This window comes from Coffea arabica, chromosome 11c (assembly GCF_036785885.1).
Source record: "Coffea arabica cultivar ET-39 chromosome 11c, Coffea Arabica ET-39 HiFi, whole genome shotgun sequence".
NCBI classification, from domain to species: domain Eukaryota; kingdom Viridiplantae; phylum Streptophyta; class Magnoliopsida; order Gentianales; family Rubiaceae; genus Coffea; species Coffea arabica.
Genome location: NC_092330.1, coordinates 28,047,064 through 28,119,152, shown reverse-complemented (window position 1 = coordinate 28,119,152; position 72,089 = coordinate 28,047,064). Strand labels below are relative to the sequence as shown.

The following is a 72,089-nucleotide window of genomic DNA, read 5'->3' as shown; positions in this document are numbered from 1 at the left end:
ATAAGCTTGAATGTTTTGCGTGAGTCCTGGCGAGAGTTGGGCAGGCGTCCCGCAGATACCCTTTGGTTCGCCTTAGGGAGAAGTGGGGGCGTCACAGTTGGTATCAGAGCGCTATGTTAGCTCTAGGTTAGAGATTTATATGTGAGACATATTGGATACTCTACCCTTAGAACCTGAGACCGGATAGTTAAGTTATACTTTAAAGGGTATTTGGGACATACTAGTGATCGGGTTAGGCATGCATAAACGACGTTCGAACTAGATAGTGATTTAAATTTCTAACCCGAAAAGTACTATTATTTTGCAGGGATGGAAAACGGAAATGGAGTTCCGGCAGCTAACGGGGATGGCCGTGCAAATGGTCATGTAGTGCCTCCTAGGCCTATCTATTACCGAGTTTTAGCTGGGGAAGCTCGTGTACGCTACTCGCCTGATCCTCGATACCCCCGATGTGCTTGTAGGGTGACTTTTGCTTACCCAAATCATGTTGTACTGGCCTTGGACGACGAGCGTCGTCAATTGGTGACTGCCAACTTGGACTTACAGGCTGAGGTGGATGAGCTACGACAGATGGTGAGTGCTCAGGGCGAGAGGATCATCGAACTTGAGGAGGTGATTGAGGGTGAGGTTGCCACATCTGTTGTGATTAATGAGGAGCTCCGGAGCACTAGAGCTCAGCTTACTAGACTGAGAGAGGAGATCCGTAGTCGGGCTTCCGATATGTAGCTGATGCCACTAGACTAGTCGATGAGGCTATGGGGGTAGCCCAAGACTCTGAGGAGGATCCTGAGGAGGAGGTTCCTCCTGATAGTTCTACCGTGGACTAGGTCTAGGCAGTTTGACCACTCTTTTGACTCTTTTGACCAGTATAGCTAGAATTAGTTGGGGTGATGCTAAGTGCTGAGGCCATTGTATTTTGCACGACTGTGTGGCTTATTTGGACGCACTTGCTCTTACTTTAGTCTTCTGTAACTAAAAGTACTTCTGTGGCACCTGTGTGCTATATTTTTGTGACTACCCCATAACTTGCTAATTGTATGAACTTGATATGTTAATGAATGTAAATTATTGTTAATTTCAATATTTTTTTGATCGGCTCCTGCTCTTTACTTTGCACCGCATAATTTATTTATTTATTTCTTGTATTAGGCACGCCTAAGTTATGGAAGGGCTAAGAAGGGGTCGAGGCCGTGGTCGAGACCGTGGGCGGGGGACTAGACCGGCCCAAGCTCGGGGGAATGACCAGGGATCGGTAACTGGACCGACCCAGGGCCAGAAAAATATAGAGGGTAATCAAGTGGCAACTGCCATTAACAGGATGACGGATATCCTAGAGCGTTTAGCTGATAGACAAGGATCTGAACCATTTAACCAGCCTGGGGGTCAGGAAAGAGGAGAGGATAGAGCCCTAGAGAGATTCTTAAAATTTAACTCGCCTAAGTTCCTTGGCGAGCCTGATCCTGAGGTCGCGGAGAATTGGTTAGAAAGGTTGACCAACATATTCGCTGCTTTAGATTACACTGAGGATAGGCGAGTGAACTTTGCTGCTTTCCAATTTGAGGGAGTAGCCCGTGCTTGGTGGGATCTGATAAAAGGAAAATGGGAAAGGGCTCAAACCCCTTGGACTTGGGAGAATTTCACAAGGGAGTTTAATGAAAAGTTTCTTCCGCCCTTAATCCAAGAGAAGAGGGAGGATGAATTTATTAAGTTGAAACAAGGAACCCTTACTGTAGCAGAGTATGAAGGGAAGTTCACTAAACTTTCCAAATACGCTCCCGAGTTAGTAGCCAATGAACGGAGGAGAATTAGAAGGTTTGTACAGGGACTTAATGTGGAACTTCAGGAGGGCCTGGCTGCAGTCCAAATCTCTACCTTTACTGAGGCTTTAGAGAAAGTGCAAAGGGTTGAGAATGCAAGATCTCAAGTGAGGGATTTCCACAACAGAAAAAGGAATTTTCCTAGTCGCACTTTTGGGCAGACAAGTAAGAATGTACACCCTTCTAGAATGGGAAGAGGGGAAGGAGGAACGAGAACTGCTGGAGCTTCTAGGGGAGCTCTATCTAGAGGAGGTCGTAGCGGGACGACTCAAGTTAGGGGGCACCTTCTGTTGGATCGACTGTGACCCCTCAAGTTACATGTGGGTATTGTGGTAAACCCAACCATTCTGAGAACGATTGCTGGAGAAAGTTGGGAAAATATTTATTTTGTGGTAGTACTGAACATTAAGTCGCCAATTGTCCAAAATCACCAAAGACATGGGAAATGCTCAAAGGACAGAAAAGTCAACTTCTAAACAGACCAGTGCCGGAGGGAGCCGACCGAAAATACCAGTCAGGGTTTATGCACTGGATTATCAACAAGTTCCTGAGACAACTGAGGTGGTAAAAGGTACAATCCCAATCTTTCATCGTTTAGCTAGGGTTTTAATTGATCCGGGTGCAACTCATTCCTTTGTAAACCCTAACTTCATGAATGAAATAGATTTGAAACCAATTAAGTTACCATATAACTTGGATGTTAAAACACCTACTGGAGACAAAAGCTTAATTGCTAATTTGGAATACAGGAATAGTGAAATCTATGTAGGGGAACGAAAATTATGGGCCGATTTGATCGGTTTGACGATTAAGGGATACGATGTAATCTTGGGAATGGATTGGTTAGCCCGTTATAATGCTCAGTTAAACTGTAGGACGAAAATTGTAGAGTTGCATATTCCAGGTGAAACAACCCTGAAACTGGATGTAAGAGGTAGATTAGTTTCGTCTGCACTTATTTCAGGAATTCGGGTTAGAAAATTATTAAGTAAAGGAGCTCAAGGGTATTTGACTTTTCTTATTAACACTCCTAGTGATAAGGTGAATTTGGAAGACACACCAGTAGTAAAGGATTTTCCAGATGTTTTTCCTGAAGAATTGGAGTCTTTACCCCCGGAACGGGAAATAGTTTTAAAATTGATGTAGCTCCGGGTACAGCACCTATCTCAAGAACACCATATAGGATGGCTCCCGCTGAATTAAAGGAATTGAAGTTACAATTACAGGATTTGTTGGAATGGGATTTTATATGAGAGAGTGATTCCCCGTGGGGAGCCCCAATTTTGTTTGTAAAGAAGAAAGATGGGAGTTTGAGGTTATGTATAAATTATCGAGACTTAAATGATGTTACGATTAAGAATAAATACCCGCTACCCCACATTGATGAATTGTTTGACCAATTGCAAGGAGCTGTAGTATTCTCAAAATTGGATTTGAGACAGGGTTATTACTAGTTAAGGATTTTGGAGAAGGACATACCCAAGACTGCTTTTAACTCCAGATATGGGTATTTTGAGTTTGCCGTGATGCCATTTGGGTTAACAAATGCTCCTGCTGCTTTTATGGATTTAATGCATAGGATTTTTAAGCCCTATTTGGATCAATTTGTAGTGGTGTTCATTGATGATATTTTGGTATATTCTAAGAATGTGGAGGATCATGAAAAGCATTTGAGAATTGTTTTGCAAACTTTAAGGAAACATCAACTATACGCTAAATTTAGTAAGTGTGAGTTCTGGTTACAAGAAGTGACTTTCTTGGGACACATAATTTCTGAGAATGGGATTAAAGTGGATCCAGCTAAAGTTGAAACTGTTTCGAAATGGAAACGACCGGAAAACCCTACCGAGGTTCGGAGTTTTGTTGGATTAGCAGGGTATTACCGGAGATTTATTCAAGATTTTTTGAAAATTGCTGGACCCATGACTGAATTGACCAAGAAAAATGGGAAGTTTATATGGAATCCTAAGTGTGAGGAAAGTTTTCAGGAATTGAAAGGACGGCTGACAAGGGCACCTGTGTTAGCTTTGCCAAATGGAAAGGATAGTTTTGTGGTTTACACAGACGCTTCTAAGGAAGGATTGGGGTGTGTTCTAATGCAAAATGATAGGGTGATAGCATAAACCTCTAGGAAATTAAAACCGCATGAAAGAAATTACCTGACTCATGATTTGGAGTTAGCAGCTGTGGTCTTTGCTTTAAAGAAATGGAGGCATTACCTGTATGGAGTGACATTTGAGGTTTTTACAGACTACAAAAGCCTTAAGTACTTATTTTCTCAAAAGAAACTGAATTTGAAGCAGCGTAGATGGATGGAATTTTTGGAAGACTATGACTGTACGATTAAATACCATCCAGGAAAAGCTAATATAGTGGCTGATGCTTTGAGTCGTCAAGTACAAATGGTTGGATTGATGATTAAGGAATTTGAATTGTTGAAAGAAGTTAGTCAGTGGAATCCTCGATTGGAACCGAGGAAAGTAATTCTGGGGAACATTGTATTGAATTCTCCTTTGATGGAACGTATCAAGAAATCTCAAGGAAAGGACACTGAAGTACAGAAATGGTCGGAGAAGGTTAAAAAGGGGGACAAATCGGATTTTAACTTGGGACCGAACGGTGTATTGAGATTTCGGAATCGGGTAGTTGTGCCAAAGGATGAAGGGCTTAGAAAAGAAATTTTAGAAGAGGCACACCGATCAAAGTTTACAGTATATCCAGAAGGGAATAAAATGTACCAGGACTTGAAGAGTCTTTATTGGTGGGAAAATATGAAGAAGGAGATCGCCCAATTTGTCCAAACGTGCTTAATTTGTCAACAGGTTAAAGCCGAACATCAGAAACCATCAGGGCTTTTGCAACCTCTAGAAATACCTGAGTGGAAATGGGAGAATATCACTATGAATTTTGTATCGGGGTTACCAAGAACACAGAAAGGCCATGATGCAATTTGGGTAATCGTAGATAGATTGACCAAATCAACTCATTTTCTGTCGATTAATATGAAATATCCATTGGAGAAGTTGGCCAGGTTGTATTTGGATGAAATCATTAGATTGCATGGAATACCTGTCAGTATCGTATCGGATAGAGATCCAAGATTTGTTTCGAGATTCTGGCAAAAGATGCAAGAAGTATTAGGGACTAAATTGAACTTTAGTACCACTTACCATCCCCAGACGGATGGACAGTCGGAGAGGACAATTCAAACTCTTGAGGACATGTTATGGACTTGTGTTCTGGACTTTGGAGAGAGTTGGAGTAAGTTTTTGACTTTAGTGGAATTTGCCTACAATAATAGTTTCCACTCTTCTATTCAGATGGCCCCGTATGAGGCATTTTATGGTCGGAGATGTAGGTCTCCAATTTGTTGGGATGAAATAGGTGAACGAAAAATTTTAGACCCGACTACCGTGTCTTGGATTGAGAAAGCTAATGAAAAGGTAAAGTTAGTACGGCAAAGGATTCAAACTGCTCAAAGTAGACAAAAGAGTTATGCCGATAATCGAAGAAAGGATTTGGAGTTCACTGTTGGAGATATGGTATTTCTCAAGATTACGCCTTTAAAAGCCAGCTTGATGTCCGGAAAAGGGAAGAAACTACAACCAAGGTTTGTAGGGCCTTATAAGATTACTCAACGAGTTGGGAATGTAGCCTATAAGCTGGAATTACAACCGAGCTTATCTCGAATTCATAATGTGTTCCATGTGTCCATGCTTAAGAAATATCATCCAGACCCCTCTCATGTTTTACAACCGGAGAATATTGAGATCGATGAAACCCTGACCTATGAGGAGAGACCGGTAAAACTTCTGGATCGAAAGGTGAAGGAATTGAGGAACAAGCAGACACCACTAATGAAAGTTCTATGGAAGAACCACGGAGTAGAGGAAGTAACATGGGAAGTTGAAGAGACAATCAGAGAGAAGTATCCAGACTTGTTCATCAACCAAGGTAAATTTCGAGGACGAAATTTTCTTAAGGGGGAGAGGATGAGAGGACTCGAAAAAAAAACTATTATTTTTAAGCCTAATTTATGGCTTAATAAATTATCTAATTGGATTTTACCACGAGAAATATTTTCTAGTCTTATTAGACCTAAATACATGTCAATATAATTTCGTTATATTTTTAAAGTGTCTCGTTTCAAAAATTATTTTTCTTAGGAGCTTGTTTAGAGAAAATGTGAAAATACGTTTGGAGAATTTTTGCCAATTAGGAGTACAATTAGCCCGGAAATTTTGGGACATGTACAACGGTTTTAAAATAGGTAATTTTAGATTTAAGTACTTAAGTGATAGTTAATAGTATTATCGTTATAAGAATTTCTTGGAGGTTTCGCGTAATAGCGTTAAAATTGTCGGTACGCGTTTTCATACGCGCGGCTTTATTTGAGGGACTTTAGACCCTTATTTCGAGATAATTAAGAGTGAATAATATTTATATGAACATAAGTACATTAGAGGTTTAGTGCACTAGTGAACCAAACGCGAGAGAAATCGAGCCCTAAACGCACCAAACGAGCCCTAATGAGGGTTGACTTTGGAGTGAATTTACACCACTCATTTTAATTTTCTCTTGGAAGCTAACCTTGATCAAATTTCACTCTTTTTTCTCTCACCAACAGCCGGCCAGCCTTCCCTCTCTCTCACTCCCTTGCTTCACAAATTTCTTCATCAAATTAACCACAAAACTTCAATCAATCTTCACCAAACTTGAAGACCATCTAGCAAACTACTTGAAGGTTGGATCTAGCTAACTAAAGGGCTGCATTTCACGATTTCTTGGAGCCTCTTGAGGACCGAAAATTTCTGGTTCAAAGCACTAAGGAGGTATAACCTCATCCTACACCTTAAACTTGGATTATGATGGTAGAAATACATCTTTAAGCTATTGCATGTGTATGGATGGCTTGATATTGTTGGAAAATTTGAAAAGTGGGCTCTATGAATTCCCACACTTGGGTTGTTGCTGATTAGAGGATTAATGTTGGATTTAATGGTAGTTTAGTGGTTAAAATGATGGATTTATGGAGTATTATTGTTGGAAACTCAAAGTTGAGGTCATGACAAGAAATTTCCGAAATTACCCCTATTTTGTTCGGCCATGATAAGGCCAATTTTTGGTGATTTATTGGCGTGAATCTGATGTTTATATGTTATGTTATATGTGTAAAAATTTTCATTGGAAAACATTAACGTTTAGATGGGCAAATGAATTTATTCGTGAACTAGGCAAGCTGGAAAATTATTTTCGGATAACCCTGTCCAGCGGTAGCATTTTGACCATAACTTTGTCCTCCAACATCGAATTTGAGTGCCGTTGGTGGAATTCGAAACTAGACATCCATACCTTTCCAACGGTATAAAATGCGTATTCTGATTCCATGTGTAGGAGCCGAACTATTCGTTTTAAGATAGCTGTCCTGTCTCTCGGATCTGCTGGAATGGTTTGTAGAGGCAGCAACTTGAGGCTCGATTTCGAGCTGGTTGCTTGCCAAATTTCAGAAGGTTTCCTTCTGTGAAATTTTATTTCTATGAATGTATTTTCCAACGCCATAAACCATGCTCAATTCCGAGTTAAATTGACTGAGTTGTGACCAAAACAAGAGGACTGCCCTGTTTTAGAAAAACGTAATATTTGGACTGATTTGGGACAAAACCCGGGAGTGATCTTATTAATTGAAATTTTGATGCTAAACCATTACCAAAGGTATCATGGATGTATCTTAGACCTTTATTTCACAAATGAACCATGGTTGGATAGCTTTCTAGGTTAAACGATTTGAATTGGGAAATGAAAGTCAAAAGGCAGATTGCCTTAGAAATTTTCCGGAACTTTGGATGATTAGTTAACTACCTTCCCGAGGATATTTTTTCCTGAAATTTTGATAGAGAGATACCTTTCATATAGGAGTAAAATACTGCCAATTTTGGTACCAATCCGAGTTCGTTTCGATACCTAATTAAATTTCTAGTGTTGGAGGTTCAAATCTGGAAATTCTTCTCCAGTCTTGAATTCCCCCAACTTTGAGCTACTGTATCTCGGTACTCGAAACTCCGATTCTTGATCCACTTGCTTTGCTATAAACCTCACTTGCAACTCTAATTGAGTTACAAATTTCAGAGGCCGGTTTGCAATGGGTAAATTGTGCCGAATTTTCAAAGTTGGCCGAAATCCAACTTAATTCTGTCTTGTAAACCGAGTCTGTACCTTCAAGCTCATTTTTGAGCACTTTCCACTTCGATTCATGGAAAAGTGTCTTCTAAGAACTTATAGTACTTTCTAAGAGGTTTCCAATGGTATAATGTTTTCCAATTCTCGACTTGTGCCGAGTGAGTTACGATTTTTCAAAGATTCATAATAAAACTGAAAATTTTCCAATTTCAAGGAAATAGAATTTTTCAAGAACTCTTTATTCTTTTGATATTATCTAAACGTTTTATCCCCGATTTCCTAGATAAAGACTTAAATAATTTTGAATGTTATCAAACCCCACTCGAACCTCGATTTACGAGTAATTGAGGTTCATTTTCACGGAATTCCCTCGATTAATGCTAGTGAACGAATTATTCCTCGATATTTGATATGTGAATGATAAATTCACTATTATTTGCTCAGGCACACACGAGGATCTTCAAGAGGATTCCCCGGTAGACGCTTGAACTTCCCTTGACCTTACTCACACCTAATATTTGGTGAGTGTCAGGTGTATGCAAACTTGTTACATGTTTAATTGTTATTAATGATTGGAAATCTTGAAAGTGGAGTCGAGTGTGTACTTTACCACACTCGTTCTCATTAGAAATAAAATTTTAATGATTGAAATGCATTGAATGAATGATTGAAATGCATTGAATGAATGAAATGTATTGGTATGCTAGCTGCATACGTCGTTGGAGTGAATCTCCTCGACACACAAGTGCACATGGGAGACACCCAAATCTCATTGGCCGACCTTGGACTCGAGCCGGCATGGGCTTGGTCGGGAACCTTGGCGAACCATGAGATATATATGCTTGAACTAATGAAAGGTCTTGCTTGGCATACTCGAATAGTATCGCCACAAACTAATGACAGGCGGGCCCGATACAGGGGTATGTAAGGTGAAAGGGGACAGGTTAAGTGGAGTTCTACGAACTAAACATACCCGATTGATGGAGTGTCAATTCGTGGAGGTTATTGCTCGTGCAAGTGGAACTCAGATCCTGAGAGCTTCTATATCCTTGAATTGTTTCTGTTTACTTTTCCCGCTCGAATTGTTATTTATTGCAGTATTATTGCTTGACTTGTAAATTGAGATTGTTATTTGAGTAATATACTTGCATGTGTGTTCTTGGCCTCACGAGCGTTTTGCTTACCCTGTAGATTTGTTTTCCTTAACAGGACTGGATCCGGGGACGTATTGGAGAACCCCTCTTGATGTACTTTTGTTTAGGGTTTCTATCATCATTTTGTCTATGCCTCTTGGTTTTGGGTTATACTTCTGTATTTAGAATGTAGTACTTGGGCATGAGATGAATTTGGGTTTAAAGTTGTATTTTGAACACCCGATGTACGGGTTGGATAATAGATGACCATGGTTAACTTGAACGCTTCCGCATCACTGTGCTTATGTTTTGTACTTGTGACTATTAGATTAGTTATAAGCTTGAATGTTTTGCGTGAGTCTTGGCGAGAGCTGGGCAGGCGTCCCGCAGATACCCTTTGGTTCGTCTTAGGGAGAAGTGGGGGCGTCACAGATCACATCTTATTTGACTTGCAGGCCAGGCAGGGAGTGTAACGGTGGACGAAAATTTGGTGAAAAGTAGGGTTCTACAGACTTGTTACTTGCTCGGTTGACGGAGTGTCAACACTTGCAAATTGTGGATCAAGATTACCAGTGAAGCAGTGTGGATTTAGCTCCTGAGAGCTCATGTATCCTTTTACGTGTGTTTTACTTCCTATTTATGTACTTAAATGAAATTTCATGTCAAATCATTTTTAAGTGTGATATTTGATTTAAATTGTGCTACTTGCTTGATTTTCTTGACCTCGCTGAGCGTTACCTCATCCCTTTAAGTTTGTTTTTCTTAACAGGTTTTGGAAGTAGAAGTTGGGAAGTTCTAGACTAGCGGTTGGTTGAAACTAGTGAATCTTTTGTATGATATTGGAGACATTGGAAGGATAAACTTTATTATATTTGGGTTTTGGATTGTAAGTATAAATAGTAGCTCTAGAAGAATTTGGATTGTATATTTGATGTATTCCTTTAATCCTAAGTCTATGATTGACTTGTGGATTTCTTTTAAACTAGAATGAGTGAGTAAATCTTGACGAGAGTTGGGCAGGCGTCTCGCTGATACCCTAGGGTTCGCTCTAGGGAGAGGTGGAGGCGTCACAGTTTCAGCCATTTCTAATGTTTTGGACACACCCAACACTTAATTTCTGGAGGTTTTCAAGAACAATTTCGTGGCTGAATGTTTCCTCTTTTTTTTTTTTTTTTTTACAGCCAAGAACTTGAAGAACTAGGATTTTAGTGGCTAGAATTTTTTTGGCAGCTTGTTTTATTCAAGATTTGGTTCCCAAACCCCCCAACAAACTTCAAGATTCGTTCAAGAATTCAAGAAGGTAATTTATAAAATTCAAGAATCACAATTCTATGATGGTTTCTCTCCCTAAACAGCCCAAGTTCCACGATTTTTGGGTTCAAGACAGATTTGGGGTTTCAAGTTTTCAAGAATCTTGACTAAAACTTCAAGAATCCCAAGATTGTGGTTGTAAACAATCAAGAATTTCAAGAAACTCAAGTTTTGTTCTAGATTTCCAAGAATTTTATGAGTTTAGCCGACTGTCTTCCTTTCCTCTCTCTTTTTTTTTTTTAATGCAATAACAAGAAACAAGGTGACGGCTAGGAAGACTCCAAAGAAAACCCTACGACCAGCAGATTTTTTTTTTTTTTGAGCTAGACACAAAACACAAAAAATAAAAAAGATAACACACAAACAGATTTTTTTTTTGTTTTCGTATGAACAGTACCCACAGATGAACAGTGACGTGAATAGTATTTTTTTTTGGCTAGATTAAAAACCGAATAAGGACAAGACACAAACACAACTAAGAATCAAGAATATGACACGAAAAGGCTGGAATTAAAAAGATATAACCTGGAAAATCATCAACTAGCTCTGATGCCAACTGATGCGAATTCCTCCATGTTGATGAAGTTCATCCTTGCGATTCCCACGATCTTGATGGAGAATTTTCTAGGTTTGTTTAGCGGAATTCCTTTCGACCCAATCTAACCCTCTAAGTTGCGAACACTTTTGATACAAACTCAACCCGTGACTTAACGAATTAGCGAACCAAGGAATTTGGTAGAACGGAGCCACAAACAAGTGCGATTCTTGTTTGATAAGCCAATTGAACTCTCTTAGGAAACTTCTAAGATGTTCAAGGGGTACTTGCAAGAAGCCAAGAGAAATACTCTCAGCATTTTTAAGAAGCAAAAACTGTCTATTGTTGTTGGTTTGAAGCTTATTTATAGCTTCTTACAAGTCAAATCCTTATGAAGCTAGAACTTATGGTTGGCCCTTCAATGGCCCATCATGGCCGAACTAGTTAAGCAAATATGGCCGAAAATAATAACTAAAAAATGAGACAAACTAACGACTAAAATTGGCAAGGACTTCATGACTTAAGTCGCTTGCTTTATTCTACTAGCTTTTAAAACGAAAAACTAATTAACTTAAAACTTGCGAGGCTTGATTCATCTTGTGACTCGAAATGCTTTGTGTCATGGGTCTTGATCCTCTAGTTGGAGTAAAGTCATGTACTCCGAGTCTCCTTCAAAACACAAGCTACCTTCCTTATCCTCTTGGATTGTGCATACCAAGATATTCAATTGCTTCTTCATTTGTTTGGCACGAGCTTTAGTGATTGGTTCAGATGGTATCATCACGTCCTTAGTAGTAGCTTGGATGACCGCATCATTTTTCAAATACTAGGGGTGAGCAAATAGTGCAAATACGATAATTCAATTAATTGAATTCGGTTATTTCGGTTATTAGACTTGTAGATATCTAACCCACTTTGAATTTTGAATTGGGGATACCTGAATTCATTTCACCTCCAAGAACAGGGTAATGAATTCGGGTTAACCATTTTCAATTAAAAAAGTGATTAATTTAAGCCAAAATGCAACTCGATCATGTAGTTATAAACTTATAATTTACAATGATAAGTAATATTAGTTGCAAACTTACAAATTACAATGATTAATGATAAGTGATATTAGTTGTAAACTTATCATTTATAATGATTAATGATAAGTTACCAAGTTACAAACTTATAACTTAGTTCAAATCAATATGCAACTTACTTATTATTATATAGTTGTATACACTTAATTACTTATTCATTTATAATTTACAAATTATGTAATGCATTACATTATAGTTTTAATGTTTAATTTGCAAATAACTTGATTGCTTTCAATGGTGAAAGTCAATACACTAATATAATGACATGTAATTCACATGCATTCGCTTAGACTGCTTAGTTATCTACCCTTAATCAAGATTAGTGATTAGAGAATATAAATTTGCATATTATATATGTAATATAATTTTAGAGTATGCTAATACTTGCAAGTTACAAGTTACACATTCAAATATTCAATAATTCAAACATAAATGATATGCCAAACTACCAATGCCTAAATTCTAATTACTAATTATGTTTAATATTTAGTACTATACTTGTACTTATTATCTAATTCTAATCATGTATAACAAGGATAAGTATTATAGTTATGTAATGTTTTATATTTGTATTATTATAGTCATATAACAAATACTAAAATAGTATATTGTACATCATTATATTATTAATATTATTATCATCATCATCATCATCATCATCATCATAAGTTCATGATAATACTATATACTAACTATCATTAATAGCCTTCACCTATATAACATAATAATATATTAATGGTATATTGCCTTTACCTATATAATATATAATTTTATGAACTAATTTGGTATTCGAATACGGTAATATAGTACCCTATTTCATTTTATCAAATTTGAATTTGAAATCAATTATTACCAAATTGAAAATCTTATGAATTCAGTGAATTTAGTAAATACCACTTTTGTACCAAATATCCAATTTCAAATTATCAAATTGAATTTGAAATCAGGTATGAATTTGACACGTACCAAATTTACTCACTCCTACCAAATACAATGCTACAATAACACATTGTCAAAAACATTTTCAAGAACACATAATTCATACAAATCCCAAATACAACTAACAAAAAATAAAATAAAATAATTTATCACATCTATCTTCTTCCACACATCACACATACAGTCACGTGATTTTTAATCATTCAAATTGGATTGGTTTAATTCAAACTATTTTTATCCTTCTAAAGTACTCACTCAAAACCGGTCTAACAATTCTCAAAGAAATCTGATTATGTGTATAAGATGTAAAATATAGCATAGAAGTTTAGTGTATGAAGAATTGTTAGAGGAATTGTTAGACCGGCTTCGGTTGAGTACTTTAGAAGGATAAAAATAGTTTGAATTAGACCAATCCAATTTGAATGATTAAAAATCACGTGACTGTAAAGAAGATAGATGTGATAAATTATTTTATTTATTTTTTATTAGTTGTATTTGAGATTTGTATGAATTAGGTGTTTTTGAAAATATTTTTGACAATATGTTATTGTAGCATTATATTTGGTAGGGGTGAGTAAATTTGGTATGTGCCAAATTCGTACCCGATTTCAAATTCAGTTTGATAATGTGAAATTGGATATTTGGTACAAAAGTGGTATTTACCAAATTTATTGAATTCATAAGATTTTCAATTTGGAAAGCATGAATAGTGTGATAAAAGGTATGTGAGCTACAAAAATAAATTTTACAAATTTTTTAATCATTTTGAGAGATTACTTGATGATTGTATATATAAAAAAACTTAAAGTTGATTTTAGAGCATATACAAGTACTCCGATAGTACCATTTGATGTAACTAGTGCTTACACTTATGAAATATTCAAGTGGTTTAAAATTGAGAGGGCTAAATTCCATGATTGTGATATAAATACCCATGGTGAGGTTGGAACAATAACAGAGTATAAGATCACTCCTAAAGGTCGAAAGTATCACTATATAGTTAGATTTGATTCAGCAGGAGATCGGATATCATGTAGATGCAAAAAATATGAATTCTCTGGGATTCTGTGCTCTCATTCTTTGAAAGTTCTTTATGTAAGAAATGTCATGAAAATCCCTAATCAATACATACTGAAAAGTGGACTAATACAATAAAAGCAAGGTATGTTAGAGAGACGATGATTCTTATAACATCAATAATGATTCAGATCCAAAAGTTCTTTTTACTAGGCAGTATAGAGATTTGTGTTGACCGTATACTCAATTGGTTACTAAAGCTGCATAGACAAAAGAAACCTATAACATTGCTAAAAATAGCTTGTTGAAAATGTTGGACTTGGTTGATGCAAGGTTACATAAAAAAGGAGTCGAACAATGGGATTTCAGATATAAAAGAAGTTTCTGAACCCACACATGCTACGAGTGATTCAAGTGGCATCAAGATTAAGGGTATTAATAGAAAGGTGAAAATTGCTTCAGGTAAGAGGTTAAGGAGCAACTTAGAAAAGGCAACCAAGAGAATGAGAACAAATAAAAGATCTCCACATAGTATAACTATGAAGCCACCGGTGTCATCACATGATGAGGTTTTGGTTTTTTATCATTTTATTAATTTCTTAATACAATTTTTTTCATATTATGGTTCTAATATTTATTTTTTGTTTTCATTCGCTTGTCGGAGATGTTGTGCATGTATTATTCACTAAGTATGGTATACAGTATCATGGGCTACAAGATGTAATAGTTTGACATATATTTGTATCGACTAACAGTTGAATACTTGGACTAAATAATCTGTTCTTCTAATAATTTTGTTTTGATTGAATAGTAAAGGCAACAAAATTATAGTATATATAAAGGATGTTGATGTTGTTAACCGGCAACTTTTTGGAGTTTTATAATCTTCAAAGTTTATTTCATTTTTTTTTGCATTATCAAGTGGGATTATGTATTTATTTTTATATACAAAATATGTCAATTTTGAGGTATTTATAGTTGTTCCATTTTTCCTTAGACAAATGCAAGTAAAATGATCATGACTAACAATTTGCAATCTCAACAAAACTATGAAACAATGTCATTCTATTCCAGTAAGCAGGACAAAGGCTTTGCAATCTCAACAAATGACTTTGGTACAACCATGACATGTTATTCTACTAATTTTTTGTTGACTTATGCATGTAAAATTAGTTTATAACTTTATGACAAACTTTTTTTTTTTGTACTCTAAGTTGATGTTATGAATTGTGAATGAAAATTCATTGATAATTTTTATTTTTGTAATTGATAGTTGGTGAATTTGGATTTCAATCAGTAGAACTATGACCAACGATACACTTTCACCTCCTTGAATATGGCTAACTCACTCCAGGTAAATTATTGGATTGATCATCATGACTGATATTTCATCTAAAAGAGTTATGTATAGTTAAGTTGTGTTCACTCGACTATTTTTTTGTTTAATTTTTTGTTGATACAATTGTGACCACAGGCACAAGAATTACACCATTTTGGAGGTATAAAGATAAATCAATTAGACTTTATTAGCAACTCTTGTGATATAGTACAAGAAGTTGGAGTCGATTGCAATAATACGTGTGGTTGTCCAATTCCCTGCATTGGTGACATTTCTTACAAGTGTTCAGCAGCATAAAAGACATGAAGATTCGAGATGGAGTTGTTGATGATTCCAAGAATTAATGCATAATCTTGTATCTAGAATACTAAGTTCAACTAAATTTTGTATTAATTCTTATAAAAATTGACATTGAACACCTTTCTTACCATTCGAGAATTGAATAAGCCATTTGATAATTATTGACCTTGTGTATACAAGAATCACATTCAAAGTGGCTAACTGTATAACATTTATATAAAAAACAATTAAAATGGAGGCTTAATTTCAAACGAGTTTCCAAGTATTGGAATAGTTTTAGTAGGTTGTATTATGTACAACTTTGAGTGCAATGTGGATTTTAGAAGGGGAGTTACAAATTCTCGCATCAATTAGAGAACATTTCTTTTCTTACATGTGAACATGAAATCAAATTCATGAAAATGGCTATTGGTACAAACTAAAGTCATATTCCAAAATTCAATTGTATATATTACAACAAAATGTCACAAAATGTCATCCTCTCTTTTCAATGGCATCCTCTGGTTCATCCTATTATATTGTTTGGTTATACAATTCACATTTTCAATCACAAATTCAAGGACAAGGTTCAGGTACAGCTCTTCTTTGTCTGTCGTTGAAAAGAAAAAGTGCTTAAGGGGAACAACATTAGGATGGTCAAGCATTTGCACAATTTGCAACTCCTTGTAGCTCTTGTCTGGAAATACCTTCTTGATAGCAACAATTTCTTTCGTTTCTCTACATTTTGCCCGTGAGAAATTAATTACAACCAACAAAAACATCCAAAAAAATGAGCAAAAAATGTAGCAAATGATGCACTAAGAAAGCAATGTAATAGCACCTACTTGGAACACAACATCAAAAGAACCAGTACCAGTTACATGTTCTGCAATGTAACTCATGACCTGTCAATCATGGTAACATTACATGTTGTAAAAGCCAGTCAAGGCACCTCCTTGACTATAATTTTCCTTCTTTTGTTTCCCCCCTTGTTTTTGGATGACGTTAAAGGGGTTGCTACTTCTAGGATAATTGTAACATCTTAACTCTATATTTCATGTTTTAATTCTGTTGAATCTTTATTTACTCAAAAAAAAGGTAAAAGGAAGTAGTACTCATGATATGAACACTATCATCACCATATATGAGCTTCTAGCCTCATTGCAAGCATCTCCCTTCCCAGCCAGTCTAATGAACTAGATGATTCTTTGAAGCCATTAGCACTTTTAGAATTTCCAACTCCCCCGTATCAAAGGCCAGCAGACGCCATATACCGCTACATTAAGTATCAAATAACTTAATATTTGCTTCTCCCCACATAGTTCTTCATAATTTGGTACTCAGTCCAATGTAAGAACCTCTCCACCTAGCACTATAAGAAACTCCCTTCAGTGAAATTAGTCAAACACTAAGTCTCATTAAACTAAAAAAGAATGCAAACCAATTAGAGTTTACCAACTGACTAGCTACCAATATAGAAATCCTACTTGTGTGAAATTACAACAGTTCCAACTGATCTAACAAGACATAAATGTGGGATAGTAAAATAATGAGAAGAATATCACTGCTGAAATGAGTATCTTCCTTTTCACAATAAGCAAATATATAATACAATTTAAAGTTTTATAACGCCAAAAAATGAGGTGAATATAAACTACTAATATTCAGAAATTCAATAGCAATTTTATTTGCAAACCCAGCAGCTTTTACCAATCAAAGATACTCTTCTTTTTTTGGGGGGGGGGGGGGGGGAGGGGGGACAGGGACTGGAATTAAGCAACTTGCACAACATAAAATTAAAATTGCATACATCCTTCAAAATTTACATTAGGCCTTTGAATTCAAACTGCTTAGTTTAACAATGAACATGCACTTATCCTGAAATGAAGTATCACAAAGAAAATCATGACCCATAATTTTTTTTTGCCTCTTTTTGGGTTTCCATGTGATTTGTGCAGTAGTAGAAAATACAAATGCTTTATAGGAATAAGGTTCATGCTAATAGTAGTTTACACAAAAAAAAAAAAAAAATCAAGACTCAAGATTATAACACTACCCAAAAGAAAAAAAAAGTTAAAGAAATTTCTAACTCAGATCCAATTATGCCATATGGTAACAAAATTAGTAACTAAGTATCATTAACGTAAAAATCGAGAATAAACAAAAGGAGAATAGACAATTATAAGTATTCTTAAAAAAAATTCAACATAACTGTAAAGATAATAAATGGCGAAAAAGGAGAACGGATAATAGGAGTAACAACAAAAAAAGCACTTCCAAACCAACTTCATGTGATAACTTAAAAAATTGGATACTTGGCATGATTTTAAGGGTGGCATTGAGTTGTCACTGAAAAAGTGGTACTGCGGATCTCATCTTGTGGAGAAGGGGTGGTGGAAGATGGTAGATGGTGACTTTTTTTAATTTTAAACAATATCCCATTAAATTTTTAAATTAAAAAAATACTTCAAAATACATCCTCAAAAACACCCGTAAGGACACCCTTAAAAATAGTCTTAAAACACTCCCAAAAACACTCTTAAAAACACTCCCAAAAACACCCTAAAAAGCACCTAACCATCTATAATAAAATTTTTTTTACACAAGTCCCTATAGCAAAATTTTTGAAAAATACCCCAAAATATACCTAATCATCTACAATAAAAATTTTCACATACATGGTTATAGTAAATTTTTTGAAAAATGCCCCCAAAAATATTTAATCCATACAGAGCCACTAAAGAAATATTGAAGGGAAATTTTTTAGTATGTTTTGTTTGGAGCTTTGGAGAATATACCGCTTGGCCTACAAGTGGACCTTTTGGAATGGGTCTAATACATTCAAGTAGGTGTAATGCAGCGAAGTGGTATATTTATTTGAATATATTAAGGAAAAATATCTGAGGTGGCAAAAGTCATTGTCAAGAAGAACTTAATACGCATGTTAGATGTATTAAAAAAAAAGAATTAATCTGACTGTATACACTTTCATGATATATGACACATAATTCAAATTTGAATTTAAAATTCAAATTTTATAGATGTGTCGTGCATCCAACTGTGATAATATCTACACTGTCAGTATATATAAGATTTACCTTAAAAAAAAAATTATAATTGCTCCAAAAGAAGATATAGACGAGGTAGATCCTACACACTTATCTATTTTCTCTTGCCATGCATAAGGGTTTGGGATAATTTTAGAAACCTCCCTTGAGGTTTTTAACAATTTCATTCATCTCTTTCAAGATTTTAAAAATTACACATACCTCCCCTGTTATTTGAAATAACAATACTGTTCTTAAATATTTTAATGAAATTCTTGTTTTGTATGCTTATATTTAGAATGACTTTTAAAATTATTTTTTCATTATTTTTCCTGCTTTTTCCTTTTTTTTTTGCCGATAAAACTAGAGAACTACCACTATTACCTTTAGTTTCTATTATAACCAAATCTCGAACTATTCATTTTTTTATGAGTTAACTTTATATGCAATCCAATGTTATTGCTGATCTTTGTTTTCTATTTTTTGCTATTAAAATTGACAATAAATAAAAAAATGGTTTAAAACCACTACTAAATTATGATAAACCCACTACTCAAAAAATTCATAAACTCTAAATGAATTATTTTAATATTTTTTTCTATGTTATATATCTAAATCTATAATAAAATACCATCAAAAGTATCCTATCATAGTAATAAAATTATTATTATAGTTGTTTATTAAATAGTAAATATGGACATGAAAAATTTGATACATTTTTCTTATAATTATACTAGATAATCTTATAATTGTACAAGGAAATAACTTAAAACTCATTACACAAGGGTTTTTTTGGATATTCATTTAAAAATTTGATCAAATCAATTATTATTTTAAGACTTTGTTATTTAAGCTATCAAATTAAGGGAGATAGATGTAATTTTTTAAAATAAGGGGAGCTCAATGAAATTGTTACAAACCTCAAGGGAGGTTTCTAAAATTATCCCTAAGGGTTTTCAAGATCGGGTAGCAGAGGCTTGCTTATCGATTTTTTAGGTGTTTCCAACTAAAACCCTGCCATAAGTTAACGACGTCGTATACTGAACTATTTCCACTCTCCCAAATTCTCACTCTTCCAATCACTCACTCTTAAATTCACTTTCCTCCAAATCCACGGGCTTTCCTCTCCAAATCCATCAATGTACCTTCCGATTACTAGGTAATTGGTGCAAAATTTTCTTCTTTTGTTTGAATTTGGCTTCCTTCTTATTGGTTTTTTAGGAATTTTTGTTTAATATCAGTGATTGGGAACCTTATTTTTGTTTTGTTTGATTAAGGTTGTTGAATGGAACATTTGGGGTTTTTGGTGCCACATTATTTGTGTGTATATATATATATTTTGGAAAGAGGCCCAAGAACTGTTCTAGATCACAGATATTCCATGATCTCCCATGATCAAAGTTGCAATTATATGGTGATAAATGATTATTGATTTTTTCAGTGTTTGTGTATAATTTGCCTCAATAACTTTAGTCCAGATTAGTTGTTCCATGGTTAAGAGACTATGTTGTAAAAGCTGCTTTCTGGTCTTTTCTAGCTAGGTGGGTGCAGATCAAGAAATCCTCTCTTAATCAAGAGTAATCTACTTGAAAATGTTCAAGTTATTTTTACTATTTTTCTTAGCAAGTTGAATTTCCATGGCTGATTTGAAGTAGGCAAAGCACATGAAAGAGGATCTGATAAATATCAGTGTGCTTACTACAATTCAAGAAAGTAGAAACTAGTTAATCATTTTCTTTTTTTTGTAGCTTAGTTAACGTATTTAAATGTGATGTAGATCAACTGGATGATTTACATGATATAAATTTCACCTTAGATAATTCAACGGCATCCTCTGCTCCGAGCTCGCTGTTCAAGTCTCATCCAATTCAACAAGGTTGATTTTCATCTCAATTAGTATTTCTTTCGATCAATTGCAGTTGATAGTTTGCGTTTGGATGCTGGTTTTGTTTTTGAACTTTCGTGCTAGTTTTGTGCTGCTAGAAGTCAAAGACCGAAGCTCTTCAAACTCACCCGAAGAACAAATTTTCGGTTAAGTTAAATATAAGATACTAATCATTTTCCTTTTTTGAGTGAATATTTATATGCATTGTGCGCTTTTATGGCTATAAGTTCAGTTTTGGGTGAAGTGTTATGGGTTGTCAATGGTTTTGGCTTATGATTTTGATATGCTTTCTACTTACAAATTGATTTTCATGGGGAAATTATTTCTTAGATAAAGTGTTTGATATATAGATAGAGGTTTTACTGGTGTCCATATAAATAGAACAAACAGTTAATTATAAAGCATTTATACGTAAGTCTTCTATGCACACTTTGTGACAATTTTTGGCCTAGCTTTAATTTGAATTGAACAAAGAAAGATAGTTCTTTGCATGCATATAAGGTATTGTGAAAAAGCCTGAAAAGAAAATTTAATACGAAAGCCTGATGGGATGAGAACTCCTTCATGTCTATTGATATCACTTAAAAAGTGTCAAAAGTTCTGACAGCCATACATTCCTTTTTTTCCTAAACTTTCTCTTTTAGTTTCCCATTGGTCGTTGTTTGCAATTTTTGTTCTTTGTTTATTGGGTTGATTTCCAAAAATGGAGGAGCAGTGAATTTGTGTACCCTTTCAATTACACCAAACATGTTCGCATAGCAAGATTTTTGGTTCTCGCATATTTTCAAAATTTCCAGCAGGTATTCTGTGAATTTTATCCTTTTGATTTTTTTTTGTTGTATACTTTTTGTATAGTATAAATATGTTGAAAAGTTTGTCGACTTAATTTTTAAGTTGTCTGCATTGGTTTCACCAGCCCTTAAGTCATTGTGATTACTTCAAGAAAATGAATATGCACGCTTGAGCATTTTCTGGTCTCCAGAATTCCATTAATTATAATTTTGTTTTGAGCACGGATGCATCTTGCATGGTTGAGTTTATACATGTCAGACCATGTCAGACCTCCTCATAAGTTGTTAAATAAGAGGATCTTTATGGCTTTAAATTTGTCCCTCATTTTTTTCAGCATTGCTTCTGTTTCGCCTAAACCTTGTGGAATCTGTTATACAGTAAATTCCATAATTTTGTATCTGTTAGTGTTTCCTTATTGTCTTTTGCAGATTTATTACTTGATGTCCATAAATTTTGCTTGGCATCTGTACAATGGCTGTTGGTTAGTTCTGCTTGAATGACGTAAAGTTTTCCCATCGGTCTTCTTGATAGTGGAGTTTTGATGGTTTCCTTTGATTCTGTTGATGTGATTTGCTCATTTGACTAGATTTTTGGTGGGTTCTTTTCAAAATTGGGAACTATCATTTCATTAGTTGCTAGAGTTGAATTTTATGCTTGGCATGATTCACCAATTCCTCATCTTACTTGACAACAACCAAAAAAATAAAATAAATGGACTTTTATTGATCAAATCCTTGCTGATGTTAGGAATTCATGATAATGGAGGATTAATATATATTACGAGATCGATTTTGTAGAATTTTGTTCTTTTGTTTTATCAAGAAACTGAATTGCATTCTGTTCCAGCTTTTCAGTGCATGCTTGAGTTTGCTCTTTTTGCAGTGTAAGTAACCTTATGCATGATACTGATGAATCCATCAATATATTGTTCCCATTGCTGAGTTATTTTTTTTTAATTGCAAGTTTGGTGTTTGTCTAGTTGTTTAAATATTATAATTTATGATCTGGGGATAGATATAGATTGAACAATGAAGGGATACAAACTTGCTGTTTGGTGGATTATTTTAAGCTTCCTGTGTTTTGTGGGTGGTATGAATAGTATGAGCAACATGAACACGTCGTTAAGGAGCTTACCAAATGGGAGTGAAATAATTTTTGAAGTGAGGAACATTGTGGAAGTATTTGGTATGTTAAACATATACCACTGGTGATTCTATTTTGAAGTTATCTATTATCTGTGTAAGTTAAAAGCTACTTCGTGTGTTCTGGTATTTCTATGAAGGATTGATCATATGTATGAAAATAGCAAAAACTGTTGAAGATAATTACTACTGATTTTACAGTTTGATGTTATGGCCTTAAATTTTTCTTCAACAGTAGGCAATGGTAATGAGCTGATGCTTGAAATTTGAAGCAGCACTGCAACTGTTGTAACTTTTGTTGTAAGCATACTGATATACCAAATATGTTGCGTAATGGAAAAATATTACACCTTGGTAGTCTTTAGATGTAAATTTTCAAGTTTGTATATGTTCTTTAATGGATGTACTTTCATGATTGCGAAATATCTTGAATAATTAAAGATTCGAGTATTGATTTTGTTCTCTTATAAAAGAAACAATAGAATGATTTGAATATTTCCCTTCATCAATGCTGCATTAAATTAAACTTTAGCTGTCTGTGGTTTTGATTACATTGATGCCATTACAAAAACCAATGACACATCTGGGCAATCTCATAGCAATGCATGAGGCCCCAGTTAACTAGTCTCTTGGTTAATTTTGCAGAGAAGAGATGGGTTCAACAAATGCCCTATTCAACCAGCTCAAGGTCCTAAATTTATGAGCCCCATCATCTTGTTTTCCTTTCCTATTTTTCTGTCCTATCCCTTTGTTTTAAATGTAGCACTTATGGATTGGAACTGCTGTCAAATAATTTTATCAAACCCAGACAGCAGAACCCTTCTTTGTTATAGCAGGTCCCAATGTGATTGAATCAGAGCAGCACATTCTCTATATGGCCAAGCACATCAAGGCCATCACTTCGAGGTGCTCTCACAAGTTTTGCTTTCAATGAGAGACACTTGTTCTACTTTTATATGATAATCATCAGATCCGTTGTCTGCTGTCCAGTGTGCACTCAATAAATGCAACTGCTTTTTGTACTTTTCATTTGCTTGTCACCTGTAGGATTCCTATTTAAGAAATATTCTTTACTTTGCTGTTCACTCTATATATCTGCTGCTGTTTCTTTGTGTTCTTAATTTACTTTCATCTGTAGACTTGGGTTGCCATTGGTGTTCAAGTCTAGCTTCGACAAAGCTAACCGGACTTCCTCTAAATCATTTCGTGGCCCTGGCTTGACTGAAGGCTTGAAGGTATTCATATCTAGGTTTCTTTTTGCTGCTTTATGGTATTCAACATCTATTTGACTAATTTCTGAAGACTATACTCAGATAAACAGGAAGAGGGGAATTTGAAGAAAGAAGTTTTTTTTTTCATCATTCCTTAGTTAACTATTACATCACAAATTTTCACAGTTTTCCTTTAGTACCCCTTTTCTGTGATTGACTTTTGCTTCATATATGTGCGAGTTGAATTTTTGACAATGAGGTTTCATTATAGCTAATTCCTGAAGCTCTCATTTTCATTTTCTGATAGATACTTGAAAAAGTCAAAGTTGAATATGACATTCCCGTAATCACTGATGTTCACGAAACAATACAGGTAAGTTTATTATTTTTCCTCACCAGAATTTTACTGCATTCTGTGCATTTCCTGAATCCTTCTGTTTTTATTTTGAATTATGCTGTGGCAGACTTCTAAGGTGTAGTGTCTCTTGTATGCAGATACCCTGCTGCACATGCTATGTTATTTGCCATGAACTTTAACCTCACCTAATTTGATAGTTAATCATCTAAAAATTCTCACAAGTACATTTATGTGGTTTACATCTAAGTTAATCTTGTTAATTACCCAGCCAAGAAGACATATTTAAACCATGACACCTAATTTTTTGAGGCAAATATGGGTCCTTTGCGCTCAATTATATTTAGTTACTGATGTTGACTTCTAAGTTCCAAGTTTTCTTTTTACACTTTCTTGGATAAATGAGCATGGATGAGTAGGTAGCTTGAACTTTGCCCTCCACAGGCATCATTTGCTTTCTGTTGGAGAAATCACGTGATCACCACTTAAATGTCTTTTCCCTTCCATGCCATGTAGGCCTTGTTTGGACAGCAATTTTCTAAAGAAAAATTGCTTCATTTTCCGTGAACACATTTTCCAATCACCTTTTTACTTCACATATATCAAGTCGCTACAGTAATTTTTCTACGAAAAATTCAGAAAAATGCAATCCAAACAAGGCCTTAGTTTTCCTGTTTGTCTTTTTACTGAATCATCAAATGCCAATCAACATATCTAGTGTACGAAGTGGTGCTGAAATGAAAACACTGACAGTCTGTAATACTTGTTTTGCCAGTGTGAAGCAGTTGGAAGGGTTGCCGACATAATTCAGATACCTGCTTTCCTCTGTCGACAGGTAAGATTGATCCCATAGCTAATTTTGGACGATGATGATTTTACATCTCATGGTAAAAGCGATAGTAACATGCAACTTAAAAGGTAAAATTGATAATTTCAATTGGCTCTTTGACTGACAGACAGATCTGCTAGTTGCAGCTGCTCAGACTGGGAAGATAATTAATGTTAAGAAGGGCCAATTTTGTGCACCTTCTGTAAGTGGCAAGTTTTTTGTCTTTCTGCTCTTCTTTTATGTCCTTCAACCATGCATACATGCATACATACCCAGATATTTTTTAAGTCCACGTGTACATGCATACATTCCCAGATAAGAAACTGACAATCAAGCATCTGGCCAGGTCATGGTGAATTCTGCTGAAAAGGTTAGGTTGGCAGGAAATCCAAATGTTATGGTCTGTGAGAGAGGAACGATGTTTGGCTATAGTAAGTCCTTTTGAGTTTCTTGCCCAATTGTTTGTCCATAACCTGGCATTTCCCTGTTACTGACTGCTACTGAAATATTACTTTGATATATCCAAATAAAGAAAGCTTAGCTTACTAGACCATCTAACTCTATTTAATTTGGATACCATTGTTTGAAGGATAGGTGCGAACTATGTTATATTGGACAATCAGAGAGAGTTTTTGAGTTTCTGAAAGTTTTACTTGTGTACTTTTTAAAGTTGATTTGATTCTGGAATTTCATGAATAAAAGTTGTTTCTATGTTACCTGAAATTCAAACAGTGTATTGTGTTGTATTTGTCTGCTGTACTTCAGATGATTTGATTGTTGATCCACGCAACCTGGAATGGATGAGGGAAGCCAATTGTCCAGTGGTAAGATATGCATTCCTTCTCATGCACACAAGTTGTTACTTAACATGTTCTAGCAAATAGAGCATTTGCTTTACCAACTTTGGGTCATATTATGCTGCTTTCAGTATTATATCATTTTCTGAAGGCTACTTTTGTTGTCAATTGGTTACCATCTACAGGTGGCTGACATAACACATTCATTACAACAACCTGCAGGAAAAAAGGTTTGGATGACTTTCTGACGTATAGATTGATGCTAGAGTAACATTTATGTTTGATTCAAATAAACTCTGTGGCTTGTTCAGCCGAAAGAAAGATATACCTAGTTGTTCAGAATTTGGAGGAAAAGGTGTATTCTATTTGGGCCGGCAGATTAGAAAATGATAAACAACAAACTATTTGTTTAAAAGAATGATACTCCATGACGGATAGAGATAGCTGAAACTGATAAATGATTCTTTAATTATCAAAATAGTTGTAAGCAAGGTAATGTACAAACAAAGATCTGAAGATAATGCTAATGTTTCGAATTTTGTTTACAAATAATTGACTTCTTACCATAATAAAATACATTTATTCATTTTTAAACAGCTGGAAGGAGGTGGCGTTGCCAGTGGAGGTCTCCGTGAATTAATACCTTGCATTGCCAGGACAGCAGTTGCTGTTGGCGTGGATGGCATCTTTATGGAGGTATAAAATGGAATTGGTAATTGACAAAGAGTATTTCTCGTTGATGTCTAGAATTCTTTGGATTTAAATAGATTTGCTTGGAAAATTTTGAATTGGTGATGCTTTTGACCTTGGTTAATATGACTATTTCTTAGTCAGCTTGTTGACTTTTGAACTCTATTGTTTACTCTTAATTAGCTTGGTTTTCTTGGTTATTAGGTGCATAATGACCCCTTAAGTGCTCCAGTTGATGGCCCAACGCAATGGGTAAGTTTTCTGCCCACTGCCCAAATTTCTCGGTCTCTGAGAACGTGTCCTATTTTGTAGTGCTTCCCTATAAAAGTGTTACAATTTCACTAAGCTGATCAAATTTACCTTTATTTCGACTCGTTCCCCCTGTCTTGTGGATAGCCTCTTTGCCATTTCGAGGAACTGTTAGAAGAGCTTGTGTCAATTGCTGTAAGTTATCTGTCCCTGAACCACTGCATAGTGATGAAAGATGCATATCATTTTCTGATTTCCAGCCCTTTGGTCATTTTTCTTGGATAGTTGGACATTGAACGAATGCAATGTCTTGCCATTGAACCTATACATCCAGGATGCTGTGAATGATTAACCTATTTATTTATGACTATCCATTGGTTGGCTTTGAGACTATTGTCTTAGATATGTGCTCTTGCATATTTAAAGATACTCCAAATATGCCTGTGTTTAGACTGGTGGCTCAGCATTTTGGGCTATTGGCCCTTTCGACTCAGCATCACATTTTGTTCAGTTGCTTGCAATGTTACAACTCCATAGTTATAATGGTCCTTTTTCCCTTTTTTGTTTTTCTTTCAACTGATTTAAAATTATGGTTTTGCAGAAGGTTAGCAAGGGGAAGCAACAGTTTAGAATTGATCTCTCCCCATTTCAAGATTAGAGAGGTTTCTGAAATTTCTCTAAGTAAGTATGCAATCTAGTACCACCAATGCATTTCCTTTTCTCTTTCAACATTTTAACATCAAGGTAACTATAGGTGAAGTTACACATCTTTTTACCTAAAACCAGTTGACAAGGACAAACAACTTTTGACTTTCGAGATTTCAGTGATGAAATGATTAAAGTAGTAACTGAATGGACACCAAGGTTGTACATCTCTTTGATTTCAATTTTACGCTTAGACAAAGTGATAATCATTTTTGCCGAAAAAGCTGTTGGACACTAAAATCTGATCATACACTGATACCATACATTTGCATCTCTTTTTGCTGGTCACGCTTTAGATGAATCAAAATAGTGAAATGTGGTTATCTACTTGGTTTAAATGTGTTTGCCTTCCTTGAACAGAGTCATTGAAGCCCATACTTGTTAAGTCGGATTGCATTATAACTTGACTGTCCTATGCTTCACTAGATTAACCTTTCACGATAATTTGAAGTTGTTTAGCCTTTCCTTTTTCGGTATTTTATCAAACAGGCATAAGCCTCTGGAGTCCTAAGCATGCTTCAGTTGCTAGAGTAGCAGCATATGGATGAGAGGTGCTGGGAGAATCATTCCTGAGGGGACAGGAATGGCCCTTACTATGATTCAAATGTACGCTTGGCAAATGTGTCTTTAGATAATTTGTGGAAGCATATATTTGTGGTAGAAGATTAGAACAGTGGGAAGCAAAATCTCTGCACACAGAGAGTCGCCTAAACTATGGGGGAGTAGTTATTTAGAGGGCCTCTTTTTTCTTTTTTCTTTTTCTAATTTTTTTCATTTTTGCCCTCTTGCTTTCATGTGGAAATGGATGATTCAAACCCCCCCCCCCCCCCCCGGGGGGCTGGGTAGGGGAAAAAAGAGAAAGACGCCATGACATTCTTTTTTCTCTCTTTAGCACCATTCTTTGCAGAAATCCAGAATTACCAGGTTTTTGGACTTTCAAGTCATGCCACTGTACAGAGTTTGCTATTCGTACCGATTATCCTCAGATAATCTGGACAAGAATGGCTATATATCTGACAGTGAATGAGTAACTAGGAAAATAATTACCTTATCAGACGCACAACAAAAAGAATAAAATTCTTTGGTTAGTCAGATATTAGTCATCATGGCATTTGTTTAAAATAACAAAAAAGATTAAATTGTAACTGATGTAGACGTTCAAGAAGCCATAACACGAGGACAGAGCAAAAATTCACGCAAATGCATGACTATTAAAACTCAATTTGACACCCACTAAACTGCCTATTTTAATTGTTCCCTTGAAGTAACTTTTTATTTTTGCATTAGACATTGTTTCATGCTAAAACTTTCGAACCAAAGTTCATTTCTATTTGGATGCCTAGTGCTTTACATAGTGGCAAACGGTGTCCAGCCATTTCTCCGTTAATGTTCATCTCATGCTACACTCATTTCTTTAATAACCCTTCAAAAGCTTCATTTTATTTGTTCACAAATCCCAAAATTCATAAAATTTTTCCACATTCCTGCATCATTAGTGTTCCAGCAATTCAAATCATCTAATTTTTGCTTTTTCTTTCCAAACAGCATACGTTTGTTTTTAAATCTTTGTCTGTTTATATCATCTCTTTCTTAATCTGTTTTCCTTTGTCAGATATTTCAGGATCAGCCCACAAAAAAAAAAATCGCATATATCTTCGAATTTAAGTTACAGTGGCTAAGTTTCAGGTTAGCTTTTGTCATTTCTTATCGTATAATTGAACATCCAAGAAACTTCTTCCACAAACTGTTCTGGTTCCACATTGGCACCTTGTATTAGGATCAAAAGTCTACTCAATGATGATTGGGGTGAAATTGAGCAAAATGAGCTATGCAGGGTAGATGCTGATTGTACAAAGATGTGTATGCATGGAAGAGGTTTTATTGGTCTGTTTAACATCTCAAAAGCAATTGATTTGTCAAATCAATGTGCAAGTTGTATTTGTTACTATGGTGCATTTTATGTGGATGGAACACAACCAGGGGCGTTTTAAAATGTAGGCCAGATTTATTTACGCTCTTCTACAAAAATATGTTTTAAATCGAAGTGGGAATTTAACACAAGATGGGATTTCAATTGCACTATTTTTTTTTGCAGGTCCTAGCATATTTGGTGATTGGAAATAGTTTTCGCATTAGCGTGTAAAATGATGTATAGGGTAGTGTGCAGTTTTATTTCTGTTTTTTGTGTTCATAGGTGCAAGAAACTGAACGTATCTATTCTTTTTTGTATAAATACAATTATAAGTAGTTAAACTACTAAGGAAGTTTTGATCTAATAGTTAAAATAGTTAAACTGTCGGGAAAAGGCTTGATCTAATAGCTAAAATTAAAATATTAGAAATTAGAGGATTGAGTTATAATTTCCCTACAACCCTCCCTTATTGTAAAATTTTTTTTTTAAAAAAAATTAGTTGAAAATAGCAGGGATTCCAATTTGGGCGATCATTGTGTAGCGGCTGATAATTTTGGCCTTGTGACTAATTTTCTCCTACGTATTTTTTTTTTAGTCAAAAACAGATGAACAAGCAAATTCCTTTTCATTTCAAAAAAGATTCTATACCTCGTGATGGAAGAAGGGGGGGAAAAAGATTCGCGAGCTCGTGAAGAGTTTTTAAAAGGACTCAAAAGTCCATTAAAAGAATATTCCTATTTCATCCCTGCGTGTAAAAGCTGTCTCCTAGAGGAGCATCTATATCTATATAAATTTGAGAAGGGATTTTTAGCAATAAACCTCCACGTATCTTCCCACTATCAATTCCATTTTTCTAGCATTTCATATTTAATTTAATTTATAAAATATATTTCTCTCAACTTTCACATCTACTTTTTACATTTGAAATTGTTGGTTACTTTTTAAAATCAGTTCAATTCAAATTATTGGTTAACGTGCATGTTATCCTATTTGAATTTCAACCCATCATGTTTTCAATTGCCTTGCATTATTTATGATTCTACAACAATTAAAACTACTATAAGACCATAAGAAGAGATAACAAATATAACATCCTTTCATGCTTTCCTATTAATTTAAATAAGTAAGATTATTTACACTCCATTTTTGTTATTCACACTTCAATAATCATTTTGATCATATAATTTTCATTAATTAGACTATATGATTAAAAATATGGTGGAATTGCAAATAATAACAAAATGGAGTGCAAATAACATTTTCTTAAGTAAGAAGTGGTTTCCATGCTTTTCTAATTTAAAAAAGTAGTAACTCCGCTTATATAGGAAATTGATTTGAAGTTTATTAGTGGGAGGGTAAATAAAAAGAAAGCATTCCCAAACTTAGTAAAAGTAAAAAAGTAAATGATAATATTTTATTTTTTAACTTAGTAATCCTAAGTAAAAGGGCAACATTAAATAGAAAACAAAAAGGAAATAATGTTGTGGATTTAAAAAATCAAGAATGGTACCATTCATGAAATCCAAATTGTGAAATCACTAAATAAAAAACAAAGTTCTACTAGCCTTTTAACGTGAAATTTTTTTTTGAAATATTCATTTTTGATAAAAAAAAAATAATGATAATAACAACACCAATTCTACCAAAAATTTTAAAAAAAGTAACATTATAGTTTAAGAGAAAGATATAGAACATTCAACCCTAAAATACTACTTAATTTATATATATCTAGCCCAAATTTGACATTAGATTTGAATAAGAGTGCAAAACCCAAACACTAAGGATAACTTTTGGTATCATTAATTATTTTATGTATTTGTTATTGCTGTCTTCATATGTAAATATGTATTTGCTATGTTAAATATATATATATATATATATATATATATATTGATGGTAGTGCTTGAGGATATTATAGATATTATCAGTTTTTCATTTCCATTTTTAGATACTAATAATTGCAACCATTGTAATTAATTTTTAATTTTATATTTTCATTATGATAGGTAAAGTTCAATATATTGGGTCGCAGGGATATGAATTTAGAGGTTAGGTATAGGGGGAGGAGGGAGGGAAGAAAATAGTGAGGAGTTGAAAAGTAATAGGAAAGGTTGAAGAAAAAATATGGGTTACAAGGATTGGCGGAGAAGGGAGAGAAGAAAAAAGGGGATTGCAGGGATATGACAGAGATGACAAAATAATAATAATAATAATAGAGAAAGTGGTACCATGATAGAAGATATGAAAGTCGTAAGAGGCATCTGATAACTAACTGGCGTATAAGATAAAAGGGAAAATGCAGTCAACAATTTTAGGGGCACAAGATAGGAGAAGGATTTTTTTTCTAAAAATGGAAGAAAATAAATTGGTTGTAATTTATTTTTTTTTTATATTATAAGTTTTAATAAATGGGTATAACATAATATGTTTTGCCGTTGGATATTGATAAATTGACTTTTTTTTAGAAAACTCTTCTCACCTTACCACCCAACTTAACCCTCTCCTTAAATATGTTAACAATTCTTTTATCATGTAAATCATTATAGATTAAATTTTTTTAAAAAAATATTAAGCATACACTTCTTTAAAATTTTTAGTCTATATATATATATATATATATATATTATTTTATACCACAATATATAAATATATACATTATTATTTTGATTTGAAATATAACCCCGTGCTATGCACGGATCAAAATACTAGTTAAATGAAATAGGCGACTGGTACATAGCGGCAGTTATAATAAAATTTTTATATAGGTAGCACTAGTAAGGCCCGGCTGTGCGTACACCTTCAGAGAAGGAACAATTGTGAGAGTTACGTTAATTATGAAACAGACATTCAATAACGTTAGCTATGGATTAAAGAGGTAAGCAAACATATTGCAGATGAACAAGTAGTTGACAATAAGCAGTTTGAATATTCATCAGCAGCCTTTGACAATCACAGGCACACAGCATATATAAATCAACAATAAGCAGCTATCAATGCTGATGAAAAGTTGTAAATATGAAGCATCAAGAAAGGCTAACAAGCAATTTATCAAACATTAGGTAGGCTATTATAAGTAATAGAACTAACAGGCAAGTAAAGCGGGGGTGCAAGCCAAAACGTTAAATCCTCAAAGCAATGCTGCAGTGTAAAAACGGAAAACATATAAAAGAAACTGTATGTTACTACAATAACACATAAATCCACAAATACAATGAAGGAAAAGCTAAGAAAAGTTGTATTACCAAACGATGAGAGAGCAGGAGAGCGAAGGAAGGCTTGTTTATGCAGTCTGCGAACGGAGGAAAAACAAAGGAGAACAAAAGCTATTAATGTACGTAGTAAGCATGGACTGCACCATTCAATCTGACCAAATCTAGTACTCTGTATTTGAATCTAATGGCCATGAAAAAATGAAGTACAGCTGATAACTATTCAGAAGATTGACATTTCAACCTAACTCTCACGAAAAAAAGTTGTTGTCTAATCTGATTAGGTGAAAAAGGGAGTAGTTGAACAATGGCTGTCCTTTTTTTGACATTGTTAGAAGAAAACAAGCGGGAAAACTGGACAACCAAACAATATGTAAGTACATTTCTGGAGTGTTCTTAACTGGATCGATAACTCTGTGACCTTCTTCAATCTTCAATAGAAATAAGTTGGAATTATATTCAAGTTTTGACTGGAACTATTGAACGTTTAACTGGAGTTGACAACTTTAAGAAACAAACGTTTAAATGAATTAAAATAGAATTGATAATAAATATATATAGCATATTAAGTCGTAATTTTAGTTCAATTGTATAACTTTAGATGAGAATAAAATAAATATAAATACAGGAAAAATGTAGATTTTATTGTGAGGTTCTAGATTTTGTGTATAATAGGAAGAAAAATGTACATTACACTAAAAAAATAATTTTATTCTTTATAATAGGATAGGATAATTTTAAATAGCCAAATATAATTTTAAATAATACGGTTAAAAAATGAAATTCAAATATTAAAAAATTGAATTAATTTGTCAAATATAAGTTAAAATGTCAAATATAATTTTCAATAATGTTAAATAAAATGTGATATATAATTTTTAATAAATATAATTATAAATAATTTAAATGATAAGATTGAAAACTGGAATAGAAATAAATAAATTTCAAGTTAATCTATCTTGAAAGGTTAATCTACATAGAACATACTCATATGTTTTAACAAATAGAATTTTAAATAATTTAAATGATAAGGTTGGAACTGGAATAGAAATAAATAAATTTCAATGATAAGGTTGGAAAGTGAAATAAAAATAATTAAATTTTAAGTTAGTCTATCTTCAAATGCTAGTGTACATATACTATAATTATATAAATTGTATAATTAAGTCTGTTCAAAATAATGCATCTAATTTAAGTCATTTAGAAATAATTAAATTTCAAGTTAATCTATCTTCAAATGTTAACCAATTTACTATCTTCAAATGTTAATATACATATAATATACTCATATGTTTTAACAAATACAATTTTATAAATAATTTAAATGATAAGGTTGGAAAGTGAAATAAAAATAATTAAATTTTAAGTTAATCTATCTTCAAATGTTAATTTTATAAATAATTTAAATGATAAGGTTGGAAAGTGAAATAAAAATAATTAAATTTTAAGTTAATCTATCTTCAAATGTTAATGTACATATAATATAATTATATAAATTGTATAATTAAGTCTACTAAAAATAATGCAACTAATTTAAGTCATTGAGCACATCTAAAAGAATGTTAACTTCATATGGCAAAGTGAAGCTTATATACAAAGCAAAAGGAAAAAGGCCCAAAATTCATCTATTGTGCCATGTGTCAGCACAACAAGGTGCTACAGTAACTTTAGGCCTTTTCTTATCTTATAGTATAATATAATATAATATATTATAGTATATAAGATATTAAGGGGCTATTTCAAAAGATTGGCTCATAAAAAATTATACCGGAACTTGTGATCAATATTTATCACATTACCACGGCTCAAAACCCTTCATAGTTGATACTGAACACCCCACCCCCCTCCCCCCCCCCCCCCCAACAAAAACAAAGGAAAAAAAAGCACTACAAAATATCATACATTATCTTTCCCACAAGATTAAAATATCCAACATGGGTGAAACATCCTACAAGGTGGAAGGAAAAAAGTGTGTTACATGCATCAAGATCATAGTAAAGTGAACTATTGTTCTCCTCCTCATCTAGAAGTTGAGACCTTTTTTGCCAAGTCAACAAAAAAATAATCAGCCACATGACTAAAAGTAAACTACCATTTTATGCAACAGAGGCACAATCAACAAATTATTCTTCTTCTTCCCAACGGCCTGTTTTATAGCCAGCAGATGCATGCTTGATTCTCAAAGGTTGGTCACTTCATACACGAAAAAGATATACCTACGTTTAGTTCTCATAAAATGCCCGTCCTGATATGAAGTTTCCTGCATCAAGATTAAAGGAAATGTGATCAGTTTCCAAAGCAAGAAGTTCCACAAAACTCCTACAACACCAATTGCTCCTTCAAACCTCAACAAAAAGACTTTCAAGAAGATTCTAAAGAAGGCAAGCTAGTAGAGTGACCTTTTGTGTGCTGATACAACTCATTCTACAAAAATGAAAAGAACAGAATTTTTCTTTCTTGCCAAACATTAATTGCAATCAAAACGATCAATATCACATAAGCTCTGTTCGTTTCACCAAAATAGATGTTCTAAGGCAAGCTAAGAGGATCCCAAGCAGAGGATGTAAACGCCTAGCCCCTAGCAAGTTGCAATAAGTTATTTTAAAGCCCAGTGCTAATGATACAAGTCTTACCATGTCACAGGATATCATCCTATTATGGACAATTTCAAAACTTTAATGATTTTTAGCTTCTACACTTAAATGGGATTTTGTAACTATATCTAGGGACTACATTCAAGCAAGCACCCTTGGGTGTAGATTAAGGCCCTGTTTGGGTTGTGGTGCTTTTAGCAAAAAAGCACTTTTAGGTGCTAAAAGTACTTCTGAGGCATTTGGTAAACATCATCCCATAAAATTAGGCGTGGAAGTTTTGGTGTTAGAAGCACTTTTAGCAAAACCTCAAATTTGGTGCTTTTAGAGTAGCTTTTGTGATTCATAAAATAAAACATTATATTTAATCAATTTACCCCATATTATCAACTAAAGAAAGAGATAAATACATTTAAAAATTTTCAATTGCACATTATCCAATATAATAAGTACTTCTTGAATTATGTCTCCAAACAATATACTTAAAAGCACTTAAGCACATAATAAGCGCTTTTATTAAAAGCTCTATTGGAAAAGTGTTTTTTCAATAAGCTACCATGACTCCAAACGGGCCATAAGTCCGAAAAGATGCACCACGAAAGACCTAGGTACAGCAGAATCTAAGATGTACAAGAGCCAAATGTCAGACACCCTCTAATCTCGTGAGTCCAAGCAGGTTTTGGCTGTAACCTTCGGAAGAGTTGACGAAATATGCCCCAAAAGCATGAATAGAAAGATGTTTTCTACTGCTCAGAACTACTTATCCTTAGATTAACTCAACAAGTCGGAAACAAACAAATAAACATTTACAAAACAGTTTCTATAAACAAACATCACAAAGCAATTTTTCTTAGGACACATAACATACAGATAGGCTATATATTCCATTCGAGATCAACCATAGATGGAAATGAAAATAAAAAAATAAAAATCGGCCAAAAAAAAGCGAAATTCAGCAACTACTTCACACTGATAGGACAAAAGGAGTTCATTCTGAGCAGGACCATCAAGGCTGTGTTCACCAGTGAATATAAGCTTATGATCCATCATCTAATTACAGTATACCTAGAAAAAAAAATTACAGTTAAGAGGATATTGCGTCCTTCTACACCTTCAATGTTCACTCCAGTATCTTAGTCTTACATTCTATTTTGAGCAAAATGCATAGTGAACTATTTGACATATGAGAGTCTGGACTATGGAAGGAAATGTGTTCAATAGTAATCTCTAATATTTCATGCAGATTGAGTAGTTGGAAAACAGTCTATCCAGCTACTACAAGTGATGGACTACTTCTATACTGGTAGTCGATAATATCATGTATAGCCTCTTTACTATAGACTTTAAAATTGGCATGAATATTCTTCAACTTAGACCCCACAAAAAAAAAAAAAAAACTCACTTAAGCATTAACTCAATATTTGCATTTTACAAAAAACATCTTATTGACTTAATATCAACAATGTTTCACTAGGAAAACAGCAACAGAGAATGATCGGTTCCTCTTCTTATCTATTAGTTTCAAAATCAAGCAACCGCAGTAAGCTGACCAACAACTATAGACACTCATTATTTAAGAGGTCATTCAGGCCTAGTTGGCCTAAATTGCTCAATTCTTAGGGAACTTGTCCAGAAATGTTGTGTGTATGTGTACTGCAATCTAATGTCAGTTTTGATTTAGATGAATAGCAAGTTGTGGATGACAGGGCAGTATGTTGCACATCCAAATGCATGGCGATGAATAGAAGGTCTATGGTCTGAAGGCTAGCCATCTGGCTTTCAACACAAGTTATGACGTACTTTCAGAAGGTTCCAGCAAAATTGCTATGGCTTCTAAAGCCCAGACATTCAGAGCTAAATATAGAAAACAGAAACATGTTAAGGCTTTCACCATTGAACGCTGGAACTACCACATTCTATTCTGTATCCATGGATGGACATTTCATCCTTTTCAAAAATTTTGAAACTGAAGTCAACTACTTGTGTTATCAACAGCAAAAAAAAACAAAAGCCATACTCATGCCTTTAACACAAAACTAATCTTTCACATCAAATACATTCAATCAGACTTGTAAGCCCAAAGGTTGGATACTAGATAAGCAGAATGCAAAAATATCCAGGTCTCATTTCACGTTTGTTGCTCTTAGTTAAAAGTCCTTTTGCTTTTAGTCAAAGTATCTTGATAATGATAAAACAAGCATCAATGCAGAAAGCCTAGAGTTGCACCAAGATGTTTGCACAATCCGCGAAAATCGTGCAGTTCTGGATATTCTCAGTTGTTTATAGTAATGTGTTTTAGGTTTATGTAAATGTACTGGTTATAGTATTTTCTACCATCAGAAATTAGAGTTTTCAGGAGTCAAGGGTTGAATGTAAAAAGTAAAATCTAGATTGACTTATAACATAATTTAGCTTTAAGCTTTCTTAGTTGCTACATTTTCTTACCTTAAAAGTTCCATAAATTCTAAAGAAGTTTTGGCACACAAATATAGCTCTTACTATATACATGTTGCTTGCAATAGCTTAGAAAGGGAGGGATTGAAGGAAATAATGTTCTCTTGAGTTTATGTTTCGTGCTTTCTTTAAGAAATGAAGGAAACTTGATTTTAGGTGGTGTAAAAGCTCTAGTTGGAATTTCTGGAGCTTCTTATTCCTCTTTCTCTCTTGCTTCCTTCTGAACTCATTCAACAATCTTAAGCTCAAAATTTCAAAGCTAAAAGTTCTGAAACATCTCTGATTCTTAAATATTCTATGACTTGAGTTCTGTGATCCGATCATATCCACAATCACTTTCCAGTGCTGAATTAACCATGAGTTTTGAAGTATCAAACTTCAGATACTTTCATCAGAAGCTCAAATGGTATACCTTTTCACAAAAATGAACATTAGCAGAGGCCTCTATCACTATAGATATCCATGGAAGTATTATGTATTTTATGAAGAGTGAACAGGGTGGCATTCAGATTGTCTTGTCTGTCGATTAGAAAAAATCTGGATTTGTTGAAGGGATTAAAATCAAAACTTTCATGGTGCATTCCACTACAAGTAATTATAAATAATCATTTCAAAATTCACTGTAAGTCATGCTGGTATTACTAATAATCCTAGTTTCCAAATGCAAAGCCCTAGTTTACACATAATCCATTTGAGCTCCATGAGGAAACATCCAAATGCAGGTATTACTAATAATCATTTCAAAATTCACTGTAAGACGTTCAATAGCCGAACTCCATAAGGAAACATGTTCAATAATCCTAGTTTACAAAGTATGCCTTCAGAAGTATGCTCAAGCAGTTTTATATCTTCTCCCTAGCGCTTCTCTCTTCATGCTCTAGTATAGGCTGACTGACACATGTATTCTCAGATTTCTTGAGATTATCAGTCCTAAAATGAGAAAGCAATAGTACTGATCTTTTAATTGTAGAGTGAATCAAAATTATCCATGCAAATTATTGATGCAAAGTGATAGATCTAACTGCAAAGGCATCAAAAATGCTGGAGTAGATAATCTTTTATTATTGTACCACGTCGCGCTTTCTGGCGTAGGAAGAAGTCGTAAACTCAAATTTCTGGAGTATGTTAAGTAACTCCTCCAAAAAAATCAGCAATCCAGCAGCATCACAAACAAAAAGTTAATAGTCACCTATTTCACAACATCCTGTCTGATAACATGAGCTAGCTATACTAACAAAATGATTTACGAACAACCGAAAATATGACAATGGAGATGGGATTACACAGTAAACTGCAAAATTTGTTCATTGACGCACCAAAAGATCAAGAGCAGACCCATGTAGTAAACTGGATTATGTAGTTTCGAGCTCTCATTTTGCTCCTTAGTTTCTTATTCCTTGGTTTCTCTTGCACTACAGATGAGCGAAACACAAAAAATTCTAACCACAATTATCCATCACATTCTAAAGATTGGCATTGCAATTACATTCACATCAAAGATGACTCAAGCTCCGAAGAATTGATATTTAATGCAAATCAAGGAAAAATAAACATGAAATTATACTTAAAATTGTGAGTCATTTTTCCTTCATCTTTACATATAATCTTAAAAATATCCAATGTAGACTTTACATATGAAAAATATTATAAATTTTTGTTTTTATTGTTTGCTCTTTTTCCCTCTTTCGAGGTTATTCATATGTCTCAGAAGGAAACTAAAACCACAGAAACAAGACTCAAACTCAGGCTTCAAGCAGATGAAAAGGCTGCTCTATGATGCACATAATCCATTGGAGTCAGCATGCAAAGATTGAGTAAAATCCTCAAGATTATTAATGAAAAGTTAAACCATGAAAAGAATCACTGATTCTTGTGTTGCACTCTAAACAAAATGGAATACAGAAACAAATAAATAAACCACAAATTTTCTCTATGGAGCAATATATCCGCCTAAGAGAAAAATGAAACAAAATCACCAAGAAAAATTTACCCATGTGTTTTAGGACTTTAATAATTTATCCTGAGTTGTTTATGAGATGTTCAAATTATGTACAGTTATTATATTTTCCTCTTAACTCATTTCTTCATTTATCTACAACTCCAAATTAGCTGGCAAACTGCACACACTCTTCAGCAAAATTACACATCACTCAACTGCTTTCATCAGGTAAACTGCATATCCAGACTTCAGATTCAAAAAATAATTACTCAAAAACACCCAAATCATCACCAAGATAGCGCTACCGCCCATCCTCCAAAACCACTCCAAAATAAATACAGCAAATTGTTTTTCATGTGCATAGGTGAAACTTCAGTCTCAGCCAAACGATGAAATTTGATAAGTAGAAACATGAAGACAAGGAATTTCTGTATTACCTCAAAGTTATATTATTTCTCTGTCCCAACAGCATCAGTCACTAAGGCCATTGGTCTCTGATCTATAACCTCATCAATTATTCCAAATTCCTTTGCCTCTTCTGGGGTCATAAAATGGTCCCTGTCCATAAGTGTTTTAATTGTTTCTAAAGGTTGCCTAGTATGCTTTGCATATAAAGCATTCAGAGAATCCCAAACTCGAACTATCTGCTTTGTGTGAATGGTCATATCTTTAGCCTGTCCACTATAGCCACCAGAAGGCTGATGGACCATAATGGTAGCATTAGGGAGTGATTTCCTTTCACCCTTTGCACCAGCAGCCAAAAGAAGAGAACCCATTGAAGCAGCTTGACCCATACATATAGTGTTGATGGGAGAGCGGATGTACTGCATTGTATCATAGATTGCAAGACCTACATATTGTTAGTGGGAAGCATTATTAGAAATCCATGCAGCAACTTGGTTATATAACTTCAATTACGACTCCCAGATAACGCTCTCAAAAGTGAATTGAAAAAAAAAATCTCCAACTCTTAAATCTTAAAAAATTAAATGCACACAGAAAAGGTATCTAAAATACTTGAAGAATATTATCATATTAGATTGGTAATTGTTGGAGCTAGCAAGGACAAAGACCTACAGAGGTAACCCGCTATTAATTGTCCAGAGCAGATTTTCCTATATAATGCAACATGAAACATTTCCTCCACATTCTTACTATGCAGACAAATAGCCGCCACAAGCAAGAAATTGGGGAAAAAGAAGAACAAAAAAAATCGCTTTTCACTAAGTTTGCAGTTCCACAGCTTTTCTTGTTTTTCTACACAACATATTCAACAAGTTTTAATTATTCTTGTTTTCCACTGGATAGGTATTTCAAACATCTATCCTTATCTAGGTTCTGACTACCAGACCTAATCTTGACTTCCTTCAACACAGTGACAACTAAAAAGGAAAAAAAATTTCAACTTCATTTAAGACAAGAAACATAAAACATGAAAATGGTTTCCCTATCATTCCCATTCTTTTCTTCTACGCTTCTATTTCTGGCTTGGAAAAATATAACCATCACTATCTTTTTAAAAAGTGAAGTCTTATAATTCTTGACCAAAAAAATTCATTGATCACAAACTACATGAAAACCCATTAAAAGAGGTTATGGTGATAATTGAGCAATGGAAAAAGAGGCACAAGTGAAGAAAAGCAAAAAGGAAAAACCTCACTCCTACAAGTCCTCATAATTTCTTTATTCTTAAATTACTGCTTCATCAGACACACGAATACACCCAACAAAACCAAAAGAAAGAACATATTTAAATCACAGGTCATGTAATTTTAGTTTGAACTTACAAATTCAAAGGAGTAAAAGCAATTCAAAGTTGTTATAATTTTATAATGAATGCTTCAAAATGAATATTTCCAAGCTCCGGTCATTTAATCCACATAGTCAAAAAATCTACTAAAATGCTTCAAACTTGGTATGGTGAAAAATCATGAACAAAAATAATGTTCTGATCTAACAAACCATATTGAAGTATATAAACTGGAAACATAAGCACCAGAAAGCCCGTTACCATTTTAGACATTGAAATCTTAATCTCTAGACTAAGTAAGAGCCTTGACAAGAATTTTGAATTTATAGCTCAGAGGTTGGATACAAGTTCAATGTTTTGAATTAACATATCCACAGAGCTGAGGCCACTTAGCAACCTTTACAAGTTTTTAAAACATTAGAATTTCAGTTTAGTTAATCTATTTGCTCTCCCTCCCCCAAAAGTCGAGCCTGTTCACAACCAACGTACCGTACTTCAAGATTTTTTTTCTTTCTTCACCTGGCGATCTCTTTTTCCTTTTTTTTTAATGGTACATTAGCAAAATAGATCCACAAGCTTCTGGGACACTAATTATTTTTTTGTATTTTGCGCAATAAACACATATAGCAGAACAAGAACAATAAACAAACTGTCACGCAAACAATTTACCTAAATCAACAATAAGCACAATTTGCAAACGAAACAATAGTTATGACAAGGAAAAAATGAATTCTTGACATCATACAACGAAAAGATGGCAGGAAAAAAGCCCACTTCCCACACATTTTTTCTTAAATTTCGGCATTTTCTAAATTAAACATATAAAAAAAGATGTTAGCATTATATTCTCAAACTAAAGCAGCTAGGTACACTCAACGAACAAAACCCCAAAATTAACAAAGAAACAGAAATGCCGCAATGAAATGGAAATGCTAGCTGTTTATGAAATACTTTCACTTGTTTATTAAAAAAATGAAATAAAAATAAAAAAGGAAAAGAGGTGGTAACCGACCGGCAGTGACGGCGCCACCGGGAGAGTTGAGGTACATATGGATGGGTTTAGAAGGGTTTTCGGATTCAAGGAAGAGGAGCTGCGCAACCACGACGTGGGCGGTGTCGTCGGAAATGGGTCCGTTTATGCAAACGATTCGCTCCTTCAATAGGCGTGAGAAAATATCATAAGCTCTTTCCCCTCTTGAGGAATGCTCTATCACCATCGGAATCAAACTGTACCCTCGCCAATGGCCCTTAATTGTAGACCTCCCAATAGCAGTAGTAGTAGAAGAAGAACCCAAATGGGTCGAGAAATTTTTCCACAGTTTGCCTCTCGAAATTAGGCTCCGCATGGCTGGTGTGGTGGCGGCGGCAGCGGCGATGGTAGAGATGGTGGCGGCGGCCTGGGTTTTGCACTGTTTTAGCCAAGTCCCTGCACTTTTTTCTGTTTCTCTGTAGTGGATTTTTGTCTAGGAGAGTTTTGGGTTTTAACTAGGGGTGGCAATTCGGGTCCAAATCAGGTTGGCGGGTCGGGTTCGGGTCAACCCGTCAGAAAATCTGTTGACCCGAATCCGACCCGCCAACCCGTGACGGGTCAGGTATGCTGACCCGAATCCGAAAATTTCAGGTTGACGGGTCGACCCGAAATGACCCGAAACTTAATTTTAATTTATTAATTTATCACTGTAATTTCTAATAAAATCAATTTCTCACAAAACTAATTACATAATCAAGTAATAAAAATTTAAATAAGTAATTCCAAACCAAATCTAAAATAAATTAAACACCGTAAAAGTGTTTTATCCCAAACAAAATATAAAATAAATTAAAACAGTATAAAAGTAAAAAATAATATAATATATTATTTGTCCAAATATAATAATTTCAACTTCACACAAATTAAATAAATTCATTTATGATTAAGTAATTAATGCCTTTGAAAAAAAGAATAACTTAGGTTAGTTAGATAAAATTATTTTTATATTTATTAAATTATTTTTAATTCGTAAACGGGTCATATCGGGTCATATCAGGTCACCACGGGTTGACCCGAAATCGACCTGTTTTCTTTTCGAGTTCATCGGGTCCAACCCGATTCTGACCCGAATTCCCAAAACCTCAACCCAAACCCATTAATTTCGTGTTAGGTTCGTGTCGTGTTTTCAGGTCGTGTCGAAAATTGCCACCCCTAGTTTTAACTGGAACTGTGAAAAAGTTAGCTAGGTCAAGTGGGATAGCTGGTAAATTTACGAGGGTCTGGTATGCAAAAGAAACAATTGCAGTTTTTTCCCCGAATGTTAGGCTAAATCAATTCAATCCCTGAAGTTTCACTCCACATACATTTCGTCCTATTTATTTCAATTTTTGATCAATTTGGAAAATTGACTAACGGCAAAGAAAACTAATTTGGATGGAGTCTGTGGTGGTATAGAATAGAAACCAGACAATGGAGTTGCTCACAATTGGATTGGATATGATAACTTGCTCAGAACTTAATAATAATAACAAGAAATATCAATAATGAACTGATAAGAATTCAATCTTAATGGTGTTTATATTGATTGGAATAAGAAGATTATAGAATTGAGGGAAAAGGAAAGGGGATGAACAAGAATGAAGGAAATCAGAAGGAACGATGCTCAGTGATGATCCCTAACAATGACTAACAAATTCCAACTTTTCCCCTCTCTGATCATGACTATATATAGCTAGCTAGTAACTAATTTCCTTAGCTCTCTTGGTCCAGCTTGCCCACGTGACTTGGCTAACAGAATCTGTTGTAGGTCCACTTGCTCTCTGAGCTCACATTTCTTGAGCATTTTCCCAGTAAAGACGTGATTATGGTTTCGCGCCTTGTCTTGCTTCATTTGTTAACTTCCACGCCTTCTTTGCTGAGTGCACGCCTTCTCCTCTTGATAAGGGCGTGATTCTTGCTTCCACGCTTTTAGCTTTATGTAGTTAAATCTGTTTCATGACAGAGTCGTATCACATGATTAGTGCATTCAATTAGTACCAAAAAAATTTTGGGGTGAGAAAACTCATCATTTAGTAAATCGACTTCTCTCTTTTTCTAATTATCCCAAAAAAAAATGAGAAGCAAAAATTATACTATAATAATATCGTTGCGAAGCAAAGAGACTGTAATTTAACACCATGTTTGTGTGATCATAATTATAGGATAAGGTTTCTTGGTTGTCTTCTATGGTTAGTGAAAATTTTGTTATTTGTCTTTGATTTAACATACAAAAAATCTTAACTTTATTTAACTAATTGGGGAAAATCTCGTGCTTTTCTAGAAGATTGGACAGATGATGAACCAATATGTGCAAGCACAACTGTTATTGTACATGGTTTTATTTAGAGGGCTGAATATGATGCAAGAAAATGTTTAAAAGTAAAAAAAATTCTACTTGTATCATAAACATCCATCTTGTTATATTCCTATCATATTTTTATCTCACATACATCATATTACAAAAGGCGCTACAGTATTTATTTCAAATAATATTTCAAATAATACTCTATCCAAACACTCCAATTGATTACCATTATCATGGTGTGGACTATGTTACTAGTTTTGACTTGATTGGAAAAAGGGAATGGACATGCATTGGAGGACAAGTGGTGCTAAACTTGGACAAACGTTGTCAATTGAGAAATTGTTGAATTTTCATGAGAAGGTTGATGATAGTCTTGTATTTTGTATTTTGTGAGAAATAAATCCTTTTTGTCAAAATGGAATTTAATTGCAAAGTATGTAGACTCTTTCTTTTGTAAGAAGATGGTTTGAATTTTCTCAGATAATATAATGTAGGATTCTAGATTAGGATTGGAAATGTATCAAGTGGATGTTAGTAATCCAATTGCAACCATTGTTTTGCTTATATAGTGTAGGTTTGTATAATTTAGTAATGCAAATGCCTCAATTATGACATTTTAATTCTTCTTTGTATATTAACACCAAATGGGACATATTGATGTCTTTAAATTCATCCAATTATACGCATCAAACATAAAAAAATTTACAATTATCCTCAAGACAAAGAGAACCTAGTTTTTGGAAAGAACAACCCAAAAGCATAATTTAGGTACAAATCAAAAGTTGTATTTGTAAGGATCGAAAACAATCTAAGAGGGAGGTGAATTAGGTAGTTTTAAAAAAACTGGCCAAGTTGTGAGTCACTTTTTGAGTACTTGCTCTCTTTTTTTAAAAGACCACACAATGAAGCAATTAATGAGAAAGCACAAGTGTTTGTGGTAGAAGAGATGAGCAATTTATATAGCAAGACAGTAAGTAAAAAGAGAAAGAATATTAAACCAAATGCCAAACTCTTCTTGAGTTTGAATATCACTTTAGTGAGTAAGTTTCTTCAAGTTGATCAACTTACAACTAATATTTGTGTACAAAGGAAGGATTATTTCCTCCTTACCCCAAGCCACACTTGGTCAAGTAAGGAAGTTTTACTATCACTCAGATAACTCTCACAAAACTACACTATTGAAATAATTGAATCACACTAGAAAAGCTTCTCGAAATTTTCACAACTAAGATTACAAATCTCCTTTGAAGAGTATTTTCCTACTAAAATCACTCTTGATCTGATGTAGTCTCAATGTGCAAAAGTTATTTAAAGTAGTTGACTTTGTTCTATTTATATGAGACCAAAAAGTTCTTCAATTAATGCTCCCAATGGATAGAAGGCAGATGAAGAGTCAACTAGCCGTTGTCAGTGTCGGACGTCCGGTAGACTAATTTCTTGCGTCTGAACGTGGGCTGTGAACTCAAGAAATCTTCTTGAGTTGTTCCGGACGTCCGGTGCCTTCAGTGTATGCGTCCGAAAGTATGAAGTGAAATTGAGAATTCTTTTTCAATTCTTTCGGACGTCCGATGCCTCCAAAGCTTTGTGTCCGAGGTGTCGCAATGTTTGTCGGACGTCCGGTGTTCTGATGATGTGCGTCCGATCGAGGTCAGCGAACTTAGAAGGAATGACTTAATATCTTCGGACGTCCGAGGGTGGAGTTCTTCATGCATCCGAAGTTGCGCAATGGTTGTCGGACGTCCGATCCAGTCTTCTTGTACGCCCAACAGCAACTTCAGCATCCTTTGTGCTTAACTTTTGAACCTGTTTTGCTCCATTTCTGAAAAGGTCTATTGAGAGATCATTAATAACATCCATTTATTTTTAATCATCAAAAGCTACAGACTGAGATTAACAATCTCCCCATTTTTTATGATGACAAAACAATGGATGGAGGAAAGTAATTGAGACACAGCTCCCCCTTACTTAATACATCAAGGAGTGAATACTCCCCCTCAAAATGATATCCCTTTATCATATTTATCACCAGATTGACATCATTAGAAATCAGTATCAATTTCTCCCCCTTTTTGTCATCATTAGATCAACTAGAAACCAGTATTCAAAAAGCAATACTATCAACAATTATCAATCATTATCAGCAAAACCAGAAACCAAAACATAGCATCATCAATATTGGCAACAACCAGCAATTGTCAACAGCACCATGAACAACATCAATTATTGGCAGTCAATATTAGAAATCAGAGGCCAAACTAAATTAAGCAGCATTCATCCAAAACGAAGGGATAATCCACTAAAGCAACATTCATTCAAAACATAAAAGATAACCAAATAGTTTTACAGACCAGCAAAGAAAGGGAAATAAAATCCTTAATATAGAACATACGAAATGTTTAAAATGCAAAAGATGCCAAAAGCCTATTATGAACTATCATCCTAATCATGAAGTGCATTAGCCTAGAAGTGCCAAATGGTGATATTAGACGATCCGGACCTTCTCCTTGTTAAGTGGTACTGAGCAGGATCCACTTCTTCCTCCTTAGTTTCCTCATAATTCTCTTTAGTTTTCTCTTCAGTTATTGGAGCCTTTCCTTTGTCTTGTGGCTGAGAACTGGAAACACGAGCCTCTGGGGTAGTTTCAGTACGAGGAGTTTGCTCAGTTCTTGGCTCTTTCTGAATTTTTTTTGGACCGAACCTTTCTCTTTTCCACCATGTTTCTTTGTTTCTCTCTTTGGAGATTTAGTGGTGGATGGCTCAACAATTTCAATGTCTTCATCCCTTAACCTGAACCTTGTGGTGCGTCCGGCATTGACAGACCCTCTTCTAGTTTTCATCATGATGCAATGCAAGATGATTTTGTTGCAGAGTATGATGCGAGTGTATAATAAAATGAACTACGAGTACAGATGAACTGCAATGACTGCTTGAATTGACCACAGATAGTAAAAATTGAGTGGTTAGGGTTTCGGCTGAGAATTGGGATTTATGGGGTAGTTGGCAGTTGGAGGAAGTTACGAGAGATAATAAACGGGCAATAGGAGTGTAATGATGTTTGACAACTCAATTTCTTGGAACTTGATCACAGATGAGATGAATTTTGAATTTTAAATGTAGGAGAATATGAAGAGTTGCGTTCGATATAGTGGTTGAGAGTGAAATAAATGAGGAAGAAAATTGCTTTATAATATTTTTCTTTCGAATGTCAAACGGCCGAATGAAGTGGGTAGTCCGACACAACCGTCCAAACCAGAACTTTCTAGAACAATGATGAAGAACACTGTTGAACGTCCGTTCTAACACATCGGACGTCCGATAAAGAGTGACCAGAGAATTTTTAGAATATTTTTTCTGAAATGCCTAATTTTGTTCTCAAAAACACAAATTGATCCAGTGGTAAGGCTTTTGTGAGAATATCAGCAATTTGATCTTTTGAACAGACATATTGAACACAAATTTCACCCTTATGGATAAGATTGCGAATGAAATGATACTTTATGTCTATGTGCTTTATCTTAGAATGTTGAATGGGATTTTTTGTCAAATTTATGGCACTAGTGTTATCACAATACATAGGCACACAATCATACATTAATCCAAAATCATTCAATGTGTTTTTCATCCACAATAATTAAGCACAACAAGCCCCGACGGCTACATATTCCGCTTCGGTTGTAGACAAGGTAATAGCATTTTGTTTCTTACTAAACCAAGATACTAAGCAATTTTCAAGAAAGTTACATATACCCGTTGTATTTTTTCTTTCTATTCTACAACCACCAAAATCAGCATCCGAGTATCCACATAAAGGAAATTCATGACACTTAGGATACCATAGACCAAAATTTAAAGTTCCTTTTAGGTATCTAAGAATTCTTTTTACCACATTCAAGTGAGATTCCTTTGAACAAAACTGAAAACGAGCACACAAGCACACAGCAAACATGATATCAGGTCTACTAGCAGTTAAGTAAAGCAAACTACCAATCATATCTCTATATTTCTTTTCATCAACTTTTGTACCTTCTTCATCCTTATCAAACTTAGTAGATGTGCACATAGGTATTCCAACTTGCTTTGAGTCTTCCATTCCAAATCTTTTGAGCAACTCCTTGATGTATTTTGCTTGATTAATGAACATTCTTTCTCGGGTTTGAACCACTTGGAACCCAAGAAAGAAATTTAATTCTCCCATCATGTTCATCTCAAACTCTTTTTGTATAATTGTGAAAAAATTCTTGCACAAGCTCTCATTAGTAACACCAAATATAATATCATCCACATATATTTGCACAACTAAAAGATCACTTGAACTGTATTTAGTGAAAAGAGTGGTATCAACAATGTCTCTTTTAAAACCATTTTCAATCAAAAATCACTTCAGCACTCATACCATACTCTTGGAGATTGTTTTAATCCATACAGATTTTTTGAGAGTTTAAACACATGATTTGGATAAGTCTCATTTTCAAAGCCAGGAGGTTGATCAACATATACTTCTTGATCAATAAAGCCATTTAAGAAAGCAATTTTAACATCATTTGAAATAGTTTAAAATTTTTGAAACATGCAAAGGCCAAAAATATCCTAATTGATTCTAGCCTAGCTACGGGTGCAAATGATTCATCAAAATCTATTCCTTCTTCTTGAGCATATCCCTTAACTACAAGTCTGGCCTTGTTTCTTATTACTTCATATTTTTCATTCAATTTGTTTCTAAACACCAATTTTGCGCCAATGACAGGATGATCTTGAGGTCTATCAACTAATGTCCAGACTTTGTTCCTTTCAAACTGATTTAATTTCTCTTCCATAGTTACAATCTAGTTTTCATCTTTCAAGGCATCAATGATATTTTTGGGTTGAAAAAGTGAGACTAAGGCCAAGTTATCCAACAATTGTTTAGTGGAGGAACGAGTTCTGACCTTCTCGGATGGATCACCAATGATGAGGTCCTTAGGATGGTTTTGAACAAATTTTCAAACTCTTGGAAGATCATTGGGTATACTAACATCCCTGTCATTATCTTCCAGTGCTTGACTAACTTGAGAATCATCTTCCTTTGAATCATTTTCTGGTGAAGTAATGTCTTGGTCATTGATAGTGAGCTTCCTTAGTTCTTCTTGAACACCTGTATCATCATCTTCATCACAACTTTTGAAAATATCACCATTAGATTCATCAAAAGTAATATGTATAGTTTCCTCTATAACCAGACTCCTTCGATTATACACTCTAAAACTTCTTTTATTTTCACAGTACCCCAAGAAAATTTCTTCATCAGATTTTTTATCAAACTTTCCAAGATGTTCCTTGATGTTTAAAATGAAGCATTTGCAACCAAAAACTTTGAAGTAACCAACAATAGGTCTTTTATCAAACATTAACTCGTAAGAAGTTTTGTTCAAGATTGGTTTTAAAAGAACTCTATTCATAGTATAACAAACTGTATTTATGGCTTCTATCCAAAAATATTTTGGCAAGTTGCATTCACTCAACATGGTTCTAGTAGTTTCTTGAAGTGTTCTGTTCTTTCTTTCAACAACACCATTTTGTTGAGGAACTCTTGCAATAGAAAATTCATGTATAATTCCGTTGTTATCATAAAATTCTGGAAAGTCACAAAAACGAAATTTTGAGCCATTGTCACTTCTGATCTTGATGATTTTCAACCCAATCAGATTTTGAACCTTTGCAAATAATGAAACAAATTTTTTGAAAGCATCATCTTTGTGTGCAAGAAACATCACCCAAGTGTATCTAGAATAATCATCAATAACAATAAAGCAATATCTTTTGCCACCTAATCTAGCAGTTTGTGTAGGACCAAATAAATCAAGATGTAAAAGTTTCAAAGGTTTTGTAGTAGAAACATATTTTTTGGGTTTAAAAGAAACTTTGACTTGCTTTCCAATTGGCAAGCATCACGGATTTTATCCTTTTCAAACTTAATTTTTGGCAAACCTCTAACAAGCTCCTTTTTAGAAATTTCTTTTAACAAATCCATGTTGAAATGACAAACCTTTCTATGCCACAACCAAGGGTTTTTATTTGCAACTTTAAGACATTTAAAGTTAGAAAAATCAACATTTTTAAGAACGACTATGTAAATATCATTAACTCTTTTTTCTTTGAAAATAGGATTAAACTTTGAAGAATAAGACATCAATACTTTTTGAATAACACAAATAGATTTCTATCACATAATTGACTAACACTTAACAAGTTATAATTCAGATTGTCAACTAAGAGAACATTGTGAACAAAAATTTGACCATCCTTACCAATATCTCCTACTCCAATTGTTTTAACTTTATTGTCATCTCCAAATGTTACTTTTCCACTTGATTTCGGTTTGAGCATAATGAGTTGTGATGGATCACCAGTCATATACCTTGAACATCCACTATCTATGAACCATTTTGATTCCTTAATAATATTCACCAGGTTCATCTACACAAGAGTTCACAAGATAATATTTGGTACCCTTTATTTTTTAGATCCTTGAGAGTTAGCATTATGTCTAACTATCCACATGCATTTCATACCGTTTCTCATATTTTTTCTTATATAACAATTACTTTTCATGTGACCAATTTGACAACAAAAGCTGCACATAGTCAGTGAATTACTCGCATGGACAGCTTTAACAAATCTGATTGGCCTTCTCTTATAAATGGTAAACTCGTTTGCACTTGAATTCAACCTTTTCTCATGAATACCAGAATGAGGTTTTGTATCATTCTTTTGAAAACAGTTTTGTTTCTTATATTGAAACAATTGATCAAGATCATCCATTCTTCTTTTCAAACTCCCTTGTTCATTTTTGAGCATGTCACAGAAGTTTGTTTTTCTATCAAATTCAGCATGTAAATCATTTTCAATACTTTTTAGGTTTTCATTTCATTTTTCAGACTCTGGTTTTGTCGAAAAGGGTTTGCATTGTGTTGAATCAGAAAATTGATCTTTTATTTTAGTTCTTTGTTTCTAGCATAAGATTCTTTCAAGTTATTATGCAATCTTTTCATAAATGAATTAATATCATCATCAGATTCATCATCACTATCAAGTTAAGAGTTACAAGTAGTTATTTCATCATCACCAATGGCCATGAAAGCCATTTGGGCAGATTCCTCTTCTTCTTTGATTTCACCTTCTGAGTTGCAGTCATTCCAAGTGATCTGAAAGTTGTTAAACTTTGGTTTTTGTTCATTTTTTCCTTCCTTCTTTTTCTTCATTGGACACTCGTTCACATAGTGTCCAGGTTGACCGCACTCAAAGCATTTGTCAGTTTATTTTTTATTGAACCCTTGCTTCCTTTTGTTTCTTGAGTTGTTAAACTGATTGGGAATGGATTGTTAGGTCCTCCTTTTCTGAATCTTTTTTTGTTAAGAATTCTTTTGAACCTTCTTGTGATGAGTGCAATATCACTGTCATCAATTTTCATATCTTCTCCATCCAAGGAAGCTGAGTCATTTTCATCTTGTGAGGCTTTTAGAGCAATACTCTTTCTCACTTTTGCATCTTCTTCCTCTTGCATCTTGGACTTGAGTTTCAATTCATAAGAGGTTAGAGAATTAATAAATGATTCAATAGGCATGGAATTTAAATCTCTAGATTCTTTAATGGCAGTTAGTTTACTCTCCCAATCCTTAGATAAATCATTTAGAATTTTTTTATTTTTCTCGCCTAGAGAATATTCCTTTTCCAGCACTTCTAAGTCTTTAATGAGATCATTGAATCTACAATACATCTTATTAATGTTTTCATGAGGTTCCATCTTAAAAGATTCATACTTAGTAATTAGTATTGATTTCTTTTGTTCTCTTACATTTTCACTCCCTTCATGGATTTCTTTAACCTTATCCCAAATCTCTTTTGCAGATCTACAGATTTTGACTCTAATAGACTCATTTGACTCTAGAGCACTGTATAACACATTCATGGCATTGGCATTCAAAGTGAGGTGGGTTCTAACATCACCAGCCAACTCATTTCTTATTTTTGGTCTTGGTCTATGAGTGACTTCATCAACTATAGAGGCATCATATGGACCTTCATTGATAATAAACCACAACTCGATATCAATATATTGCAAGAAAATAATCATTTTTTCCTTCCAACTCACATAATTTGATCCATTGAACATTGGGGGTCTAGTGACGGATTGTCCTTCAAAAAACATGACATTGTTAGTTGTCATTTTTATTCCAAAGCCGATTGAGCTTAATCTCTAGGAGACCAAGCTCTGATACCAATTGTAAGGATCGAAAACAACCTAAGAGGGGGGTGAATTAGGTAGTTTTAAAAAACTGGTCAAGTTGTGAGTCACTTTTTGAGTACTTGTCCTCTTTTTCTAAAAGACCACACAATAAAGTAATTAATGAGAAAGCACAAGTGCTTGTGAGTAGAAAAGACGAGCAATTTATAGAGCAAGACAGTAAGTAAAAAGAGAAAGAATATCAAACCAAATGCCAAACTCCTCTTAAGTTTGAATATCACTTTAGTGAGCAATCTTCTTCAAGTTGATCAACTTACAACCAATCTTTATGTACAAAGGAAAGATCACTTCCTCCTTATCCCAATCCACACTTGGTCAACCAAGGAAGTTTTACTATCACTCGGATAACCCTCACAAAGGTACACTATTGAAGTAATTGAATCACACTAGAAAAGCTTCTCGAAATTTTCACAACTAAGATTACAAATCTTCTTTGAAGAGTATTTTCCTACTAAAATCACTCTTGATCTGATGTAGTCTCAATGTACAAAAGTTATTTGAAGTAGTTGACTTTATTCTATTTATATGAGGCCAAAAAGTTCTTCAATTAATGCTCCCAACGGATAGAAGGCAGCTGAAGAGTCAACTAGCCGTTGTCAGTGTCGGACATCCGGTAGACTAATTTCTTGCGTCCGAACGTGGACAGTGAGCTCAAAAAATCTTCTTGAGTTGTTTCGGACTTCCGGTGCCTTCAGTGTATGCGTCCGAAAGTATGAAGTGAAACTGAGAATTGTTCTTCAATTCTTTCAGACGTCCGATGCCTCCAAAGCTTTGCGTCGAGGTGTCGCAATGTTTGTCGGACGTCTGGTGCTCTGATGATATGCGTCCGATCGAGGTCAGTGAGTTTAGAAGGAATGACTTAATATCTTCGAACGTCCGAGGGTGGAGTTCTTCATGAATCCGAAATTGCGTAATGGTTGTCGGACGTCCGATCCAGTCTTCTTGTGCGTCCAACAGCAGTTTCAGCCTTTGTGCTTAACCTTTGAACCTGCTTTGCTCCATTTCTGAAAAGGTCTATTGAGAGATCATTAGTAACATCTATTTATTTTGTAATCATCAAAAGCTACGGATTGAGATTAACAGTATTAATCTATGAAAATGCAGTAACATGTATCCCGCTAACTTGGGGGCCATAATCGAAGTTTATTGAAACAATTTTGGAACAATACTATAACATTTTGTGTGTGATGCGATGTATTTGAGATTAAAAGGATTGAAAAAATGAAAAAAGTAATTAGAAAATGTCCGATCATATAGATTTTTTTAAATAATGATTTTTCTAAATAAAATCCATATTACCACAAAAACATGCCTGTAATAAAAATGTGCCAATCTCGAGTCTCAACTACACTTTTCATCCTAACTTCATTCAAGAAAAGCAATAGTCCACATTCACAGCATTTTCTCTTCTCCCTTTAGTTTACATGGACCAATAACATCTTGTTTTCCCTTGCTAGTAGCAGCAACACATAGTATATGTTGAATTGACAGATAATACCTTGAACGATAAATTGCTAGTAATTTAGTTGAAGCATTTTGAGCGGTGGTTTCTATAAATTATTGGGCCAACCCAAGAACTGAGATATTTCAATTGGCAGTTGTTAATCTGCCCTACTTAACTCATTTTCTTCTTTTTTTTTGGCCGGACACGATAGATTCTATTTTATCCTATACCTCCTACTCTATACTAAGGAGAGAGGGAGACCCAAAAGGGTCAAGAGGGGAATCCGAGGGGACTAAATCACCACCAGTCCAAATGGGTGCCTACGCACAGGCTAACGAAATTTTTCAGAAAATCCTGAATTTAGAATGCAGGTAAGGGATTTGATCCCTTAACCTATACCCAAGTAGAGATTTAAAACTCTCTTGGTGGCCTTCCTTATTTGTTGGTTAAAAAAAAAACTCATTTTCTTCTCAATCTTCTCCCTTGTTTGTTGTACTTTTTTTAAAAACTTTTTCTTTTTAGTGTAAATGAAAGATTTTGAATCCGAATTTCTTATATTCCTTTCGCTCGTACCACCCAATCTATCCTTACACCACTCCTTTGTTTGTTGTACTTTAACTTCATTTCTCCTAAATTTCTTAGGTCTTGTAGTTGCTCCACAACAATGGTGGCTGTGGGCCATTAATATTAGTTATTGCAATTCCCCATTGATTGAACATATTGCTCATTCGTAGCATTTCAAATATGTCTCCACCACATATTATTTAGATTCATACATCAACGTATCTTTTCGGCAAGTCGCAACAATAGCATGGGAGCAAAGAATGTCTTCTATGCGAATAGCTTTGTAGTTTTATATGCATTGCATAATGATCACCATATATGCAGCCAACCTCATACGATCGAGGTTTCAGTTGACTTAAATCGAAAATGCTTTCTTCACACACGCACAAATATACGCGTTTGCACATAAATTCTCTTCAAAATTTTAAGGCAATAAAGATAATCCTTCCATCTCTTCCATCCTCTTTTGCACATTTTTCATCACATAGAGTCTTAATAATTTGATAATTCCAATTGTTGGGTTCTTTCTATCATCCAAAATTTTACTATTGAATGCATGACATATGTTGTTAAAAAACATAACACACTTTGTATAAAGTGCTAAAGTGGGCCCTATTTCATTGAGCTAGTGGTTTATCATCAAAATAATTGGTCGTGTCCAAATCAATTTCTAGCATTTCTCCTGTACTAGTTTTATACTTGTGAGGACTTGCAAAATTCTCCATATTTTCTTAAAATTTCCTTTTATTTTCAATAAATTACTTTATAATATCTTTACTACTCGATTACTCCCTCAATAGTTGTAATAAATAATAGAATCGAGAGTTTTACCTTTAGTTTTATAGTTATGGTAAACTAGAGTTTTTTCGTATTTTGGTGGTGTGATTAATTGATGAAGTGTGTGTACTAAATTTGGTAGATAAGAGTGAGTATTAGGGAAGAGAAAGTGTGTGATTAAAAGTGCTAATAATAAGTTAGTGAATCATAAACTAAAACACAAGTACGCGAGAGTTAAAGAAAATAGGCTTGAACCGACGTGCACCGTTTGCTACCAATCGAATAGACTACTTGACCACTACTTTCTTGCCATAATCCTCTTGTTTTTATTTGAGCTAATCAGCCCTAAAATATCCCCTGAAGCAGCTGAAATTCTTGACTAAAGACAAGGGAGAAAAGAAAAAAAATAAGAAGCCATCTTATGGTGCCAAGTGTTGGCAATCTAAAGATGGTTGACCGAGCCAATTTCTTTCCTTCTTATATTCCATTTTGGCTCATCTTCCTCATTATTTCTACTTGGTGGCTGAGAGCAAGAGAGGAAAAAGAGGGAAGAAAACTTTCAATTTCCAACCTTGATTTTAACCTTGTTTGAGTTGAATCACAAAAATTAAACCGATTAAACCTTCACCTTGGTGTTTAGGAAGTTTGGTGTGGTGAAAGTTTTGGAAGAAATAGCTTGGTTCCTCACTTTCAAGAAGGTTTTGTAAGGTATAAGTCTAAAACTTCCTTTTATCTTGCTAAATATGCTATAGAAGTTTTGAATCTTGGAATATTATGGATGATTTTCTAGTTGTGGGTTGTTTAGTGAAAATTTCAGCTAGGGTTTTATATTTTTCAGCTTTGCTTATGTTGTTTAACTAGCAAAGGTTGGTATTGAGCTTGGATGTCAAATTTGTGAGGTGATTTATGGCATGATTGTGACTTTTTAGTATTAAAAGATGAATTTCCAACTTTGATGAGAAAATTCCAGCTTTGGTGGTAGTTGATTATTTGCTAGAAATAAGTTATATTTGAATGATTTTTAGCCTAGATGAAGAGCTATCTTGATATGCTTACTTGTGGTGTTTGAATTCGGTTGATTTGAGGAAAAACATGAAACCTTAAATGGCTGGAAAATTGGACAAATACAAAGGATATGCTGCCCAAATTTTCTTCCGAGGGATAAGTGAGTGAACTTGGAACTTGAGTGGTGATTCGAGGTTGAGTTGGATTTCGGTTGTCTAGGGTATTCAAGTTTCCTTTAGTAGAGGTATATAAGCTGAAATTTTGCCAAAACTCGTACACTTATAAGGTGAAAGTAACGACCACTTTAAATACGTTTTCCTCGTCTTTTAGACCAAGTTGCGAATTTAAAAGTTTTAATCGCTTTTTTATCAAAACCAAAAGAGCAAGCATGAATTTTCTAGGGTTTGATAAGTAACTTAAACGAGTTCATTTACTTGATTTTCTTTAATCGAAACCCCTAAATTTTGGAACCCTAATTGATTTTAATCCGTTAAATGGAATTTTATCGCAGATTCGGACTCCAACAAGGGGATTGCACCTGAACGTGGTTTTGAAACGCAATAGGCCATTGGTGAGTGATTTCAAGCGCATGATTGAACTTGATACTTGATTGAAATGCTTTACCAATGTGATTAGACAATATTTGATTTGTTTGGTCGGGTAAGGGTGTACTTTATCGAATTTGTCCTAATGTGATATATTATGATTTATTGGTTACAATTGACTTGATATATATGTATATGACTTGAGTACAGTCTGGAATTCTAGAAACCCTATGGCTAGTTAATCGAGTCAAGCCGGTAAGGGCCGGATCGATTAGATAATGAATTCTGGATCCCTAGTTTTGTCGAGTGAAGTGTTATCTCCTCGACTAATCGGTATACTCGAGTATTACCACCAATGTTTATCTTGGAGTTCGGGCCCGGTAAGGGGTTTGATTGGTGGACGAAGATTGGAGTTAAGTGGTGTACTACTGGACTGGTTACTTTACTTGAAAGTTGACGGAGTGTTAACTACTACTTGATCAAGTTATGGCGGAACTAGTTTGCAAAAGCGACTGTATCCTTTTACTTGACATGTTGAATACTTAATGATTGGCTATACGAAGTGTTATTGCTCATTTTCTTGACTTCTTATGCTCGCTACCTTGATACTTTCACTTTTAAATAGTGGTCAACTTGCTACTTAGGTCTGCATGATGTTTTGGAACCTCATTGAGTTTTGCCTCACTCTATTAGTTTTGTTTTCCTTACAGGGGGTACGAGCGAAAGCGTGAGATTGGTACAGGTTAGCATAGTCTCGTTTGGAATTTTGGCGATTGTACTCGCGCTAGTGGTTGATTAGGGTTGAATGTATCTGGAACTCAAATCTTTTGATATATTTGGGATTGTATGAATGTTTGAAATAGAAATGAATGTAATTGTATGTTCCAAACTTGGAAACTGTTATTTCATTTACTCTTGAGGTTGTAACTTATTTTTATTGAAATAAGTGAGCGAATCCTGACGAGAGTTGGGTAGGTGATCCGTTAAATCTTGGGGTACGGCCTAGGGGGAGGTGGGACCGTCACAATATTAGTTATTTATTCGTGCATTCTTTTTATTTTCAAGATTTTTTTTTATATGAACATGGATAGAAAGAACTAAAATAACAAATTTGTTACATTTTAAAATACTACATATAAGACAAACACTGAAAGTAAATGATATGAAAATCGTTATTCTCGCACAATACACTGACTAGTTCTCAACAAATCTTATCTCAATGATGATAAAGTATAGTGTGATACAAGTAAATATATTAGAGAGCATATCAATATTTGATTACTTTTATTAAAAATGTAAATGATGTGAGACGCGGAAGCAAAGATTGGATCTTAGAGGAACACGTTACGAATTGACGGAGTTGAACCCAAACTTGGACCACTCAAGAGTGAATTCAACGGTAGAGGACGCCACAATCAAATGTGTTTGCTTGATTGATAAGTCAACGAACAATCTTAGAATCAACTCTAGAATGTTCAAACTAGCTTTCACAAGCTAAGGAATCACCACAAAGAATTGAACAAAATTCTAGAATTTTTATTAATAATATCGCAAAACTGAATGTAAAACATCACTTAAGGCTATTTATAGCCTTGACTAAACCCTAATAAAGCTGAAAAAACATCAAGAAAATTCGGCCAGCCCGTTTCTTTTACTTGGCCGAAGTTTGGCCCAACAATACATAGACCGTACAGCTCAGCGCCCCAATCTGCCGTTTGGAGTTTGAATACTTGCAACTTCAATTGTCAGCAATACTTTAGTGGTCTTGCAAGGATCTTCCAACTCAATTCCTTCAATGGGTGATTTCTCTTGGGCTTGGACAGCATGGACCAAGACGTGAAGCAACTCCTTGAATCTCTTGGTTCGTGCTCGTGTCACTGGGCCTTGGGGCACCTTCACAGGGTCTACTTGAGCACCATAGGCCTCGGGCTCAACCGCATCAGTAAAGAAAAGAAATTAATAAGAAAAATCCTTTAATAGAAAAGAAACAAAAAGATGTCCATCAATTTTACAAATTAGAGATAGACATCCTAGATAGATTATACAAAATAAAAAAAACATAAAAATTAATATAGAATCTTTAGATGTAAAAAAAAGTAATAGAACATAAGTGCACTCAAAATTTGATGCCTTGATGAATAAATTTTTTCCTAAAAAAGAACCTAGTAGATAGAGGATAGTTTTGATTTACTACAATAATAAATTTTGGGAAAAAATTAATTTGGGAGGCAATTATTTTATTTGTTTTAAGAAAACTATGAAAAGAAACCAAGAATTTTTCCCAATCTATTCTTACATCAAACTGAATTTTGGCCTATAATAAGTCAATAAGAAATTGGATCTTAAAGTAGAAATAAATTACAAAAAAATCTTCGAAAGAATAACTACTTATAAATCTCAAATGGATCAAGATGATTCATATGGTAAAAATATGAAATACAAGATGATTAAAAAAAATGAAATCGTCAATATCTAGAAGTATTATCAAATAATCAAACCAAATAATAGAAATAGAAAATATGATATAAGAAAATTAAGAAAACGAAAGCTATGGGTTGATTGATAAAAAAATCAAGAAAAGTAAAATCAACAATATAAAAAAAAAGAACTAAATATCGTTTGAAACTAGGGGTGTCAACGAATCGAATCGAACTCGAATACTAGTTTGATTGAGTTCGAATTTGACAAAGTTCTTAAGGTTCGAGATCAAGCTCGAGATCGATGAATATTAGTTTTGCATGTTCGAATTTGATTCATAAGAAAATCATGAGGCTCAAGCTCGTGCTCGAAATCGCTCGAATATGCAATCGAGTTCGAGCTCGAGTTCGAACTCGAGTCATTAAATCCTATGCTCGTTTTATAAAAGCCATATAGCTGAACCAAACAATATGCTATTCTACTGAGCAGAATCCGCTCTTTCAGTCTTTTATCTACCATTTCTATTCAAAAATTCAAGAATTTCCACAAAAATCTACGAAAGCAAAATTTCCAAAGTCCAAACTCATCCATATGATTGAGACAAGCCAGCTTTAAGTACCAATTTAAAGTCCAAAGTGTCAACATTTTTTAGCCGTTATCCCAACGAAAATCCAAATTCATCCATACATATTTTAACATCAAAACTAACATCCAAATTTAGAGATAAGTTAGACAACCAACGTCCACCAAGTCACACAAATAGAAAAAACATAGACAATGTGTCAACATTCAAGTTAATGTCTTCGACAGGCAATGTCAATTGTCAAGAAATGATCATACTTAAATATGTGAAACAAATTTAGCAATTAAAGCATTAAAACAGAAGCATGTTATCCATTCCACAATTTTCCTTTCTAGTTTTTGCTTATGGATTTCATATTTCAACTCTAGACCCTACATACAATAAATAATTTAAGTAATTAAATAATAGTAGTAAAATCTAAAACAAGATATTTGAAGAGGAATCGAAGTATTAAACACAAGCTATGTACCTTTCCAATTATCACATTCCTTTTATGGGAAGTTGAATTTCTTTTGCTGCTTTCACTTTCTGTAGAAAAAAAAGAATAAGACATAAACTAATTTTGTATCGATAACCTGAATTTGAAATAAACTTACACTCATCTTCTTTTTCACTCCATGAAGGTTTTAGCACCAATCTCCAGCATACATCAATATCTCTACAGTTTTAGGAGCAAATGAGGCTCTATAAGAGTCAATCACTCTTGTTCTGGCACTAAATGTAGCCTCAGAAGCAACTGTAGTAATACGAATAGTAAGGATATCAGCTGCCATCTTTGATAAAATTGGGTATGTCAGCTTGCGATTCTTCCACTAATTCAAACAATCAAATTTATGTCGCGGCATATTTGAATCAATATTGATTGGACCCTTTTCCAAATAGACGAGTAATTCAGATTCTTGAGCTTCTCCAGTTATATTCCCTTACATACTCATCAAAATCATCCCAACTCGAACCAGAAGCACTGCTTTTAGAAACACTACTTGAAGATATCTGGGAATCCTTTCTATTTCCACCCTCATGAAATTCATTTGCATGCAAATATTCATTGTATAATTCAAAGACTGCATTTCTAATCTTTTCAATATTTTGCTAAGCTTCATTAGGTGGAAAAAGTTTAGGAAAGCAATATTCTATAGTAGTCATTTTCTGTCGGGGGTCTAAGACAGCAGCCACAACCATTAATAGATTACATTCTCCCTAACACTTATCAATTTTGAATTTCATCTTTCTTACCATTGCTCTTACGAAATCATCATCAACATTAGCCTTACGATCCAAAACTAGCTTTATTCTCTTAACTTCTTGAAGAAACAAGTTTGAAGTTGGATAGTCCCTATCTAAAATGATGTTCGTGGTTGCCCAAAATGTCTCTAAAATGCTGCATACTTTTTCAACTTTCTCCCAATCTTCTTTGGATGGACAACAATAATATTGTATGTCTCATTCTTGATACATTGGAAGAACCTCTTTGAATTTGATTGCATAGTTCAACATCTCGAATGTAGAGTTGCACCATGTCTTACAATCATGAATAAACTTTCTTTCGGGGAGTCGAAGTTGCTGCACAATTTCTGAAAATAAAATTGTTCGACTTTCTCTTTGGCCCACAAAGTCAACACTTTCACGAACATTTTCTACTATGTCTAGAATCTCCTCGAGACCATCTTACACCATCAAATTCAGCACATGAGCACAACATCAGACATGAAAAATTTTGCCACCACAAGCTAAGGGGTTACACCTCGAAAACGTGTCCTTTAGTAAACGGATAGCCACATCATTAGTTGCGGCATTGTTGGCTGAAATAGTAAAAATTTTGCTTTCAATGCCCTACTCTTTGACACATTTGAATAAAGCATCCGAAATGTCAATATCTCTTCGAGGTGGAGGAAGATAGGTAAAGTTCAAGACCCTCTTTTGTAGCTTCCAAGAGGAATCAATCCAGTGCCCTGTGACCACCATATACTCGATCTTCTGGTTCTTGGACTTCCACAAATCAGTGTTTAAACTTATTGTCTCAACTTTCTTCAACTGATTTTTCAATATCTTTTTCTTAGTTTCATAAATCTTCACACAATTAACTCTACAAGTATTATGAGCAAATTTTTTCCACTCCGGCATCCCAAGTTTCTACATGTAGTTGAACCCGTCTTCCTCTACAATGCTAAATGGGTGTTCATGCATCAACACCCATTTAGCAGTTGCCTCCCTCATCATCTCCATCTCAAACTTGCTAGAATGTAGTGGAGGAATAGGAAGTATAGGTGCATTAGTAGGTGGGAAATTGAGCATAGATTGTTGAAAAGCTTGTAATAATTGTCTTAAACGAATCTTCCTCTTAACACAACTGTTGCTGTGTCTTATCATGCTAGAAGTGGTTCCCATTGTAGTTCAAGCTAATTTGGTTAGGCAGTGAATACATTCTGCCTTTCTTTTTTCTTTTACTACAACCTCTCAAAAGTCATCCCAAGCTTTAGACTTTCTTGTTCTTTTGCCTTCTTCAGTTTCCTCCATGCCTTGCTGCCCACTTTCTTTGTCTCCATCTTCTCTATTTTCAGCTTGTTGGTCATCGTCACCTTGTTGATTTATTATTTCATTACCTTCCTCACTAATATTGTGTGAGTTTTGAGGATCGACTCCCATTCTTACAAAATCTTTTTCTTCACAATTTGCATTAGAAAAACCTCCCCTTGACATAATTCGATTGGAATAAGGTTCAAGTGGGGCTGTGGGTTGACCTAAATATTACAATAAAAAAAATTATCCAACCATATTCACAAATAATCCAACCATTCAAACAGCTGTAATAGTGAAATTTAAAATTTTTAAAGTATTAGTTAAAGTTAATTAATTGTATTGAGATTCAATAAACAACCAATTTAATAATGCAAGCACCGACTACTGATATACAATTTGGCTCTTGTTTCCTTTGAAGAAGACAGGTAAGTATGTAGTTGAACGGAAACCTTTAACTTTTGATAGATGTTGCTTTTTTCATATTGTCTTGTTCAACTATTCCTATATGATTTTAGGACATACATCTTCAAATCTAAATTCAACTACAAGTCTACTACTACAAACAAACCAAATGTTTTGCTAGTTCAATTTGGAGAAAAAAGAAGGAAGAAATGAAAATTCTCCTGTTTGGCAGTTTGATTGAGGTAAACGAAGACATTGGAGAAAAATAATTCAATTGAATTTCAGATATGGGGAGAAATGTTGGAAAGTGAAATGAAAGCTTGTTAAACCTTTCTAGTCACACATTTTGCCTAAATTAATTATACTCAATGAATAATACAAGTGAAATCTACGGTAGACTAACAGCAATACTCAACATATTGGATATCATTCCATTTCATTCCCAAACTCTCAAACAAAAGGCAAGAAACTTGTCAAGTTTAGAGTCTTTTCTTTTTCTCTATTAACTCAAGTTTTCTAAGTCCCCTAATATCCCAAACTAAACCAAACTGTCAGCCAAGTAATTGAGAAAGCACATGAACATCAGGAAGATTTTATGGGCCATAATCAAATTATTCTACTACGAGAAACTAAAACACATAGACTTCGACTATTTAAAATTCAACTGTAAGTGAATGAATTAACTGTAAGTGTAATGTCTTGAGCCATTAAATCCTGCGCTCTAAACTGTAAGTGAATGTCTTTAAATGGTAAGTGAATGAATTAACTTCATAAAAATTGAAGAAATCCAAGGAGCAGAATGTAATTGAGCAACAATTAACCAACTATCGAAAAATAAGAGGAATCTACAAAAATCCAAATACTTCCATACAAAATATGACATACAGATATCATTTTAATGTGCACACATAGTGTAAGCCTTCCCACAAGTTATAAATTAATTTGGAAACAGGACATAAGTCACTCATAGGAGTCCAAACCTGTGGATTTGTCAAGAGTATAATTAATGTCCGGACATAATGTCCAAATACATAAGTCCGGATTTTACATAATCCAAGTCCAGATTTTACATATTCCAAATACATAATTCAAATACATAAGTCACTCATAGGACATAATGTCTAGATTTTTCATCTGGAAACCAAACATTCAAAAAGGAGCCTTCAATCAAACTAGAAAACAAGAAAATGTAGCAATAGAAGAGGATCATATCTTACCTGTTGCACCTGCTTCCAAGTTCCACGCTTCTGCTAGCTACACTTGCCACACAATCCACTTCCAATCGGCAGATGATGACAACAGAGAAAGGAAAAGGCTAGAGGCATGAAGTTAGCAACCCAAATTAGGGTTTGAAACTGGGTTTGATTTGGAATTGGGATTAGGGACTGAGGTGAGGAAGCTCATTCACTTTGTTGAGAAGGAGAGAAGACGACGGACAAGAATGAGGAAAATGACCTAATTTTGGTCTAATATATGAATTTCTTTTCTTTTTTTTTTTTAGAATTTTCTGTAAAGACAAGAATACCCCTATTACATTTTGAATTTTAATGAGTACAACATGTAATTAAGCTTACAACTATATATATCTAAGTAATTTTATAAATATAAAATTTTATATATTTAAATACACCTTAAGCTCGATAAGCTCGCGAGCTTATCGAGCATAACATTTTTCGGCTCGAATTCAATTCGTTTGAATATTCGAATAGTTTGAGATCAACTCGAGCTCGAGCCAATCATTTGATCGAGTTGGTCGCGAACTGTTCGTGAATAGTTTGATTCATTGACACCCCTATTTGAAACTATAGATAAAAAAATCAAGAAAAATAAAACCAATAAAAACATGTATAAAGTAGGAAATCCATATGTTGATTGAAAATTGTTATAGTAAAAGAAGTACTGAATTATAGAAATAAAGTCCAAATTTTGGTGATAGTAAATTCCAACATATAATCAAACTAAATAATAAGAGTAAAAATGTGATTGTGGAGACTTAAAAAAGAATAAAAACTATGATTTTATTAGCATAAAGATTTAGTAAGACATAATTAATACAAATGTATATAAGGCAAAAAGTTTAATAAATTGATAAAAATTGCTACAAATAAGGAAGTGAAAAGGGAGGAAATTAATTGTTACAAAAAAAAGAATAAAAAATAAGAGATTGATTTGAAATTTGTTATAAATACTAAAGGAATGAATTCTAGGAAAAAAAAAATTCAAATTTTAGTAATAGTAACTTCTAATGTATAAGCAAGTCATATAATAAATTACAAAAAAGTGGTTGAAGAGAAATTAAAATAAAAACTATAAGTTGCTCGGTAAAAAAGTTTGATAAGGCATAATAAATACAAACGTATAAGGCGGAAACTAATAAATTGATTGAAAGTTATTATCAATAAAGAAGTAAAAAAGAAAAGAGATTGATTGTTACCAAAAATAGGAAAATAATAAAAAACACCAAAAGACACAAACATTAAATTCCTCTATGTAGCGAAAAGATAGATAGTTTACTTGACACAAGATTAAAATAGTCAAGTCAACAACCTTCCAAAATAGAAACTGAATATTGTTTATACATACATACATACATACTTACATATATATATATATATAAATAATATATATATGTATATATATATACTTATGTAAGTATATATATATACATATATATATTATTTATATATATATATATGTATGTATGTATGTATGTATGTGTGTGTGTGTGTGTGTGGTATTACTTTAGGAGCAGACCATAGTGCTTTCCTTAACACTTCCTCTTTGAAACCAACACTTGAAAAATTGTTATGCAAATTTTATGAGCTACATTTGTTAAAACACTATCACATACTTAAGAGTAAATTTGTGTGTGGGGTAAAATGCAATTTTTCCTTTTTAGTGGGATGTGAAAGGAACTATTGAAAAAAAAGAGGAGGTTTAGTGCAATAAGAATTCTCTAGAAGGTGGCATGTGTGACGACCCCACCTTACCCAGAGGCGTGCCAAAGGGTTTAGCGGATCGTCTGCCTAGCTTCCGCCAGGACTCGATACCAAAACACGAGAAAATAGATTTCACGCTAAAAGAAAGTTCTATTTATACTATTACATCTTCAAAAGTTGTATAAACTATTACATCAAACCATACACATCACTAGTACCAGAAAGTAAACCCTAAAGAAGTTACCAACTATAACCACCACAACAAATATATATATCCTACCAGTCAACTTATAATAAGTACTAGGGTAAATTCAACTATTCTATAAATCAAAAGTCTATACACCTTCCCGAGCGATCCCCGCATCGGCCCCTGCTAAGGAAAACAAATAGAACGGGGTAAGCTATATGCTTAGTGAATAATCGGGAGTAAAAACATAAAATCACATCCAAATAAACATGTAGACCGGGGTAAACCAAGCACGAAATCCATGGAAATATCAACCCAAGGTTGGTGAGGTATGGGTAAAGAAGTATACAAACCATTTGAGTTGACCCGAGACTTAGTTTTGTGGCACACACCACATCTTTCAACAATCCTCTCCACGTCCCTGAGCATGCGTGGCCAATAGAAATGGTCCTGCAACATAGCTAAAGTCTTGGTGACACCAAAGTGTCCCATTAGTCCACCACTGTGTGACTCATGGACAAGTAAGTCACGAATAGAGCCTTGGGGAATGCATAACTTAGTAAGATAAAATAAGAACCCATCATGCACATAGAACTTTTCAAAGTTAGATTTTCCCCAATTCGCATAGGCATTCGAAAAGTCAGGGTCACTTGAATACAAGTCTTTCATAAGCTCAAACCCTAGGAGTTTGGCATCTAAAGCAGTGGGCAAGATGCGTCTACGAGATAAAGCATCAGCCACCACATTAGACTTACCTGTCTTGTACTTGATGACGTATGGGAATGATTCGATGAAGGCTACCCATCGGGCATGCCTTTTGCTCAGCTTTTGTTGTCCCTTGAGGTGCTTGAGGAACTCATGATCAGTTTAGATGACAAATTCCCTGGCGCGTAGGTGGTGTTGCCAGGTCTCCAAGGCACGTACAAGGGCAAATAACTCTTTGTCATAGGTAGAGTAGTTGAGAGCCGCGCCATTCAACTTCTCACTAAAGCAGGCTATTGGTTTGCCGCCTTACATCAGTACGGCTTCTACTCCAACATCTGATGCATTACATTCCACTTCAAAAGTAAGATTAAAGTTAGGTAGTGCGAAAAGTAGTGCATGTGTGAGTTTGTATTTGAGCAATTGGAAAGCTTTATCTTGTGCTTTCCCCCAAAAAAACTTCTCATTCTTCTTCATGACCGCAGTAAGAGGTGCAGCAATGGTACTAAAATCCTTCACGAAGCGATGATAGAAGCTTGTTAGGCCATGGAAGCTGCGCACTTCACTTACAGAGGTAGGCGTTGGCCACTCTTGGATGGCCTTGACCTTTTCTTCATCCACATGAATGCCCTGCGCACTTACCACATATCCTAGAAATACAACACGGTCAGTGCAAAATGTGCACTTCTTAAGGTTGGCATATAGCCTTTCTTTTTGAAGTTCATCAAAAACAGTTTTGAGGTGCTCAAGGTGCTCCTCTAAGCTCCTGCTATAGATCAATATGTCGTCAAAATAAACCACTACAAATTTCCCAAGAAAAGGTCTCAAAACATGGCTCATTAGACGCATGAAAGTACTAGGGGTATTAGTTAAGCCAAAAGGCATCACTAACCACTCGTATAGACCATGTTTAGTTTTGAAAGCAGTTTTCCGCTCATCACCTTCTTTCATTCTTATTTGGTGGTAACCACTTTTCAAATCAATTTTAGTAAAGATAATGGCACCATGTAGTTCATCTAACATATCATCTAACCTAGGAATAGGGTGACGATACTTTACCATGATCGCGTTTACTGCTCTACAGTCGGTGCACATTCTCCAAACTCCATCCTTCTTAGACACGAGAATCACAGGTACAGCACATAAACTGAGACTTTCTCGAGCCCAGCCTTTCCTTAGTAACTCCTCCACTTGCATTTGCAATTCCTTTATTTCCTCATGGCCCATGCGATAGGTCGGCTTGTTAAGCAATGGAGCTCCAGGAATGAGATCAATCTGGTGGTCAATTCCCCTTAAGGGTGGTAGTCCATCGGGCACATGCACAGGAAAAATGTCCCCAAATTCCTGCAAAAGAGACAAGACACAAGGAGGTAAAGACTCAGTAGGTATAGATGAGATGACCAACTCTTCTTTGCACACAAGTACAAGTAAGAGTTGGTTGGAAGACAAAGCTCGCTTTATATCTTTGGCTTTTGCTAGCAAGCTTAGCTTCCCCTTACTTTCTCCTCTCATGGCCGACTCACTTGTAGCCTTTTTCTTCCCTAGAGGTTCGGCCATACCCTCAATTTTTTTCTCCTCACTTTTTTCTTGCATTTTTCTCTCAAGTTCTAGCTCATACTCCTTTTGGAGTTTCATTTGATCTTCATACACTTGTTTTGGGGTGAGGGGCACAAGAGTCACTTTTCGATTACAATGAGTAAAGACGTATTTGTTGGCTCTCCCTTTGAACTCCACATCTCGGTCGTATTGCCAAGGTCGCCCAAGAATGAGATGGCTTGCTTGCATTGGCACTACGTCGCAAGTGACTTTATTTTCATACTGCCAATTCGGAATGACACTTTCACTTGCCGGAATACACGGACCTCCCCTTCATTGTTCAACCATTGAAGGCGATAAGGTCTAGGATGTCTGATGACTGGGAGCTCTAGCTTCTCTACCATGAGTAGACTAACTACATTGGCACAACTTCCACTATCAATAACAACACTACAAACCTTATCCTTGATATGACATCTCGTGTAGAAAAGGTTGTCACGTTGTATCTCCATGTCCTCCTTCTTGGCGCGGGTAGTTAGGACTTTTCGAACCACCAAGTATCCAATCTCCTCATATGTAGGTATCTCTTCACTCGAATCATTTTCTTCCTCTTCTAGAGGTGGCATACCGTTGTACTCCTCTTCCTCATCTGATACAACTTCCCCATTCGGCAACAGTAACATAGTCCTTTTGTTGGTGCATTGTGACGCGATATGACCAAAGTTTTGACACTTAAAGCACTGAGTGTCTCGACCTCGCGGTTTGGAAGTTCCATTACTAGCCTTAAATTCAGACTTGGCCGTTGCTTTGGATGGGACAACATTCGGCCTTGGAGGTTGAGAATGAGCCATAGGCTTCTCTTCCCTTTTTGGTTGAGGGGTGCACCAATTTTCAATTTGGTACGTGGTGCTAGACTGTGTACTTCCCCTCCTCTTGAGGCGCCGTTCAACTGTAACCGCCTTCTCCAACATTTCATTCATGTCGAGGTAGTGTTGGAGTTCAACTATTTCGGCAATCTCGGGCCTCAAACCATGCAAAAATCGAGCCATAGTGGCTTCTCCATACTCACGCAAGTCCGCCTTCATAATGGCCATCTCCATCTTTTTATAATAATCCTCAACGGATATAGATCGTTGGGTGAGAGCTTGTAGTCGACGGTGGAGGTCTTGACTATAATAGCTCGGGACGAACCGTTTCCTCATTAGGCTCCTCATTTCTCCCCAAGTCTCCACGAGCCTCTCATGGTTTCTCCTTCGGCTTAGTCTAAGTTGGTCCCACCAAATGGAGGTGTAGTCTGTGAACTCCACGGTTGCTAGATTTACCTTTTGCTCCTCCGTGTAAGTGTGGCATTCATAAACTAACTCAATTTTTCGTTCCCATTCCAAGTGCGCCTCGGGGTCCGACTTACCTTGGAAGGAGGGAATCTTGAGTTTGACACCCTTAATGGTGTCATCTCCTCGCCTTTGTGCACGGTGATCAGTTTGGTACCTCCCCTCAAATGGATCCTCTTCATCATTGGAGTACACCGATTCTTTACCTTTACTCGAGCTATGTAGATTTCTCGAGTTTTCCAACTGATCAATCCGGTCATGCAATGGTTCAATGGAGGTTTTAAGCAATTGCTTGAACTCCCCCATCATGGCATCTAGGCGTAGTTGAAGATCCATTGCTTGGTCACCAACTCCACTAGACATGCTTAGGTACACCTGCAAAAGAAAGCAAACGACTTCCTCGCTCTTTTTTTTTATATAATGTATAGGTCACTCACGCTCATGTTTCACTCAAGTGTATCACTCTCTAAGAATCTCACCAACAATTCCTTGGCTTGCTAGTTACTCGGGTTGAACAAACTAGGCGTCACTGCAAGATACATTCTTGACTAGTCAACAAGTGACACAAGATAGTAGCAACGAATGGAGGTGAATGAAGACCTAGACACGACCTAAAACTTAGATTAGGACTAATGACTCAAAGAGAAAGCAAACAAATGACTTCAAGGCTGGAATTTTGAAAATCCTAGAAAACTCTACCCGAAGACCAAATTTTTTGGAATTTGTGGAGTTGCTATTTCGTGGCCTTTTGGTCAGGGTTTTGGGGTATTTTGGGCGTTTTTAGGGAGCTCAAGTGGTGTGTAAACCAGCCCTCAATTTCCAGCCAAATCGGATCTCAATTGGCTGTTCTACCGACTTGAGAATTCCAAGGAGTCAAGGCGGTTTAGGTTGGTTTTGGAAACTGTTTTGGGTGATTTTGGGATTGGTGAAGTCAGTTGAAAGGCTGTTAAGGTACTTGAGGGTGTTTTGGACTTTGGGTGATGGTTGCCTTGGCTGCCTCTAATCCCAAAAGAACTAGGATTAGTTATAGCTCAAGGTTGGACTTTGTTCACAATTAGGAAACTAGAGCCAAGATCTTTCTTTCCCCTTTTTTTTCTCTTTCTTTTCGTTTCTTTCCTTTTTTATTTGGCTCAATCAGATTCTTTCAAGATGTAACTCCAGTCCCAATACTCCTTGAATTCGGATCCAAGTTCAAGATTTACAAACAAGATTGACGGTTCTTTCAAGTTTCAAGAAATTCTTGGTTTTGTAATCAAGAACTACCAAATCAGATTTGATGGATCCAAGAACTTCAAGATTTTCGATCAAGAAGCTCAAGAACTATCCCAAATATGTTTCGGTATTCAAGTTTGCAAGAAACAACACAAACGTTCAAGGAACAAAGGCAAACAGGTTCGGCAGCCACCAATGAAACAAATTCCAGCAACGGTTCAAAACAACAATAAGGTACGGAACACCATTTTTTTTTTAATCCTTTGCTGGGCTGTTGGCACAACCCAAGGATGACACAAACCCATAAGATGCGACTATAATCCGACCAAAATCAAGTGACTCACGTCGAACAAAATTTCTGGATAGATTTGCGACTCAAGACTCAAGTCGTGACAAGAAGGGAAGAAACCCTAGCCGCCGCCCAAAATTTTTTTTTTGTTTTACTTGCTGGACAAGACACGTACAAGCAATACCAAATCACGACGCACAAAGACAAATCTGGATAGAGGAAACACGGATAGCAACTAACAACAACGCAACCACGAAGCCAAACAAGAAAACAGTTTCGGACTTGACAAGAAAACAACAACGACGGAACACAAAATCCCAACACTTGGACTACGAATTTAGAAGACTAAAACAGACTCAAAAACAATTAAAAGGGATATACGTGGTACCTCTAACCTTGCTCTGATTACCAGATGATGTGAGACGCGGAAGCAAAGATTGAATCTTAGAGGAACACGTTGCGAATTGAAGGAGTTGAACTCAAACTTGGACCACTCAAGAGTGAATTCAACGGTAGAGGACGCCACAATTAAGTGTGTTTGCTTGATTGATAAGTCAACGAACAATCCTAGGATCAATTCTAGAATGTTCAAACTAGCTTTCACAAGCTAAGGAATTTGCCACAAAGAATTGAATGAAATTCTGGAATTTTTATTAATAATATCGCAAAATTGAATGTAAAACATCACTTAAGGCTATTTATAGCCTTGACTAAAGCCTAATAAAGCTGAAAAAACATCAAGAAAATTCGGTCAGCCCATTTCTTTTACTTGGCCGAAGTTTGGCCCAACAATATCCGCCGTTTGGAGTTTGAACAATTGCAACTTCAATTGTCAGCAATACTTTAGTGGT

The 72,089-nt window shown here is 34.8% G+C and overlaps 3 protein-coding genes and 2 long non-coding RNA genes across 12 annotated transcripts; 1 reads left to right on the top strand and 4 right to left on the bottom strand.

Moving 5' to 3' along the window:
* The first annotated feature begins 19,677 nt into the window (after positions 1-19,677).
* On the top strand, positions 19,678-29,286 carry LOC113715578 (2-dehydro-3-deoxyphosphooctonate aldolase 1-like). Of its 8 annotated transcripts, none has more exons than XM_072071248.1 (16): positions 19,683-19,838; positions 20,457-20,555; positions 23,116-23,186; positions 23,307-23,404; positions 23,637-23,733; positions 24,017-24,082; positions 24,840-24,899; positions 25,021-25,095; positions 25,240-25,324; positions 25,626-25,717; positions 25,876-25,920; positions 26,288-26,386; positions 26,585-26,632; positions 26,777-26,824; positions 27,231-27,310; positions 27,824-28,217. In XM_072071248.1, exons 3-15 carry the CDS (start codon positions 23,151-23,153, stop codon positions 27,285-27,287), a joined length of 906 nt encoding a protein of 301 aa, XP_071927349.1. In that variant the 5' UTR covers positions 19,683-19,838; positions 20,457-20,555; positions 23,116-23,150; the 3' UTR covers positions 27,288-27,310; positions 27,824-28,217. The 8 variants fall into 8 exon arrangements, with proteins under 8 accessions (XP_071927346.1, XP_071927345.1, XP_071927351.1 ...); XM_072071246.1 differs by having other exon boundaries at positions 19,684-19,838; positions 23,144-23,186; XM_072071247.1 differs by having other exon boundaries at positions 19,685-19,838; positions 20,496-20,555; positions 23,144-23,186.
* Positions 29,287-32,092: 2,806 nt separating this feature from the next.
* Positions 32,093-32,860, bottom strand: LOC140016673 (uncharacterized). The gene is made up of 2 exons (XR_011822877.1): positions 32,489-32,860; positions 32,093-32,384 (listed from the first exon to the last, which is right to left on the bottom strand). It is a non-coding gene; the product is annotated as an uncharacterized lncRNA (long non-coding RNA).
* Positions 32,861-34,329: 1,469 nt separating this feature from the next.
* On the bottom strand, positions 34,330-42,654 carry LOC113715614 (ATP-dependent Clp protease proteolytic subunit 2, mitochondrial). Its single transcript, XM_027239862.2, has 3 exons — positions 42,202-42,654; positions 39,877-40,289; positions 34,330-34,715 (listed from the first exon to the last, which is right to left on the bottom strand). The coding sequence occupies exons 1-2, from the start codon at positions 42,533-42,535 to the stop codon at positions 39,889-39,891; spliced, it is 735 nt and encodes a 244-aa protein (XP_027095663.1). The 5' UTR covers positions 42,536-42,654; the 3' UTR covers positions 34,330-34,715; positions 39,877-39,888.
* A 15,980-nt stretch (positions 42,655-58,634) lies between these two features.
* LOC140016687 (uncharacterized) lies at positions 58,635-64,468 on the bottom strand. Its single transcript, XR_011822886.1, has 3 exons — positions 64,260-64,468; positions 60,717-62,861; positions 58,635-60,648 (listed from the first exon to the last, which is right to left on the bottom strand). It is a non-coding gene; the product is annotated as an uncharacterized lncRNA (long non-coding RNA).
* Positions 64,469-67,179: 2,711 nt separating this feature from the next.
* On the bottom strand, positions 67,180-70,100 carry LOC140016522 (uncharacterized). The gene is made up of 4 exons (XM_072070057.1): positions 68,906-70,100; positions 68,733-68,821; positions 67,875-68,214; positions 67,180-67,670 (listed from the first exon to the last, which is right to left on the bottom strand). The coding sequence occupies exons 1-4, from the start codon at positions 70,098-70,100 to the stop codon at positions 67,180-67,182; spliced, it is 2,115 nt and encodes a 704-aa protein (XP_071926158.1).
* Between the last annotated feature and the right edge of the window lie 1,989 nt (positions 70,101-72,089).

Bases quoted from the DNA above. Each gene is read 5' to 3' on its own strand.
- LOC113715578 (XM_072071245.1), top strand. From the start codon at position 19,819: ATGTACCTTCCGATTACTAG. The intron at 23,187-23,306 runs GTCCTAAATTTA...TATCAAACCCAG, and splicing joins CCCTATTCAACCAGCTCAAG to ACAGCAGAACCCTTCTTTGT. The intron at 25,096-25,239 runs GTAAGTGGCAAG...GCATCTGGCCAG, and splicing joins GCCAATTTTGTGCACCTTCT to GTCATGGTGAATTCTGCTGA.
- LOC113715614 (XM_027239862.2), bottom strand. From the start codon at position 42,535: ATGCGGAGCCTAATTTCGAGAGGCAAACTGTGGAAAAATTTCTCGACC. The intron at 40,290-42,201 runs GTCGGTTACCAC...AACAATATGTAG, and splicing joins CGGTGGCGCCGTCACTGCCG to GTCTTGCAATCTATGATACA.
- LOC140016522 (XM_072070057.1), bottom strand. From the start codon at position 70,100: ATGTCTAGTGGAGTTGGTGACCAAGCAATGGATCTTCAACTACGCCTA. The intron at 68,822-68,905 runs GTGACAACCTTT...GTGCCAATGTAG, and splicing joins GGAGGACATGGAGATACAAC to TTAGTCTACTCATGGTAGAG. The intron at 68,215-68,732 runs GTCCGTGTATTC...TCTCTTTTGCAG, and splicing joins GGTTGAACAATGAAGGGGAG to GAATTTGGGGACATTTTTCC.